The sequence below is a fragment of the Pinus tabuliformis genome, chromosome X, assembly GCF_031772625.1.
Source record: "Pinus tabuliformis cultivar Carrire ecotype Pingquan chromosome X, CPIR1, whole genome shotgun sequence".
Classification (NCBI taxonomy): Eukaryota; Viridiplantae; Streptophyta; class Pinopsida; order Pinales; family Pinaceae; genus Pinus; species Pinus tabuliformis.
Window position 1 is genome coordinate 793676373 of NC_142308.1, and position 72089 is coordinate 793748461.

Consider the following 72089-nt stretch of genomic DNA (forward strand, 5'->3'; position numbering starts at 1 on the left):
TGGTAGAATTCCAACTTCTCTACCTTGGTAAATTCTCTGTGCAAGGTCTAGTTATTTAGGAAGTATTGATTCATCATTCAAGTTAATCCAACTTACCCACTTACTCTGTATGTAAACATATTCCCCTTCATTCTTTATCAGTTTAACACAAACATATGACCAACAATATCACAACGTTTCAAGATAGGAGGAGGGTAATGTAGCGGGCAAGATTTATATTTTTGGAGTATAATTTTTCATATCTAGTGTTGCTCTACTGCCAACAGGCCTGGAAAATAACCTATTGGAGTCACTTCAGGAACACAAACATTGCTCCCCTTCCAATGAGCCTAAACAGTACCCCAATGCAGTGGCTTTCTTCACCTCCTTGCGCATGAAGCCTTTCTCTCCTTTCACCCTTTATTTATTTATTTTATATAAAATTGTGCATATACAATTATTTATTTCATGGGTAGAAGATGGATTCCAACTTATTGAGAGAAAAAGAGGTTTTTCCTTCAGAGAAACATATGTAAGACCTTTGATGTTGGTTTGCTTGTTTATATTTCTCCCTTGTCCTTCTTTACTTGATTGGATCAACGTGGAAGACACTGAAACGTAAAGAACTGAGTGTAGGCATGAGGTTCTATAATAGAAAAGGATATCATGTTTTGAAATAGATATTTGATCATGCAAGGATCATATTTTCCATTAGAACATCATCGACCAAAGGATAACAAAGATGAGGAAGAAGGACTAATGGTTAGCCAAATGTTGTAGTGTCACAAAGTGCTCTTCTACATTGCCACATTGTCTTTCAAGCCAAAGGGAACATCCTTCATGCGAAGTCTTATTAAAAAAAACATGAAAGAAGAGACAAGACCCAACCAAAAACCAAAATAAAAAAGACAAAGAAAATGGGAGTTAACCGAAAAGAGGATGCAACAAAAATGTTGGAAAACATAAGAGAGACTACAGAAAATGAGTGCATGATGAGTGCAAGAGGGGGAAACTAAAATGTAGCTAGACATACTCCTAACCTAACCAACTAGAAGGTTAGGGTTAAGTGTAATGAAACTTCATGTGAAGCCACCATATTTGTCTCGACGTGCAATCACAAAGATATGAGCAATTAAAACTGATATACAGAAATGTGAAACAAACAAGATAAGAGCTTGAATAATTTTCACAACAAATAGAATCTATGTGTGAAAACAACCACCTCTAGCCATTTTAGAGTCTTACCTTTCCGAAGTAATCTATAATAAAACAAACCACGAAGAATTCTTATGAATGCATATTCATCTTCATTGTCTTGCTTAGCTAGCATGAGAAAAGACTGAAACTTGTTATTAGAAAAAGGGCTTGCTAAGTAATATGCTTCCAAGCAATCATAAATTGAATTGTGAAATTCAAAACAATCCTCTTGAAAACCCCACAATCCTTGAGGAGATGAATTTTCAATTAGAAGCATAGGGTCAACATGAGAATCTTGTGAGCGAAAATGGATATGATCATATTTAGCAGACATGCCAAGATAGTGAGGGCTTGACATAATCATCAACAAAGAATGAAATGCCTCAACTTCTTGGAAATAACCCAAATAATGATATGGTAAACCATCATTAGGAATTTGATTCATAGATTTCCCAACTTTATTATGATCACAAGGGGGCACTTGCGCCAGAACTGAAAATCGAGGAGGACAAGTAACAAAAGGAATAGATACTCCTCCTATAAAATTAGGGATGTCTCATGAATTACAAGAGTTGGGGAGTTATAGACATCAGTTGGTTTGGGTTCACCGTGCAAAGAAATATGAACCAAACGCTCAAAATTTCGTTTAAAGAAATCCCAATCTGTGTCTTCTTCAGGAAATTCATAACACAGATGAAGGAATCGATTAACTAAATCCTCAATTGATTCATTAGGCTTCATTCTTAGTTGATTTATCCTTTTATAATGATCTCGGTAATCATATATATAAAATGATAAGTGAAACTCCTTAATTAGGTGTTTAAGATAATGAATGGAAGAAAGTGGTAGAGTGTGACACTATCGACTAACTCTATCTTCAAGGGTGAGGCAAGAGAGAATACAAGCCACATCTTCACAATCAATTTCATAGTATTCAAAGAACTTAAGGAAAAGGGATGTATGCTCGGAAATGGATGTATCACCCTCACCATCAAACTTGAATTGAGACAAGTCATGGAGGGACTCATTGGGGATTGAAAGTTCACCAGGGAATAGGTTAGAAAAACACCCTGGGAGTATGATTTGAGGATGAGTCATTTCAAAAAAGAGGTTCAAAATAGAGTCAACGGGCATAAATTATCATCTGAACCTCCTTCTAGTGGCATTTGTTGACGGTGTTGGAAATCCGTCAACAAAGGGGGTCTCCCTGATGTGAGGTGCCAAGTAGACCTCACACTATATGGAGTAGGAGCCCCATATGGAGTATCGACTTGACTGCCATGTATCCTTGTATAATTTCATTGGATACAATGTTCAACATAAGAGAGTAATACATAGGTATTTTTAGATCAACAAGTGAGTATGCATTATGACATGTTCAGCTACAGAAAGTATAAAGTTCCTTCTATCGAAAGGGATGGGAAAAGTGGGCCCTTTAAATTCAAGTAATAGAACTATTATAGAAAAGGCACACAAGCATATACATATGAATAAATCATTGATCAACTAGTGAAATATTTCACAAGGAAGCAACGGTTGTTAAAGAAAATACAACACACCTCCAAGAAAAGTACCAAAGCCACTGAAATAGTTCAATTTCATTAGTACATATGAAAACAACATACATTGCAAACATTAAGCGAATAGTCTTACAATATTCGACATAAATGCATGAAAGCGTGTTGGCTCAATGATCTTTTGAATTAAGTAAAATTTCCAGGATACATCAAGACAGTGAACACCACTAGCCCTAATAGCGGAGCATTAGAGCAGTCACTCACTCCTCCAAAACAACTATCTTCCTCTCCAATGCCTTGTAGGAGGAGCCAAGGTAAAAATTACTTTTTCATGTACCATGAGGGTATATATATATAACAAATGGGGTGTCCATTCACATCCCTTGTGACTCTTGGACTACCCTCATGACTGTTTGACTTCTCTTTGGCATTTTGACTTCCTACATGACTTTTCACATTGCATAGATGACTCTTGGACTTACACTTTACATTACATTTCTCTCATATAGAGTTTGCATAATCCAAAAAATGATTTGGCACATGATGACTCCTGACACGACATGACATGATACTAATGACATGGACTTTGCGATGACATGGAAATATCGAGTCACCCTTTGTTACTAGTTTCTTTGTGTCTACTTGAAATATAGTGCATGTTCTTCTTCTTCTTCCTCCACATGACTTTAATATAAGGAATCTCCAATGTGATCTTGATCTTCTATCTTTTCTTGTATTCTTGTGTCCCTTCATCTTCTTGCTTGATGATCATCTAGTATCTTCAGCTCCATAGGTGTCTTTTATCATTGTTTCTTTCTCATGTTCCTCCATCATCACCCCTTCATGATAAGATAGAGTAACTGCAACTAAAAACCATTCATGATAGGATGACATCAATCTAAAAACCCCTAATTTAACAATTTTCCATGAAACCACTTGTTAGGTCCAAAACTGGTGACTATTTGAGTGACTAACTAAGGGATTTCACAGTTCCAGAGGCCAAGGTCCGGGATTGAGGCCTTAGACTATGAAATGTGTAGTTAAGGATGGCTAGGGTCAATGGATTACATAGTTAAGGGGCTCAAGAGATCAAGGTTGGGGCTTGAGGCTCGAGGTTACCCACTTTGCAGTTTTGGAAGAATAAGGAAGCTGATTGCACAATTGAGGAGCTCAAGAGCTCAAGGTTGAGTCTTGAGGCTTGGAGTTTCCCAATCACAGTTATAGGAGGGAACAAGATGGGAGACTACGTAGTTGAGGGGTTCAAGGGCTCAAGCTCAAGGCTTGAGCATTGAGTTTTCCCACTACACAGTATTGGAAGGACATGAGGCTAGGTGATTGCACAATTCAAGAGCTCAAGGCTAAGGCTTGAGGACTGAGATTGAACAATGAGTAGTTCAGTTTGGGCTGCAGACAAAAATTGTGCAGTTCCAAGGCTTAGGGGGCGGGCTTGAACATTGAGATTGCCCAGTGCACAATTCTGGGAGGCATAGACTGCACATTCCACAATTCAAAGAGGCAAGTTTATTGCTTGAGGACTAAGACTGCACAATGTGCAGTTCAAAAGAGCTAAAGGAAGTTGAATGTCTTGGTCAGGGAGTTTTCTTAGTTTTGACTAATTGTTGGATTAGTGAGATGAGGTTGAACAAAAGCAAGAATTGAAAATTATCACACACTTAGTTCACTTGAAGACACAACATGGAACACTCAGAACACATGGACAACATACTTTCCTCAATGCAACGACATTGCAACGACTCACTCCAAGTGCAACAGTAAAGATACACTTTGCGATGATAGTGAAAATACTTGTGCGGTAATGCTTACAAATTTGGAAATATGTGTGAAACATATATATATATATATATATATATATATATATATATATATATATATATATATATATATATATATATATATATATATATATATATATATATATATATATATATATATATATATATATATATATATATATATATATATGATAAGGAAAACTAATTAAGACAAATACTACCCCTTGAGACAAATCAAAACTACCTTTATACAATGTGCGACACTTCTCATGCCAAAAGATGACACTTGTGATATGAAAAGAAAAGTGCGAACAACACTTGCGATATGTGAACTACAATGAAAGTGAAATATTCCAGAGCAAAGATAACATGAAAATGGAACTAAATAAAGTGAAGGTGAGCAAAAGTGACAATCGAAAACATGAAAACAATACTCGCGAAAGTAAAGGTGAGCAAAAGCGGCAGTTTGAAAAACTCACCAAAATAGAAGTACAAACACAACCAAAATTGAGAGAATGTCAATGAAAGCTCGCACTAACTATCAACATAGGTTGTTCATTGCATAAGAACAACCTTGATGGGTTGTGCTATGTTTGTTCAAGCTTGTGTAAAATAATGCGCTCGTAAACTTGTTGCGAACTGAGCATGTGTGAGTAGGTGACTTCGACAATTACAATCCAAGAAGAGAGCTCAAATACTTAACAAAGCATTAACTTACCAAGACTATGGAACGACCGATTACAAGATCCACAATAGGCTCCAAAATTCAAGTGTAAGAAAATTTTTGGAGGGTGTTTGTCGCAGTGACAACAGGGTCCAAACATGTCCCTCAAAAAAATTGAAACTAGATGAAGTAAAAACTAATTATCCCAACCACTGGATCTAACCAATGAGACTATTCAAGTTTCCCACTTTATAAAATAATAAAAAAATTCATGAAACCCTTATTTCTATTTACAACATTAAAGCATAAAAACTTTAATTGGACTATTTTTCTTAACTAATCATAACCTTTATCTAGGGTTTAATTAACCCTCCACCAAGATATTTCGAATATCCTTGTCACACACTTGATTGATCTTTATAATAACTCTTATTACAACTACTCGTTCAAAGGTTTAAAATCTTGAAATATAATCCCATGGTCTATAAATTTTAGTAACTACAACTTTCGCAAACTACTTCATCATTTTTATTTAAGAGACAAAGTTAATGCCAATAAATTAATCAATAAATCCTCTATCTATATCTAATAGTGTATCATTTTTAAACTTACCATTTCATATTTTCTCTTAAACTTTATACCTCAAATTTTTCTACATTAAAAAAAAAAATCACTAACATAAACACCACACAATCAATTTAAAAAAAAAAAACCATGTGAGACTCTTGTGGATATTTCCTCTTTAAATGGGTATTTTTGTTTTTCAATTCTATCAACTATGAAAAAAAAGTGTATCTTAATATGAAGGTGGATAAAACAAAATTTAAAAATTAATTTGTCAATATTGAAAAAAGATACAATTTTCCAAAAAAAATCCACCACATCTTGCTTATATTTTGTTTTTAAATAATCTTTCTTATATTTTGTTTTTAAATATTGAGTTGAATTAGTTGATAATCATAAATGTCACTTGTTAATTTTTCTAGCTATTTACAAAAACAAACATTTATTCAAATGAAAATTTAATATATTAAATGATATAAATATATATTTTTAAAAATACTATTCTTTTTTCTTTCTAAATAAGACTATACTACTATTCACATTAAAAGTTTAAAATTACAACATAGTGAGCAAAATAAACCAGTTGGCCAGAAAGGAAGGTCGCATGAAACAACAAGTGTCCAGAGCATAGATGTTGGACAAGACCTTGTTTTGCATTCCCGCGTAGGGGATCTATAGGAACATAAACAACAAAAACACACAGCAGAAACAAAAGATTGACCTCAACAGAATAGCAGATACTAAGATCGACACATTTGATAAAAAAGCCCTCGCTACATGGTCGCAAAACCTATTAAGAAGTTGCAAAGCTTGATTAAACATCCGAAATCTCCTCCATGATCCTGCACCATCCTCTGTCAGCCAGGTCCTGAGCTTGGGTCGCTTCAGTCTCGTTCGAAACCGGAGGCACATGCGCCATTGTGGTATCATTGAAAATGTTAGCTGGCGGTTCCATCTCTTGCGGTGAGCCTGCAATTGGCATCGGAGCACTGGATTTGCCCTCTTCTTGGGCTTCCTCTAGAAAGAGGACTGAAACATGGGCAGTGATCAGAGGGCGATTAAGGGAGCAGTTGAAAGTGAAGATTGTTGAGTCGAAGGAGGGGGAAGACGAGGAGCCTGGGGAGCTGGGTTCGAGAAATTGGCTGGGCCTCAGAATGCTCCCTCTTTCGCTGCGAGAGCATGGATACTGACTCGAGGTGGCATCATCCGAGGAAGGGCGAGAAGGAGTGCCCCGCGCGGTGCCTCTGCGGCTGAGCATTCTTTGGCGGAGTCGGGGCATGACAACACCGTAATTGATTGCAAAACAAACCACTGGAGAGGTATATCGCAATCCAAATACACAGGCTAGCGGACGGGAGCCCAAAGCTACAGCGGGAGACGGTGAAGTAGAGCAAGAGCCCAACCAACACGGAGGCTTCGAGCTAGCAGCACCCGCGCCCATCCAACACAACACAAGGAACAACAGAGTGTAACCGTGGCAGAAACTGGTTAATAAACATTTTCCCCTACCTCGAGACCCTCTCGCCATAACTATGGCATTCATGGGAGCCGAGAGCTGATAGCAGCCAGCGCGTGCGAAGAGGGATGACAAATTAATGTTAACATCAAACATTCCCTTACATCCTGTTAAACCCACCTGCATATGATCCTCCCTCCACATGGCTTTCGATCCGTTGTACAAGGCTGGCAGGTGGCATCTTGGCTCCGCCCACTCCAGTCCCATCGTAGTGAAGGCAACGTTAAACACCCACATCCGAGGTTAAAAATACTATTAAAAAACCACATAATTTCTTTATTATTTTTGTGCGCATTCACTCTTTTTTTTTTTTTAATATACAAAATGTCAAAATTTCATCCTAGCATTTCATTACAAAAAAGTTATTATCCATATTTATGAATTCATAAATTAAATTTATTTAATGACAAAAATATATTGTTTTGAAATTTCTATGGTCATTCTTTTGAGAATAAGAATATTGATTTTTCACATTGTTGATTGATTAGTGGCTGCATTTAGTAATATAATTCATAAGGGGTATAATTTAAAATTAAAAATAAATATATTATATTAGTATAGTTAATTAAAATTTTAATATTTTATTATTGATATATTAATATTTTAATATATTATTATTAAATATTGATAAATTAATGTTAATTTACATTAATATATTAATATCATATTAAGAGTAGTATTTTAATATTAACATCAATAATAATATATTAATATGTATATATGAACTTTGATGTTTTCATATAAAACATTAATATATTATTTATAATAATATGAACATATTATATTAATAAATTAATTTTAAATATTAATATAATTAATACATGATCATTTTAACATTATTAACATAATTACTTACCAGTTATTAGTTTATTTTAGTTTTTTTTTTTGTTTTGTTGTTAAAGTTGATTATGTTCATCTCTTCTTCTTTGGACATAATTTTTTACATTTATGCATATTTTCATATGAATCTCGCTCTCATATTCTTGTTCTTCACCCGGTAATTGAAAATACTTTATTTTGTAACATAAATTTTCTTTCATTATTTAATCTACCAAACACAACAATAATACTAATCATACCCATATATTATTGCTAACACTATTTGTACAAAAATACTAAGCAGTGTTACACATTCATGTACTCTTACATATTGAAATAAACTATAACGCTTTTAAGTGTATGATTACACCAAAGCCATATTTTGAAGGGGAGAGCCACTGAAGCATTTGTGTCTGTCCGCATCCAATCGTATATTGAAACTAACAAATTTAGAGAGAGGCAAAGAGAATGAGAAAACATAATCTAATATGAGTTGTTCCTCAGTAAATTGCATTCAATCAGTGGCTACATAACCAAATAAACTCAAAATTGCTAAGAATAGATATGTTAATCTTAGCTCATACATGCATGCTAACAATTGTTCAATTCAATTTTCTAAAAATGACTCGAACTAACAACTAACTACCCAATGACTTCAATTGACAAAAGATATTATTCTTGAATACTACCCCTTTACATTCACTAGTACTAACAATTTTCCTTTAATTATGAATAATACTCCCTATTGGTCTAAGTCTCCGCTAGGTTTACAAAACTTATATAAATTCAAAAAGCTTGTTTTACTTAAGCATGTTGGTGTAGGTCATTCTCGGCTCTGTGTACAACATTTTCTTCTTTTTGCTCCAAACGCTATACTCTACATATCTTTTCTTATTTTTTAGCTTCAACTTTACTTTGGTATTCTTCTTCAATATGTCCTCATATTTAGTGCCATCTTCATTTGATTTGTTTTCTCTAATTTCTTATACCTCAGTTATTGTTGATTGAACTTTTATGTAGAGTTGTGTAAGATTAAAAACAATATCTTCGTGTTCTTTCATCTCCACTTAGGTTGTTGCAATAGCTTCAAGAGATCTAATGATTTCATTCAATTTTTTGTTCCTTCTTATGTTCTAGTTATGGTAACTTTTCCATAACCAATTTCATCTTTATCATACTTAGGGTTTGCAAGCTAGTCTTCAAAACAAGTTAATTTAGCCTCATAATCAAATTCAAATTTCACTACTAGGTTATCTGTACCTATTGCTTCTATAAAAAAAATTCCAATTTCATCCTTGACATGCGTATTTATCCAGTGGAATTTAGTATCTTCACTGTTCATCCTTTGGATTTTGTACATCACCAATTTTTTCTTCTACAATGGGAACCTTTAAAGTGTTTAGGACAACTGTAGTGTCCATGTCTTGCTTATATTCTTCAATGTTGGCACACTCTTCCATGATGTCATCTAGTATTCCTACAGTTTTAAATCTTTTGCAATTTATTCAACAAACTTTTCTATAATAACTATAGTCTCATTGTCTTGTATATATTCTTCTTCTTTGGTGGGATCTTCCATAGCATCTCCTCTTATTTTTGTTACAACATGCACTTCATTAACAAGTCTAATGCTTTGTGGCTCATCTCGATGTTGATCAATGTTTCCCCCCTTTCATTATGTGTCATCTCTAAATTTTTCCAAGCTTATTTGGACGTGGTTGCTGCTATAAGTTTGGGAAGAATATTGTCATTCAAACCTCTTTGAATAAGAAATAATGTTGTTGCATCATCCTTCTTTTTAGCTATAAGTTGATCCCTTTGATCTTGTGTCATAACCTCATAGGTGACATGCCTTAAGGGTTCCTCATGCCCATTTGAAACAATGTTCTATAAATCATCTATTTCTAATCTTGCTCTCATTCTGAATGGTCCATTCAAAAGTTTTCACAACGAAAATAGATGGACACCAATAAGAAATAGTGAGATAATTCGTGAGATAATCCACACTGATAAGTCATAGAAAATAGAAAACACTGAACAAATCCATACTAATTTTTTTCTCAAAAATACTCAATCACATGTTTTTAAGAAAACAAGAAAATACCTCTTTTACCAATACCACACTATACTCTTATCACAAATAAATAAAACCTCTTTTTTACAATTATGTAAAATACCTCACTTTTATTCGAGTCATAAAATATCTGAACTTCAAATTAATCCAAATAAATATTAACCATAAACTAATATTATAAAATAGTTTTGACATTAGCAAAAATTACTTCTCCGAAAATGAATGGTTAAGAAATAACTTGTCATATGAACAACTCACCAATTTTTTACAATAAACTCTTTGAACTATGATTTTTTTATTAACAAACTTTGGCATCAAAAATACTTCCTGAGGACACGCTCACACTAACTTCTCCTCAGATATTGATGGTGGCCTACGACAGTGGTTGGGTCTTGACAACTCATGGTGCGATGACTGTTCCAAACTTTAACAGCAACTCCAACTCAATATGGACGCATAGACTAGAAGGGATTCATCGATTGCAATAGATAATTGTTTTCCTCTCATTGCTATTCAATTAATTGTTGTTCAGTTGATCAGGTAAAAAATCTCAAATTCACAACTCTTTTTATGTAGACTTCACACTTAGAAGCTTTGATGTACTTCTAAATCCAAAATTCAATCCCTTGATTTTTATGATTCTCTATGCTCTCCACTGTATGGAGAGTATTAAATCTACACTTTGTTTTTGACAGTTTTCTCTCCATTATGTGGAGTGTATTAAATCTGCTCTTGTTTTTCACTGTTCTCTCTCTACTCTGTGAAAGTATTAAATTCACTCTTGTTTTTCACAGTTTTCTCTCCACTTTATGAAGAGTCTTTGGCCTGCTCATACTATGAAAATATTTACAAAGAGTTTGAGAGATTGAGAAAACAAAATATGATATGAGCTAATGCTCAGTTAATTGCATTCATTCAAGTGCTTGAAGCTACATGATAAATAGACGTAGAACTGTTAAGAATAGATATGCTAATCTTCACTCACATATGCATGATTGAGAGTTGCTAAATTTAACTTTCTAAAAATGACTCGAACTAACAACTAACTTCCCAATGACTTCACTTAACAAGAGAGATTATTCATTAACATTTATTTTTCAATCTATCTACCTCCAATTGAAAACTTCCACCTATGAACAATAATGGAAACATGGTATGAAGGCAGAGAGATTATGGGAGGGGGTTTCCTCAAAGAAATTCCCTACAGCTTGCGAGTCACAAAATATGAGATCCATGGTGATAATGGTGGGTGGATAAAACACTTTTTCCAAGTTTGTTTGTTCCCACTGATTTATCGTTCTCTTCCCACCATACCCTGCAACCCCCATAGATTCATGACTCTCACTTTCACTCTTTTCCATGGATTGTTACAAATGCCTTGGAACAAAGACAAATTAGTGGACAATGAAACTTTCATAACTTCTATTGGCTAGTACAATATGGGAATTTGATGATGTTCATTATTTAAAAAAATATTTCCATGCCTTCGAAATAACTTCCATTTTGATAATTTTTTCCCCTCTTTCCTTTTATAATCTTTAAGAATTGGGTTTATTCACTTTTGTGATAAGATATTTTGGTTGTGGTGACTCATTATTTTTAGTTCCCATAGAAATTATATGGATTGCAAGTTCCTCAAACTTTTCCATAACAATCTCCATTTATAACCCATCTCCCAATTTCACATCATGGAATTTTTTGAAATTGCAAAGAGTTGGGAAGGTGGATGTGAAATTAATGCACATCACCACCCACCCTCATTGTCCCTCCCCTCTAACACCCCATGAATTGAAATTCAAAAACCCATTCTCAGCTCCCATGTACCTCATATTTTTTTGTTCCAAACATTTCTTTGACATGAAAATGAGATGGGTCATAAAGAGGGACTGTTACGGAAAGGGAGACTGGTTAGCTATGTGGATAAGGTCGAGGAAGCTGCAATCCAAATAAGTCTATGGACGTTGGAGGGGGAAGGGGAGGAACATTGAGGGTGTGTTGTAATGTGCATTAATTTCACATCCAACTACTCAACTCTTTCCAATTTCAAAAATTTTCTCAGCGCGATAGTGAGATGAGTCATAAATGATGACTACAATAGAGACAAAGGGGGCCCAATTAGCCACTCGGATAAGGCCAAGGAACCTACAATCAAGATAAGTTCGGCATGGAAATCCTTATCTCGATTGTACATTCTAAAAAGCTACTTACATGGTTCAATTGTTTTAGGCTTCTATGGTGAGACTGGGCTAGCCTGAATTCAAGAAGCTGGTGCCATGGAAGATATCATCATAACCTACACCGTGAAATAGATTATGCACCACCAGTCAGATAGAAGGAACCGAGGTACATGGGATCTGAGAATAGGAGTTTGAATTTCATTTCATGGGGCGCTGGATAATATATTTCACAAATCCCATGTACCTTAGTTCCTCATGTCTCATTGGTGGTGGATAATGTATTTCACGGTGTATGTTATGATGATCTCTTTCACAGTACAAAATTTTTGGATTCAAGCTAGGCCAGTCTCACCGTAGAAACATATAGTGATTGAAACATGTAAGAAGGTTTTGAGAATAGGTTTCCATGGAAAGGAAGGGATACCAATTAGCTATGTCAGCAAGGCCGAGGAAACTGCAATCCACATAAGTTTTGAGGGCACTGGAGGGGGAAATACATTGAGGGTGGGTGATGGTGTGCATTAATTTCATGTCACTTACTCAAATAATTCCAATTGTGAAAATTTTCTCAACATGATAGTGAGATGGATCATAAATGGTTACTATAATAGAGACAAAAGGGGCCCAATTAGCCACTCAGACAAGGCCAAGAAACTTGCAATCAAGATAAGTTTGGCGCCTTTACATAAAATTCTCCATTAATGACCGATATAATTTTATTGTTGGTTGTAAAGTGGTTTAGATTTGTAAGGCTAGATTTGAGTTTGTTTGGAATATATTATTTTTGTGAGTTGGATTTAGAACAACAAGCTTCAATTAGATAAGAATCTTAATTTTTGTCTCTATATTAAAGAGAATATAAGTCATATTTAGTGATAATATTCAATATTTTAATTTATATAAATTAATATGATGGTTATGAATTCTTACCACAATCAAACAAAATGAATACCTATAAATCACTTGGTCATTTCCCCACATATATTCATGTTCAACTTGAAACAACACTTTCAGATTCTACAATTCAAGGAGAACTTCACTAACCATTGAAACTCCTCCCATTCTCCATATAGCCATGTTGATATAGCATCCAAGTTGCACAGTTCTAAAGTGAAAGCACTCAAATATTTCACTATTGGTTTCATCCTCATTTTCACCTTGATGAACAAAATGTTTAAACATGTTAATGATCTCTTGTACTATATCCAAACCTATTCCAAGAAAATTAACAATTGATGGGCCTTTTATCACATGTCAAGGATATTAGTGGTTGATGGGCCTTTAATCACCTTGCATTTCAATCAAACTTGATTTAGTTGAAAACCATTTGAATTCATTAAGTAATGGATAATATATATGTTTAACTTCTCCCTCACCATAGAGTAATGGATCATGAGTGTACACAATCAACATTTATGGGTATTTAGTAATATTGAATAAAAAATTTATTTTCATCATGTTTTCCCTTGTTTTGATTAAAATATCACTTTAAATCAAAGTCCTTAGTGTTCATAGAGTGTTAAATATTAGGCCTTGTTGGAGATCTTGACTTCATCTAATCTCAACTATTTACTACAAGTCACAATAAATTGGGGTTGTAGATGTTGAAAGGAATTATTCTTTTAAAGAACATCACTTGCATGTTAGTTGTTGATTACAAAGGAACACAAAGTTTTGCATCCATTTCCACAGGATGTGATTAATAGAGCAAAGGAGGTGTGGTTTCTTCTCATTACACCTAATAAAAATGTGATTTGAACACATCTAAGTTGAATATTGTTTCCAAAATCTATTATTGACATAGTCAACTATGATAACCAAGAATTTTAGAACCCAAAACTATATACTAAGGATATAGAAGAAACTCAAGATTGAGTTTAATGTGGATCGAAGGAGAGGACAATAACGTCATGACACTAACATGGTGCTAGTCTAGAATATGTAAGGATGGTGCAAGGCTAGTCCGAAAGGTCGAGAGAAAAGTTCGATGTGATTTGGGATACACCTTTTTTTGAAATATTCTCCTAGGATCCTCATCAGAACTCTATTTATAATACTAAATGTGAATTACCCTTACATTCTGAATGATCAATAGATTTATAAGATCACTAAATTCACCATATAGTCAAAATTCATTTTCTAACTATTACTTTAAAAAATGACACTAGTCATAAAATGATTTCCTTTGTAAACATAGTATTAGGCTTCACATCCAGTGCCTTTTAAATAGAAAAAAAATGATGTTTGAAATAGAATCTATCGTTTTCTTTGCAATTTTATGAGAAACTAAGCTATATACCTTGAAATTGTGTTCAAAATGGAAACAACTTCTACCTCTTGAAGTGCAAGATCTGGAAAAATAAATACTTTATTCTTCTAATTTGGATTGGAGTATGATTAGAGGTAACAATGTTGTTTGGATCAAATCGAATAGATATAATGAGTTCATTATTGGGGAGAGAGAAAAAACATTGTATTCAACAAGCTTTTGAAAGATTTAGCAGGAAATCAAAAGAAGAAAATGAAAATCCCAAAAATTAAAAGTGTATAATTGACTCCCCCTTGGAATAATTAATGTAAGAATTTTGCTGCTACTTGTTTTTTCTTATATTAATTTTGTTTTAAATTCAATTTTTGGCATGTCAATATCTTGTTGTTTCTTGCAATTTTTGGTAGACTAGAAGATTATTGAGAGATTGATGCATTGCCTTATGATATATCAAAAGTACCTAAATAGGGTATAGGGAGTTGTCTAGGTCATAAGAATCTAAAATGTGGTTGCACATGTCATTTTAGTGTTTACATATCTAATAATTCACCATAACATGCCTTGAACAATTATGTTGAGATGAACCATATAGATATTGCAGGTAAACCTTGCCATGGACAAGAGTTTGATGATTTTCTAGGTATAAGGGCATACCATGCACCCCATGTTAGCAGTAAACTACTTCAATGGGTAGAAATATGTTTGTTGTTGGGAATTCCAAGTGAATGTGCACATCACAAAATTATGAATTAGTGCATGACAAAGTAACCTCATATAGAGGTGAATTTGATTTAAATGATTTTCTTACTCATAATGACATTGGAAGCATGGAGAGGAGATTGAAACATGCCCAATATATGTTTGATAAGGATGATGTTCAAAGTGTGCATATATAGAAAGTGATAAATCTTGATAAAGTATTTTACTACTTAGAGTTTGATAATTCCATAGATGATGAGGGACACACCATTCATTTTAGGCATTCAACAACCATTGAAGTTGGAATGGATGAGAAAATATGGTCATGATAGTATATTAACAATGGATTCTATGCTTGGGACAAATCGATTTAAGGTAAGTTTATATTGTTATGTATTTTCTTATCTTAATTTTGTATTTATACGATAATCCAAGAATATAACTAATTTCATATTTATATTTATGCAATTCCAAATTTATACATTATTTACATTCGATCCCCAACATAATGGTGTCCTAGTAGCATGGCTTCTCATGTCAAGATCTATGACTTCTAATATTGTCAAGTGGATGAAAATGCTACTTCTTAAATTTTTCATGGGTATGTTGGAATGGAAATTGAATTAATTCATGGTAGATGATGTAGTCGTTGAGATCAACGTAATCAACTATAAAGAGTTACGAGACTGTGTTTTGTTTTTCAAAAGGAAATGTTGCATGTGTTGTTTTAGAATCATTATACAAATATGCATACATATTTTTAACTTTGTATAATATGTATGTGCAATAGGGTGATATTTTGATATGAAGTCTACTTACGTATTTTGCATGTTAAAAGGGAATGGTTAAAAAATTGTGTACCGAAAATGAAAGATGATGCTATAAGGTGTGCCATGTTTAAGTGTCTACGTGACATTATGCACACTCATAAAATGCAAATTATGCTTGAGGAGGCCAACAATTTTCTAAATGACTTCCAAGAATAAAACACTTTTGTTGATTACTTTCAAGAATGATGGTTGGAAATAATAGGTTTGATTTCTATAGCTTTAATTTTCATACTTTTGGTATAATTATGTTGATTATTGACATACATTCTTTGGTGTTTATCATAAATGTGGGAAAATATTGTCGTCACTTAAAGCATGTTGAACATGAAACAAATGGGGCTATTGAGTCATACAATTCACACCTAAAACAAGTTATTTGAAATTCAATATGAGCAACTTCACATTGTTGAGTGGATTGGTTTGTCCATCACTTGTGTTCAATGGTCCACATTTTTTATTACTGGCGTTAACGCACAAAGAAAATTTGTTTCCATAGAAACTACAAGGTGGAGAAAATAAAAGCTCATTCATGGGTAAGGGCACAATTTATTCCATATTTTAATGTGGAACTACACCACTCAAATCCTTCATTAGCATGGGTACAAAGTCAACATGATATTACTAAGACATATGATATGGCATTCAAGTTCAAGTAGTCTATGCGTGATTGTAACTGGAAAAAAATACAATTATACAAGGATGTCATTAAGGTTAACATGGTGAGGGACAAAATAAGGTTGGAACAAAAAGAGCTTGAATCAAGAATCAATGTAACAAACTGTTACTAGGTGGCTTGAGTATTTCATATATATATATATATATATCTGTGTATATGTGTGTGTGTGTGTGTGTGTAGTAGTCGTTGTGATCTAATATGATGCAACATTTTGTTACCAGATACTTGAAAATGATGGCTTTGGAATTGTGGACAAATTGGATGTTAATGTCATGGTAATCATTTCATAATTTTGGTGAATTTTATGTCTGTTACACTCTTTGACTATTATTATGAATACATTTTTTTTCTTTGTAGGTAAATGACAATGTTAATGCTTCAACGGATTCTTCCACTAATGTTAAACCAAGTCACAAATGAGAAAACATATAAGAAAATATTCAAAATATTTTTGAGTCACTTATGGAGTTACCTGGTGACAATCCACATCTCCACTTCTTACATAAACGTATGGAAGATGTTGCAAATGAGTTCAAAACAATATTGGAATCAACCACTTAAGGTTTGAACCCTTTGACTGCTCCATCTACCTAACAAGTACAAGATGGATTTGGGCATACCTTGGTGCATGAAAGGGATTTCTTGGAGAGGATGGTCATTCATAAACACTCATATACATCATCTAGCTTTGCATAATTTCATCCCCTAACATAGGGTTCTAGAAGGAAACAAATAACATTTGTTTTTGAGCTTAATAGAGTTGTTACATGAGACAATGAAAGAAATCCAAACATATGAAGAAGAGAATTACATATCTCAAATGTGAATGAAAATCTTAAATGTTTAATAACAATGTAAACTTTGAAACGAGAATTGTACCCAGTACCTGACTTTTTTAGGTAGAAAAAAATCATCTGATTTTGAAAAGTGTTGATTCAGAATACACCTCTATTTTTTTTAGCATATTTTTGACACTTTAAATTTTCTTATGTATAAAGTATGAACATTATTTTTAAAATGTTAGTGATTTTCATGCAGATTTTGAAAAGCGTTGATGCAACATCAACCCATTTTTTTCAAAGACTTATTTTAGATACTTTAAATTTTCTAATGTATTAAGTGTGGATAATTATTTTTTGAATTTAACAATTTTTGAAGTAGTCGTCTTCTTCTTCTTCCCTGATATATTTATTTTAAAGTGTTTTTTAGGTTTGTGTTTTTATTAGCTTTTCAATTTTTTAGTGAGATCTTTGTTTTTTTGCATAGTATATTTAAGTTACGATTTCTATATATTTATGTATCGTTAATTAATATTTCAATGCACATCAAATAATTTTCACTAAAATAACGATAATTGTTAACATTTCACATAAAAAACACATTTTGGATTAGATATAACAAAAAAAATACACATTTTGAGACTTTTTTCTTGTGAATAATGACATGTCAAATAAACGATTTTTATGAGATAATTTTAACAAAAAGTTTTTAAAATAGCAATTTTTATGAAATTTATGAGATAATTTTAACAAGGAAGTTTTAAAAATAGTAATTTTTATGAATTTGTTTTATTTTATTTATTTAATTTAATTTAATTAATTAATTTTTTTTTTTTAGAAAATAATGATTCACATAAAAATTAATGTGAAACTCACATAATACAAATATTAAACATATAAAGACGATAATTGAATACTTATTCTTCCCAAAAAATCTCTAAGTCAAAACATTACAAGTATAACTAATGAATAGTTCCAAAAAGTGAGTTTGATTTGTAAACATAACTTAAATTTAATAAATAACATCATGTAATCCATACTCATCATCTTCTAGAGTTTCATTAGTATCTTCTTCCACAATTTTTTCTGCTTCAATTTGGTTATTTTCCTCCTCTGGCGGATCTTTGATGTCTGCGAATCTCCCAAAGTATCTCTTTCCAATCATTCCATCCAACGGTGGCTGATGTTCATTTTACTTTTTTTCCACACATGATTCATTATAATCTTGTTTCCTCAAACCAACCTCTTGCATTGCATCTGGAAGAAATTGACTAACATTAATTCTTTGCTGAATACAATTGTAGTTTTTCAATGACAATGCATTTTCTTCCTTTTCGTAGGCAACATGCTACTATTGTACCTTACCATCAAGTAGAAAAGGAATAATTAAGTAAATTGGTATAAGCACATAAAAATTAAAAAGGAAAATATTCAAATTCAATTTTATATAATAAAACTTACCTGAATTTGAGAATAAATCAAAAACCCAATCTCATTCATTTGAACACAAATCTATAAGATAATTAATCAATGACTGTGGTTTTTGATAAATGTTAACTATCTCTCTTTTTGCTTCCTTATCTTCATATGTTTAGAAATTCCTCTATGGATCAGCTAGCTCTGATAACATGTAGAAATTTTCACCGTAGATTAAACTAATTATGCAATGTACTAAAGCAAAATACTTAATCTACTTCTACAATCAAACTTGCGGAAGCTTAATCGATTTTGAGCAAGATCAAATAGAACACATATAATAGAGAAGAAGATTCAATCACACATGAAACACAGAAGAATACTCTAGGGAAAGCCTCAGCTAAAAACCCCGCTATCTGTATTATCATACAAGTGGAAATATCTTAGGATTACACAAAGCTTTAGCTCTCAAGCTATCCAACTCTTAGTACAATCCCTCACTGCTGCTCATAGACAGAATAAACAACACATATGCCTTCCTTTAGTCATCCAAGCCTCCTATTTCCTTGCGCAGTTTCTCTTGGGTCCTCCAGCTGCAACCTGTGTGATTCTCACCTCACACACAACACTGACCTCTGAAATAATTGCACAATCCTAAAGGAGTTAATTCCTTCTGCATGGATGAGTTTCCTTTATAGGAAATTCCTCCAACTGATAGTACACTATCCCTTCCTCTAATCTCAACTGGGTCTCTGTCTGAACTGACATGCATGAGTTATTTATGAGAGAATATTCAGTTATCTGGAGAACACTAGTTGCATGCATGCATGCATTAACTGATTGAACTCACAATTAGTTCCTCCAACTGTTTGGAACTAATTTAACTGGACTTAACTCAATTAATTGAGCTAACTAATTACAACTCATCCTTATCTCCTTAATTAAGGGATAACTTCCTCAACCAAAGGGATAATTGTTGCATGTCTTCACATAGACTTATGTTTGATTTTCTCCAACTAATTAACTCAAGATGAATTAATTAATTATTTTTAAAACAACTAGTGAGACTAAATTCGAATTTTAATTCTCAAATTTAGTTCAGGGACTAATTAAAATTGGAATCTATCCCGAAATGCTATTTAAGGCAATGCTATTTTTAGCACTTCTATTTTTTGCTATTCCCAACAGCATTGGAGTATATCCTGAAATGCTATTTATAGCAATGCTATTTTTATCATTTCTATTTTTATCATTTCTTGTTGCCATTTTCAACATATGTTAATTTTTTTACAGCAACATTATGAACTAGTACTTGGATATGACTCTTTCCATCTACCTGATTTAGAGGCATAGGATTACAGGTATCAACTTTTGTCCAACATTCAACATTAATGAACTCACAATCACTTATAAATGGATTATCTCCACAACCAATAAGATTTGACTTTTTCCTGTAACATGGAATAGTAAAATTTCAATTAACTTGTACATAAATATATATTTTTAACATTAATAAAACATACAATTTCAATGTCTTACCATATAAGTTGCTTCCTTGAGTTTGAATAACATTCCAAATTGTGTGTTTGAATAAAATTTCACAAATCTCCAAAATGGTGATGTTGTGACTTCTAGAAATCTCATAACCACTTTACTAAAATCTTGATAAGTATAAGAATCACTATCATATTCAATGTTTGGGATATTGAAACCATGAAGAATATTTGCAATAACTAGGGAATAATCTCTTTTAGGTATGAGTTTTACAATGTCTTCACAATCACCTTGTATTATTGGATATTGGATAGTTTTGAGCCCATTCCAAATTAAATGAGTAAGACTAGGATCAAGTTCGACATTCTTGAGACATTGTTTTTTTAGCCTTTCCAACTTAATTTTTTCAATAAAGCATTTGAAACTATCTGGTACTCCATTTGCATCCTTCTTCGACATCTATAATGAAATAAACAAATATATGTATAAGTTATAAAATAAAAATAGTATACATATGAATAAAAATGAATGTATAAATCAACATACCTTTTTAAATGCAAGATAAAAATCTTTTAGTGTTGATGTAGAACTTGAATCTAGCTAGTCGCGTACAACATCATCCCAACTATCTCCATTCAATTATTTAACCATTTGTTCTTATATTTTCATATAAATATTGTCAAAGAGTAAACAAAATAAAAAATATTAATATAGCGATATGTATAACAAATACTACGAACAACAATATGTTATATTTAAAAGAAAATTATAATCCAAAAATAAGTAAAAATAATTCAACAAACTTACTTTTGAAATTCCTCGCACATTTCGTCCAATGATAATTCACTTGAATTCACACAGGATAATATTGATTTGAAAAGTTTTTCATCCTTCACTCCTTGCATTGTTCTCCAAGGTGTGATAGTCATATCATCTGGAAGGTGCTTCATTTCAGGACCTGATTTACTGTTGGTACATATCACTGGTTTAGACTTTTTAACCTTCTAGTTTTTTATGGAAATGTTCTCCCACATGTCGAAAATATCATTAATAAATTCCCATATCTCTCCAGTTCTAAATGCCAACTGGAAAATATTATCCATACCTCTGAATATCTCTGAATTTACTTTTCCACCTTTAAAATTGATTTTTTCTTCAATTTCATAACCTATTTCCATAAAACATTCCTTCCGAAAGGATAGACTAACCTTTGTCTTATCCCCACCACATTTTTATTCAAATTCACTATGAATAAATCTAACCCTTTGGATGAAAGTCATAGACATCCTCTACTCATTATCTATATTCTGATCCCATGCCAATAACTTTGTATCTATTAAACTAGCATAAATGATACATCTCACTATTTCAAAATGCGAGTTATTGGGATATTCTTCCATCAATTGTCTTTTGGCCTTTGTAGAATGGTTCCCCACAATTACATAATATTTGTATTCAAAACATTTAGACTTCTTAAATGCTTCTTTATTATGAAATTGAATTGGATCAATAAGAACAACATGTTAATATGGATTGTACTTGAACAATGTTTTCAAGTTATGAACATGCAGGTGGTGTGGCTTTCTAATTTGATATTTAGATTGTCCTTCATTTGGCTTATAGAATTGGCTGACATTAAATTGAAATGTACAACCGCCCTCAACTAAGTTTGTCTTTGTCAACCAACTTCGAATGGCATTTTGTTTTTTTTTCATAATGTCATCCTCTAAATCAACACCTGGTGTTATGATTTCCCTGCTTCCCTTTGAGCTTTCACTTTGATCTTCATTGTTGCCCATGATTTTTTCAGAATGATCAACTTTTGATTTCTTCCTCCTATGGGTTATCATATTTTCTTCTACATAAGCAATCTCCTCATCATCAACTGGAAGAGAGACATTACTAGGCATTTTTATTTTTGATCTTTTATGGCTTTTCTCATTTCCAACATCAATTCTAATATCATTCTCAGTAATGGAAACATATTCTTCAACTTCATCATCCTCATCTTAAAAAATAACATGTTTACCTTTACTAGATTGATCCATTATAGGAATTCTTTGTTGATCCTCTGTATGTAGTCTTGTAGCATCATGAAGTAATTTTTTTTGCTTTTTTCTCATATCTTCTTCTAACTTTGTGTGGAAACTGCCAACCATATCCATAATATCTCACTTTATAAAATAAACCCCCCCCAACATAATTGCGAGACCCTCAACAAAATTATGTCAAACAAAATATAATGTCTAAAATCCAAAATATAATGTGTCAACAATAAGTAAGTGATAAAAATTTAATGATACATTTACAATAATGAAAAACACATAAATATAAATAAACAAACTTACTTTTTTGTGCAATGTCGTTTACGATTTGTTTACATATCTTTGTAGAAATTTCATCTCTGTCATACATCGACAATGCAAAATGATATCTAATCTTCTCATGTGACTTGGGCAGTTTTGTAAGTACATAAACAACTTATGTATCTGGCACCAAACATATGTCCAGTACTTTTCCCAGCACCTCATAACTTCCACCATCATAAATCATACCAACATATAGATATATCTACAGAGCTTCTTCGCCTTCTCTATCTTTCACATAACATGCAAATTTTGTACAACTCATTTCTAGTGATTTCATCCAATATGAACTCATCTTATTTTCCTTTGAGGAGCCACTTGTTGGATTTTTATTATGTGACATAGATCAACTTCGTTCAAAAATATTCATTGAGGGTCCACCTATAACTTTAGATGATGTAAATGTTGCCTTTGGTCCAGAAAGATTCACAAAGACCTTTCTTGAAGCCATTTTCCTGCAATATATATATATATAGATATATATATATATATATATATATATATATATATATATATATATATATATATATATATATATATATATATATATATATATATATATATATATATATATATATATATAGATATATAGATATATATATTTAAAAAATCCATATCTTAAGAACAAAAAAAATGTAAATTTAAATTTAAATTTAAAAGAACACTAGATTTCAAAATTTTAAACTTCAAAAAAATAAATTATTTTAATTTTAATTTTATCTTTTAAATTGAAAATAAAAATAAAAAATTAACTTTTAACTTTTATAATTTTTGCATGAGGGTTAGGCTTGTCCTCCCTCGGTGTGCCTATGGCACAATGAACTCCTAGTAGGCAGGGGGCCACTATGCCATGGGTGCACCCCGCCCATGGCACAACGACCCCCTAGCAGGCAGGGGCATGATTCCCAAAATTGGTCCCCCTACTTACGAAGGGGCCCCTATGCAGGTGGACATGCCGTTGTGGGCACATGGTAGGCTACTGTGCTATAGGCACACCCACCTGCGGGTGTACACATGACACAATGACCTGCCAGGGGGACGCTATGCGGGAAGGCATGTGCTGCCCACCCACATAATGACCCCTTGGTAGGTCATTGTGTCGCAGGCACACCCACTAGCGTGCATGACTGCAGAAAAAATGGCCTTTCAGGGGGCTGCTTTGTGAGCAAGCGTTCCCACAATGGCACGTCTGCCCGCACAATGACCTTGTGGCAGGAAGGGGGCCGTTATGCCATGGGTGCTCCTTGGCAGGCAAGGGGTCAAATCGTGGAATTAGCCCCTTGCCTGCTACAGGGGCATTGTCTGGACGGGCATGTCGCTGTGAGCACGTATTCCTGCACAATGATCCCCCTGTAAGTCATTGTGCCACAATCAAGACAGGCTTAGCCATGACACAACGACCTGCTAGGGGGCCACTGTGTGGATGGGCATGCCCAGGACACTCGTCCATGGCGCAACGACCCCCTACCTATTAGGGGGCTATTGTTCCATGGGTGAGGGGTGCGCTCATGGCACAGAGGCCCCTTAGTAGGCACGGGGCCACTATGCCATGGGTGCCCCTTGACAACTAGGGAATCGGCCCTAGGGGGTTGTTGTGTTGCAGGCACACTTGCTCATGCGCGTGTGCCTGCAGCTCCTACCCATGGCACAACGATCCCTTGGCAAGCCATTGTGCCAGGTGCATTCCTTGGCACAATAGCCCACACCTGTGACACAGTGGCCACCTGGCATGGGAGCGAGTGAGCCTAGCCTAGGTGAATTTTTTTTTTAATTTTTTATTTTTGAAAAAAAAATCTATTTCTTTATATAAATGTAAAAAATAAAAATAAAAAATATAGAATAGGTTTTTTTTTGTTATCTTGGAGGAACTTGGTAGCCCGATTAACACATAACTACTAGTAAATATATGGAGGTTTAATACCTATACTCAGTGGGATTTGTACTTAGGTCTGCCTTTTTTCAACAATTGCCTAAATTTCAAACTAATGAATTGAGTTGTCCCCCAAAACAAAGAAAAATAATATATATTTGTGCAACCTATTTTCCCCAAGTTCCTCTTTAAATAGTCAAAATAGAAGGGAAACTAACCTTTGAAATGTGAAAATATCTCATCGAATGTCTTTTCGATGACAATGTAGCTCCTCCGTAAAATCACTCCAAGCTTTTTAACGAAACCTCCAAAAGACTTGATGTGATGTAAGAAATAGTAAGAATGAAAGTTATTATATAGTGGAGATTATGGGATTACTTTATCGCTTTTTGAATGTGGGATTAAAATTAAAATTATAAAAAAATAATATATAGTTAATATTAAGATGATACACTAACTTTTGTTAAATGCGAGATAAAAATATAATATAAATGATAAAAAATAACTTAATTATTGAGTGGATGTTAAATATTTCAAGTAGAAGATTAATTTAAGTAAAATATTTATTTTAATTTTGAAGGATTGTGTTAAAGAACAATTTGTGTCGAAAATTTGAATGGAAAGTAGGGTAAAAATTTTCAAAGACAAAATTTTAGTAGAATGTTTTCAAATAAATTCAAGAGGAAAATTTTGGAGGGAAATATTTGAAATGAAATTTTTCGAGGGAAAATTTTCTGTGAATATTTTTAGGGGGGAACTTTTCATTCTTTAAGCTATAAATTGTCATTGGGAGAGAGTGCATTTGTATCATTCAACATATTTTGTTTGGAAGTCATGGATTCTTCTAATAGTGAAGTTTATCTTTCTGGAGCATCAACATTTTTGTTGTGTAACAATTCTATTCATATTGATGAATATAACAATAATTCTTTCACTGTGAATAGAGAGTCATATTTTGTGATTAGTCTTAATCCTAAGGACTACGAGAGTAGCACTGATGAAGGGAAGAATGAAGAATTTCCAATAAATAGAGAGTCACATTTTCCACTTAGTCCTAATCCTAAGGACTATAAGAATAGCAGTGATGAAGGGCAGGATGAAGAATTTATGGTAAATAGAAAATATTATTTTCCACTTAGTCCTAATCCTAAATACTATGAGAGTGACAATGACGAAGGGCAGGATGAAGAATTTCCAGTAAATAGAGAGACAAAATTTCCACTTATTTCTAATCCTAAGGACTATGAGAGAAACAGTGACAAAGTGTACGATGAAGAATTTCCGATAAATAGAGAGTCACATTTTCCACTTAGTCCCAATCTTAAGGACTATGAGAGAAATAATGACGAAGGGAAGGATGAAGAATTTCCAGTAAACAGAGAGTCATATTTTCCACTTAGTCCTAATTCTAAGGACTATCAGGGCAACACTGACAAAGGATAGGATGAAGGTGATGAAGAATATTCTCCAAGTTAGAATTTCAAAAGCACAGATTATGGTAGCGAATAATTCCTAGAGGCGAGGATGGTAATGAATATTTTCAAAGCAATGATGGTGATGAATTTCCTACTATGTTCAAAATGATCATAGTGAGGATAATATTCCTCCTAATGATGATGAAAATGCTTATAGAGAGGATGATGAAATGATGGAGATGTTTCCAGTAAATATTGCATCTAGGAGTAAGAGCAGACCTTTTCGTATCAATCCAAAATATTCTAGTTATACAAGGGGTAGGATAGAATATATGACGAGAAGAAGTTCTATCAGTGATCTGATTTCAAGTGAATGTCGTCAAAAGGATTACTTGAAACATATGGATTTCAAGTTTCGATTGGAGAAAATGAAGATATATTTTTCAATGAATAAAAGCATGCAAACTTCATATTTAGTGGGGTGCATGCAATCTACATTATCAGATTATGATTATCATATTGGGTCTTTATTGCTCTGTAGAAAGGCTTTCAAAATGTTTAATTCAATTGGTAATTTTCGTCTGTCAAAAATCCAAGAAAAATTTGGAAAGACATCCCACATTTTATTCAGAAGTACATCATAAAAGAGATTTTGGGCCATTATCAAATACTGCACTATCATGGATGTAAGACTTATTTTCAAAGAATAGAGAGGGTGTGCCAAATAGAGACACAATACATATTCTAGATAATTTCTCAAGACGCGAAATCTACAACTTATACAAAGAATATGTAAAAGGTGTTGAAGGAGATGGTAATTTTATTACATATCAATATTTTATGAAGTTATGGAGGAGACGATTCAACAATGTCTGTATTCCTAAGAATACAAGGATGGGTTTCTAGTACATGTGCTTCTCTTAAATAAAAAAGGGACAAATGTCAAATGGAAGAAAGAGGTATGCATTCATAACATTATTTTTAAAAATTATATACTTATCAACTATGAAAATGTATTTATTAACAAGGTTCTTTTATGTTATGTGTAGATTCCATTTTTAAAGCACTTCAAGAGCATCGTGATTAGCAAACAAGTGAAAGGAAAAAGTTGTACAAGCATCGAAGGAAGTGTTACTATAATCCAAATAAATATTTGGGTTTGGTAATTGATGGTATGGACCATAAGAAAACACTTCTACCACACTTTGTACGCACACCAAAAAATTTACAGGAGGAAAATTTTATTCAGTTTTACTTGGCCGGTTGTATGGTCTTTAATGGGAAAATGTCACCAAATGTTTACTTCAGAGCTCCAACTATTCACAATGATGAAAATTTGGCAATAACCATAATTCATGATGTGTTTTCTCATTCGTCTGGTAATCTTATAGAAGTTTTGTATCTACAATAGGACAACACTTGTGAAAAAAAAAATCAGATTATTTTTTTATATGTAAACACACTTGTTGAATTGAGAATTTTTTAAAAGGTAAAGGTTGGTTTCCTTCTTGTTGGGCACACTCATGACCATATTGATTAAATGTTCAGTCATTTTTCAGTAACATTGAGGAGGAAGGATGTTGGGAGCCTGCTATCATTAATTGAAAGTATTAAGAAGTCATACATTCTAGAGCCTATTTTCCATGTGTTGGAAGAAGATATTGACATGCAAAAATTTATTATGGGATCGCATGGTGAGGAAAAATGCATTGAACAACTTAATGACATTAGCTTCCAACATCAATTTCGTATCAAAAAAATTGATGACAAAACACTTATATGGGGCAAGAAGTATTTAACTACTATAGAATGGGAGTCGTCATCAGGTTTTCCATTTTTTAAGTTCATTCTAAATCATCGAATATTTGCATCAAAAATATTGTTATTACAATTAGTTGCTTAAATTCATAATTCATGAGGGAAGAAGAGAGATATAAATTATTATGAATGCCTGGAAGAAATTAAAAAAAAATTAGATATACATATGAGTACTTTTATGTTGTTGATTCTATTTGGTGAGACTTTTTTCAATAATCAAAGTGATATCATTTCAAGATCAAAAAATGAAGATATACTTTTGAATAATCCATTTATTTGGCCACATAATGTGTCAAATGAACATGAGGAGAGAAACATTGTTAAACAACAACAATCTCAAGGAATTATCAATTCTTCATAGGTAGAGGAAAGATAAATGTATATTGGTTCAAGGATATCTCGTGCATAACATGAAGCCATGGAAGACCTTTATAGGGGTTTTGTATAGGATGTTAAGGAGGGTTGCATGAACACAATGTTAGAAGATGGAGATCCACATTGCTATCAATTCTAGGTTGCCAAGGTTATAAAGGTCATTAAAGAAAATGAAGATGTTGCAAGCGTTGAAGTACATTGGTATGTCGCAAATACACACCCATTCATTGGTGTGTACAAGCCAGAGATGGTAGTTGATAAAAAAATTGGAAAAAAAGAGAAAATGAAGGGGTACAGATATAAATCATCGCCACACAGATCTCTTAAAATTGGAGGATGTTGACATACTTGTTTATGACTTCAATGTAAAAAATAGAGGAACTCTTCGCCTTAGGATGCTAGAGATTCCGAGGAGGTTTCTACCAGAAGGAACAATGTTGAGATGGGATTCTATTGAACCTAGTCATAAATCTAGAATACTTTTGAAACCTGAAATGTTGGGCATGCATGTTAACTCAGATGGGGCACTAGTTGATGAAAAATAAGAATACATGTCATATTCATTTGCATCTAGTCATTCATATGAAGATGTTGTAAATTTTGATGGTGTGCCAGAACATATGAGTGATTTTGAATAATTTTCTAAGACATTTGATGTAAATGATGTTTGCATGGTAACTTGAAATAAATATGGTAACTTCCATATGATGTTACATGAAGTTATGAGTCATTTCTATGTTTGTTGGATTATATGTTTTAATTATGATGAATTCATTTGTTTAGAATATCCACAATGCAACAATAACTTAGAGAAATAATTTATGTTTCATTCAATCTACAAGTATTGATATTTTGATTAAAAGTAAAAAAATATTAGAAATTAATCTTGAATTTCTAAATTATACATTGATTTTTCCATGATATTATTTATTGTTATCATTTGATTAATACCATAGTTTAAGAAAATGTTGCAATTTTAATGCCTCATTAAAAGGGGATATTTCATTTGGATGGTTGTTTTTTATGTTTACGTTGCAATGGAATAAGTTGTCTTAGGATAAGATTTGAGAAAACCTATACTTTTAACTTTTAAAATAAAAATTACTCTTGCAATAATGAATCTTGCATTTAGGTGTTCATTTTTAAATTATTTTTTATTCATCTAATTTGGTCAAAATTTCATGGTTGAAATGTGATGAAAGCTTATGGTTTTTTAATTCCATGGTTGAAAAATTGTCTAAATTTTAAGGCTTTTCTAAGTTATGATATTTTTCTTTAATGCTATGATTGAAAAAAAATTAGAATTTTAGGGTTTTTTAGAGTCATGATATTTCATCTTTAATGACATGGATGAAAATTGTTGGAATTTAAGGGTTTTCAAGTCCCATTATTTTATCTTTAACGCTATTGCTAAAAAATGTTGAAATTGTACCTTGAAAAAAAACAATGTTATTCTAGCATAAACACTTTTCATTTTCAGTGTGTTTTCTTCATCTTTTTTGCACAAGAAAATGGTTTTTACTGCCATTTAAAAAAAATGTTGAAAATTTACCTTTAAAAAAAAACATCATTTCAGAATACACAGTTTTCGTTTTTGGGTTGCTTTCTCATGTTTTTTGTGGTTTTTTTGCTAGAGTTCTCATTTTGAGTTTATAGTTCCTGTTTCAAAGTTTACATTGTTTAATTTAAAACAAGCTTCATCTAAACTTGAAAAGTTATGCTAGAGAATTTAATTATTATATGGGTGGTAATGCAAGATCTAAATAGTTTATTAAAAAGAGCTTCGAGTGGAACAACTAAATTGAGAAGTTTGACTTATGTACCAAAATTTGTTCTGTTTTTTTTGGTAAACTCTCCCATTCAAAGAGAAGTAAAAAAGGAACATGAATTGGACAATTTAGAAGAATTATTTGAAAGAAAACTATTATTCTAAAGAAGTTTGAAGAAAAAAATCAAAAGTATGATCAAGTGCATTCTTATATTATCTTCAAGCATTTTCCCTTTCCTTATGATGATGGTCAATGCCTCATATGCAACATTTATTCATTTATGAATATTTTTGATTGATTATTACCTATACGATTGTAAAGTAAATTAATTTTGTTATGTTTTTAGATTCTTGGTGTGCTTGTCTCTTTCCTTATGATGGTGGATGTTTTATATTCAACATTTACTCCTTTTTGGATATTTTTGATTTATTATTATATGTAATATTGTAAAAGTAGATTAATTTTCTTATGTTTTTAGGTTGGAACCACTTCTTTCTATTGTAATGTTATACCCATGTATTCCCCATGTACTCCTAATTCGAAAAGATAAGAACGAAGAGTGATTTGAATATAATATTCTCTTTTAATTTAAGGGTAAGATTTTTTTCACTATGAATTATTAAGTGGCTATTTACCCCATCAAAATTATTAAGACTATAACTTAGTAGTGGTTACATAGAAAAATCAATATAAGTGAGAAAAACCACAAAGAGAAAAATAAGTTTATGATATATTTAAAATTTGGTAGGAAGAATATCATCCCTAATACCTAACTATCAAACTAAAAATGTAATGTCACTCACCAAATATATAACACAAATGTGAATCACATAATGATCCTCATCAAAGCATTAAAATACACATTATATTATTAGTGCGTACAATGAAAAATGCAATAACCCCTAATCTCGATAAAGGAAAAAACATGCCATAATATTTTGCAACATATAAAGGAGTAATGGGTTTGTCTTATTCTATGTTTCGGCCATGCTTTTGTACAAGAAATTTTGATTCATTAATATTCCTAAAATGATGTCATTCTTTCCAATATATTTGTGGGGAAAATGTACACATTCAAATACTAATACATTATGTTATATATATATATATATATATAGTTAATTAGTTAGTTAGTTAGTTGAGATGTGGTTAATAGTAAACAAGTGAAAGTTTTCCCATAATACTTTAGTTTTTTTTACCCATGGTGAAAAATAAGGGTGTTACATTTAAAAAAAATGTATTCTCATATTTGAGTGAATCTGTGATACATTTGATTATCATATTTTTCAAGTACAGATTTTACTTATGTTCCTTTCAGTTTAACAAACCCATACAAAAATATTAGCAAACAAATACAATGACTTCCTTTCTAAAAATTGAGAAATATCCAATATAATGTAACATAAAAAATGGCTTTTCCCTTTTCAAAATGTATCCATCCCTAATTCCCCTTGGAATTCACTTCCTTGATTTTGAAGGTATTCTAATTACAATATAAATAACAATATTTTTAATTGTATATTTAAGATGTTCTTGATCAACATGTGTATCGTACATTTAGAGACTTTGGTTTACCAAAATACCTTTGTATTTTTCTACGTTATATCAAAAGCAAAATAGTAAAAACTTTTTATTCACTTCATTTCCTAGTTAAGGTCTACTTCTAAGGCTATCAATCCAATAATGGCATTTTATAGAAATTATTTTCCAATGCACAAAGAGATTTATCTATTACAAAACTAAAAAGGTTATTCAATCCAATCCTAATGCAATATTTACCATGAGGTTAATTTATCCATGGACGTGAAGGAAATCATTGATATGAAGGTTAAAGATAAGGTTATTTATCAACCTATGTGTTATACAACCTTTCAAACAATTATACTACAAAATCATTCCTCCTTATATTAGATATTAGTCTATCATGACTAAATCTTTCTTATTAATTTCAACCCCAAAACATACATTCTAATTAAGTCACAATTGCTATAAATAGTAGTTAAAATGTTTAGACCCTAAAAAAATCTTTAACATTAACAAGTAATTTCAAGTTTAAGCCCATTTTCTATATATTGAATTCACTTCAAGAACCAAACACTTTTTTCAAATAACCCTAATTTGCACATTATGGTGTGGAATTTAATAATCCTCAAATTTCTCATTGCAAAAATTTAATAAATAATCTAGATTTCCATTGCCTCTATTAAACCAACTTATAAAGGAAATGTAATAAGAATGTAAAGTATCTTTTCAAAAGTCATGTATATTGAATTTTCTATTTACATTGGCTCTAATGCCTTCATCAATAAATTTAAGTTATTATATCAATTAGAAGGGATAGATATATATATATCCATATATCTTTTTATCTATGATGTGGTTGATGACATAATCGAGGTTTTCCATGCATCCCTTGATTGAAAGTATTCTTATGGAATGAATGGATTCTCATAAGACCTGTAAACATGGATTCTTGGGCACCTTATTTTTTCTTTAAGTTTATCATCTTATTTATGCAGCCTTCCAAAAAAATTGTGTTCTTCATTGTCAATGACTATGCCCTCAAATGTAACATTATCGGTGACAAAAATCAATAAAATTTTAATCCTCATTGAACACTCTCCAACTTGTAACATTGTTTGGAACTAAAGGCCTGAAAACAATTTCAAAAATGAATTTATCAATTAGAAAATGCTTCAAGGGGCTAAGAAAGATATGGCATTAATTGATGCATCAACATCTACATTTCCTCTAAGAGGTCTGAAATTTATGTTAAAAAGCCACAAACATAAAAATTAGATCCCATGCCTCTTGTTCATAACTTTTCAATGAGATGAATCATAATGAATAGAATTCCTTACCTACCTCACAATGATTTTTAAAGCATAGATAATTTCAAAATTTTACATTCAAATCAAGAGCCTTATTGAGTCCAAGTATCCTTCCTTTTGCAAGCGTACCCCTTGTAATTTTTGTTAGGATATTTACAAACTTAGGATTTAGTTAAGTTCAACTTGGTCTAATATGTTTATTAGGTAAACATGTGTTTCTTTAGTTTATGTTAGTTGCATTGTAATATGAAAATCATGAATCTTCTAGAAATAAAGTGATCCAACGACTCATTCTCCTCGATACTAACGACTATTGATTTTTGGCTTAGTGCTCGATTGGTTCATGATCTCTATTTAAAGAGCATGGAGGTTCATGACTAATGATCTATTGCGAGATCTCTTTTATTTAAAATATTTTCTTTTGATTAATAAAACTTCCTCAAGTGGCCATGTTGGTTGAGGCCATGGATTGTTTCCTTTGTAGGGGGTTTTAACCACATAAAAATATTGGCATTATGATATTTGATCTACATGTGTGAATAGTTAATGAAGGTGTTCACCCTATATGGAATACCTTGTTTACTCGAACATGGTATCAATGCTTGTTTAAATAACCACTCTTGTTGGTGATTGAGATCTTGAAATGTTGCCACATTTTTTAGACCTACTATTTCTATATCATGTTGGATTGAATAGACTATTCTGTTGCATCTATAGCATTATTTTTAGGTAAGTACACCTTTCCTTCCATTTGAAAAGGTTTACATTTGCTAAAGATACAACATTTTTCATCAAATCCAAAAAATATATAATCCAGATATGCCAATTTTTATTATTTTATTTTATCTACAAAGTTCATATTTTAATTTTCTATTTATATCCACAATTTGCTACTTTTTCTAGTCTACATATGCTCTTTCCCTTGTGCTCTGTGTGAACTTAGAAACTTAGAAATAGAGAGGAAAGTGTTTTCTTGACTATTTATGATCTTTTCCAAGTGCTTTGTGTTATCTCAAAAAATTAGAAACAATGTGAAAACTTGCATTTCTTGAGTAAGCTAACCAAGATCTAACTCCTTTGTTGTTGATTTTTGGAAAATAAAATTTCAATTGTTGTTTATTTTTGGATGAACACATTTTTTCTAGTAAGCACATAGTTCAAGTCAAAGCTCCAATAATTTACAACAATAACAACAAACACACCTTCCTTCACTACTATTGTTATGTTTTTTGCACCAGCTCACTTAATTAAAAGTTACTTTATTTAGTAATAAATATTGACTTCAAATTTTTCATTTTTAATTTTAAAGTTACAGGTTCATGCAAACTTGAGTTATTTCATAACTTTATTGTAAAATGTATTTAACTTGTCATATACAAGTGAATCAATAATATGTGTGTGTGTGTGTGTTTGCACAATACTTTAATTTATAAAGTAACTTAATTGTAAATGTGATTCTCACTTGTTTTATAAAAGTGGGTCATTTCATCAAGTTATTTATTTGTAAAAGTGAGCTTATATGCAAAGCTAGCAAAATAATTTTTTTTAGTTCTTTATTAACATCCATCACCACATGGGCTAACTTCTACCCACCATATGAATCTTTGTGATCGTTAATGTATTTTTTAAAATGGGCATAACATTCACATATGAAGTTCGTTTTCAGTTTTGTGTTTTTAAACAACCCAATTTTTCAAGAGATTTCAATTCAAACAGACAATTTCAACTTTTGAAAGCATATTATTTGGATATTTTAATATGGTCACTCCAAGTGAAATCTCACATGAAGGATATACTAAGAAGTAAAGCACTGTACTGGATTACCTCGACATAAGAAATGCCCCCATTGATGCTGATAAGAGAGACACTTGGAATAATAGGAATTGATGCACGTGGATTGATCAAAATGTTCATTTTTCTTGATTTGAGATTTCATATTCGAGGAATCGGTGGTCTAAATGCTACCTGGGAAATCTTAAAAAAATATTTTTTGAACCTAATATTATTAGATCTCACCAGCTTGAAAATCAGATCATGATTTTAAGTCATAATGAATTTTTTTTTATTGAAGATTATTTATCTAAGTTCAAAACAATTTGACATTTATTTTTAGATTATCAAGTCAACCTAAGGGATAACCATTGCATATATAATATCTTTTCCAAGATTGGTTCTACGTATTTTCCTTTCGTATCTAGATTTTATGCCATTGAAGAAGCTCTAGGAGATTCCTATCAAAAACCTTCTCTTGAATTGTTTTGTGACTCTCTGATTAGAGGCAAAACAAGTTATTTCATATCGGAGTGATTAACACTACAGGTACATCTAATAAGGTCCTAGTAACCTAACAAAAAGATAAAACCAGACATCCAAAGAAGCAACATCCACACAATAACAAGCAAAATAAGAGTCCCAAAACCTCTAAGCCAAGCTCTAATCCTTATGGTGACCAAGGACCAAAATAAAAGAGTAAGAAGACTAACAAACATTGCAATTATTGTGGGATAAATAGTCATATAAATACTTCCAATTTTTTTAAAATGATGTAGGTCTTAAAAGAAACAATGAAGAAACACAACATTAGTCTTAATTCTTATTCTAACACTTCTCATGGACATGCACTTTTTCTCTTGGTTTCTACTTCAATACAACTGCTACTTTTTCTTCTTATGAGTATCTTATTGATTCTAGGGCATCTTACCATATGGCTAAGGATATTTGTTAGTTTGTGTAGCTTGGAAAAATGTTTTAGTCTCAAGTGGTGTCTATGAGGCTAGAAACATAGATGGATTAATTATCTCCAATACCCAAAAAACATTTCTAAGGAAAATTGTCTTAATTGGATTTAATTAGAAAATTTAATTATTTTCCTATGTCTAACTTAGGAAAATTGGTTAATTAATCAGGATTAATTGAGACAAATCATTTTTTCTCTAGTGACTTCTAGAAAAGTGATTGAGTGAAGTCAAGATGATATTAGCCATAGATTGTGAATAAATTGTGTTCGTTGATTGCTCAACGATGTTAGGTGTGTGTTATATCCCTTCCATGACTAGTTGGGCGGACCCAAGGATGGGGGGCAGAGCCATAGATGGTGGGCATACCTACCCATGGTTTTGTGCATGTAACATTGTTTGGAACTAAAGGCCTGAAAACAATTTCAAAAATGAATTTATCAATTAGAAAATGCTTCAAGGGGCTAAGAAAGATATGGCATTAATTGATGCATCAACATCTACATTTCCTCTAAGAGGTCTGAAATTTATGTTAAAAAGCCGCAAACATAAAAATTAGATCCCATGCCTCTTGTTCATAAATTTTGAATGAGATGAATCATAATGAATAGAATTCCTTACCTACCTCACAATGATTTTTAAATCATAGATAATTTTAAAATTTTACATTCAAATCAAGAGCCTTATTGAGTCCAAGTATCCTTCCTTTTGCAAGGGTACCGCTTGTAAATTTTGTTAGGATATTTACAAACTTAGGATTTAGTTAAGTTCAACTTGGTCTAATATGTTTATTAGGTAAACATGTGTTTCTTTAGTTTATGTTAGTTGCATTGTAATATGAATATCATGAATCTTCTAGACATAAAGTGATCCAACGACTCATTCTCCTCGATACTAACGACTATTGATTTTTGGCTTAGTGCTCGATTGGTTCATGATCTCTATTTAAAGAGCATGGAGGTTCATGACTAATGATCTATTGCGAGATATCTTTTATTTAAAATATTTTCTTTTGATTAATAAAACTTCCTCAAGTGGCCATGTTGGTTGAGGCCATGGATTGTTTCCTTTGTAGGGGGTTTTAACCACATAAAAATATTGGCATTATGATATTTGATCTACATGTGTGAAAAGTTAATGAAGGTGTTCACCCTATATGGAATACCTTGTTTACTCGAACATGGTATCAATGCTTGTTTAAATAACCACTCTTGTTGGTGATTGAGATCTTGAAATGTTGCCACATTTTTTAGACCTACTATTTCTATATCATGTTGGATTGAATAGACTATTCTGTTGCATCTATAGCATTATTTTTAGGTAAGTACACCTTTCCTTCCATTTGAAAAGGTACATTTGCTAAAGATACAACATTTTTCATCAAATCCAAAAAATATATAATCCAGATATGCCAATTTTTATTATTTTATTTTATCTACAAAGTTCATATTTTAATTTTCTATTTATATCCACAATTTGCTACTTTTTCTAGTCTACATATGCTCTTTCCCTTGTGCTCTGTGTGAACTTAGAAACTTAGAAATAGAGAGGAAAGTGTTTTCTTGACTATTTATGATCTTTTCCAAGTGCTTTGTGTTATCTCAAAAAATTAGAAACAATGTGAAAACTTGCATTTCTTGAGTAAGCTAACCAAGATCTAACTCCTTTGTTGTTGATTTTTGGAAAATAAAATTTCAATTGTTGTTTATTTTTGGATGAACACATTTTTTCTAGTAAGCACATAGTTCAAGTCAAAGCTCCAATAATTTACAACAATAACAACAACCACACCTTCCTTCACTACTATTGTTATGTTTTTTGCACCAGCTCACTTAATTAAAAGTTACTTTATTTAGTAAGAAATATTGACTTCAAATTTTTCATTTTTAATTTTAAAGTTACAGGTTCATGCAAACTTGAGTTATTTCATAACTTTATTGTAAAATGTATTTAACTTGTCATATACAAGTGAATCAATAATGTGTGTGTGTGTGTGTGTGTGTGTTTGCATAGTACTTTAATTTATAAATTAACTTAATTGTAAATGTGATTCTCACTTGTTTTATAAAAGTGGGTCATTTCATAAAGTTATTTATTTGTAAAAGTGAGCTTATATGCAAAGCTAGCAAAATATTTTTTTTTAGTTCTTTATTAACATCCATCACCACATGGGCTAACTTCTACCTACCATATGAATCTTTGTGATCGTTAATGTATTTTTTAAAATGGGCATAGCATTCACATATGAAGTTCGTTTTCAGTTTTGTGTTTTTAAACAACCCAATTTTTCAAGAGATTTCAATTCAAACAGACAATTTCAACTTTTGAAAGCATATTATTTGGATATTTTAATATGGTCACTCCAAGTGAAATCTCACATGAAGGATATACTAAGAAGTAAAGGATTGTACTGGATTACCTCGACATAAGAAATGCCCCCATTGATGCTGATAAGAGAGACACTTGGAATAATAGGAATTGATGCACGTGGATTGATCAGAATGTTCATTTTTCTTGATTTGAGATTTCATATTCGAGGAATCGGTGGTCTAAATGCTACCTGGGAAATCTTAAAAAAATATTTTTTGAACCTAATATTATTAGATCTCACCAGCTTGAAAATCAGATCATGATTTTAAGTCATAATGATTTTTTTATTTATTGAAGATTATTTATCTAAGTTCAAAACAATTTGACATTTATTTTTAGATTATCAAGTCAACCTAAAGGATAACCATTGCATATATAATATTTTTTCCAAGATTGGTTCTACGTATTTTCCTTTCGTATCTAGATTTTATGCCATTGAAGAAGCTCTAGGAGATTCCTATCAAAAACCTTCTCTTGAATTGTTTTGTGACTCTCTGATTAGAGGCAAAACAAGTTATTTCATATCGGAGTGATTAACACTACAGGTACATCTAATAAGGTCCTAGTCACCTAACAAAAAGATAAAACCAAACATCCAAAGAAGCAACATCCACACAATAACAAGCAAAATAAGAGTCCCAAAACCTCTCAGCCAAGCTCTAATCCTTATGGTGACCAAGGACCAAAATAAAAGAGTAAGAAGACTAACAAACATTGCAATTTTTGTGGGATAAATAGTCATATAAATACTTCCAATTTTTTTAAAATGATGTAGGTCTTAAAAGAAACAATGAAGAAACACAACATTAGTCTTAATTCTTATTCTAACACTTCTCATGGACATGCACTTTTTCTCTTGGTTTCTACTTCAATACAACTGCTACTTTTTCTTCTTATGAGTATCTTATTGATTCTAGGGCATCTTACCATATGGCTAAGGATATTTGTTAGTTTGTGTAGCTTGGAAAAATGTTTTAGTCTCAAGTGGTGTCTATGAGGCTAGAAACATAGATGGATTAATTATCTCCGATACCCAAAAAACGTTTCTAAGGAAAATTGTCTTAATTGGATTTAATTAGAAAATTTAATTATTTTCCTATGTCTAACTTAGGAAAATTGGTTAATTAATCAGGATTAATTGAGACAAATCATTTTTTCTCTAGTGACTTCTAGAAAAGTGATTGAGTGAAGTCAAGATGATATTAGCCATAGATTGTGAATAAATTGTGTTCGTTGATTGCTCAACGATGTTAGGTGTGTGTTATATCCCTTCCATGACTAGTTGGGCGGACCCAAGGATGGGGGGCAGAGCCATAGATGGTGGGCATACCTACCCATGGTTTTGTGCATGGGTTTTGCACATGGTTTTGAGCATGATGGTTTTCTATCCATGGTATTTTGTAGATCCATTCAAGGGAAATACGATTATGTTCTAATACAGGGTTATGGATTGGGGTTTATGAATGCTTCAACATGTATATATATGTATTGTAACATTGAAAGGAATATAATGACAAATCAATTTGGTAGTCCCGATTTTCGGATCCAAGGGAAAATATCAGTGTATATTGTTGAAAATAGCAAGAAGAAATGTTAAAAATAACATCTAGAAATTCTAATTTAATTTTTCCTTGAATTAAATTAGGGATTAAATTATATTATTATTCTCATAGCAACTTGTAATAGTTAACTAAATTAAGTTGACTTAGTTGGCTCAGTAACTTCGAGTTGGAATTTTGTATAGATTCATGTGGAGTGATCCTTAAATTTTAGGGGCCCGGGTGGATTTCTTTTGAGTTGTAATTAAATAACTCAGTCTAACTGACTTATAGTCAGTTAAACTAGTTATAACTGTTGGAGAAACTAGTAGAGGTCTAGTAGTGGAGTAGTGCACCAGTGCATCACCTGTTGGCATTATGATTCTAGTTTGGCTCTCTGGTACAGGTGTTGTACTTGATGGCAACTCTCTCAAGTGGTAAAAATCTGTTTTAGGCTCTCAAAATGACGGAAAATAAGAGGTTCGTAGGTGCATCGTTCAAAAGGTGCAGACTCGCAGGTTTGCCATCCAGGAAGTGCGAACATACCCGCAGGTTATCCGTTCATAAGGTGCAGTCCCCCAGTTCACTCACTCCAATGCAAAGAAGCGTGCTCACGTGGGGTTTCTTATGTTTGGCCCTTGGTATTTAGCCCGTCGTTCATGATCCTATGGTTTTGGCCCGTGGTATAGGATCTAAATTATTTGAACCCCTGTTTGGATCCCTTGTATTGTTTTTCGATGGTTTTGTCCCATGGTTTGAATAAGGGCTTGCCTATAAAAAGGAAAAGAGATCACTTGGTTAGACACTTGTGAAATTTGAATATCTTAAGATCTGAAATTTTGGGTGATTGGTTTTAAAAGCTAGATCTAAATCAAGGAGAAAACTTAAGTCGAATCTATTGATAAGTCAGGATCTCTCAGGCGCATGATCAGATCTGTGGGTCTGACTGTTTGTGGCACATTGGAAGAATGTTAATTTGGCCCTAATCAGAGGTTCATAGGCGATCCACGGCATTAGTGCGGGGGTACGCAGCGCAGGAGAAGGCGCAGTGCGAGGGTATGCAGCGCAGCAGAAGGCGCAGTGCGAGGTACGCAATGCAGAAGAAGATATAGTGCGGAGGTTCGAAGGGAAACAGAAGAACAAGTTGCAGAGGTACGCTATCAGACGGACAGTGTAGGTGCGGATCTGAGCAGAGGTACGCAGGGCAGCAACACGAGTGGTGTGGAGATACACAGAGAAGTAGACCGACCAGATGCAGATCTGCATAGTTTAGACACAGAAGAGCTGCGGGTATTCGCAGGCCACTATTGGTGAAATTGCGGACCTATCTTGAAACATTTGTTGGCTGTCTTTTATCTATTGCTGCAGAGTTCTGGGTTTAGATTTCTGGTAGTACTTTTCTGTTTACAGCATTCTGAAAAGTTGGGTGATTATTGGTTGATTGTATAAGGAGATTAGGTGATTTGCATGTACTTGATGATTATTTGATCTTCTTGGATCCAGTTTGAAAATTAATGAAACGTGGTCCTTAAAGAAGTAAAAGAGAAAAGGGGGTTGTAGCTCCCTTCCAGGAGAGACTGGAAAACGAGAGAGAGTTGTAGCTCTCTACAAGTTGCAGCTTGCGTACTGGTAAAGGACTGCACCAGTACAAAATCCTTGTAAAAGAAGTTTCTAATTGAAAGAAGATAGAGACATATTGCAGCAGGTGGTTTTCACCCACATTGGGTTTCCACCTTATATCTGGTGTTCTTTGGTGTGCCTATCTATTTTTCTTGTTCTTGTTCATTATTATATGGCACTGACATACAAATTAATGATCAATATCTGAAGAATAAATTAAAGTATAAATCTGGAAGGTATATTGAATAGAATTTGATAATACTGATTCACCCCCCCCCTCTCAGTATTATTTCCAACAATTGGTATCGGAGCAGGTTCTTCAGAAGAAGCTTGATCGCTTGAAGAAAGATCTTTCATCATGAGCAAATACGAGAGGGAAGCATCAATCAGGTCACCGATCTTTGATGGTACAAGCTTGGTTTATTGGAAGGTAAGAGTTACTGCCTATCTTCAATCTCTTGGTATAGAAGTCTGGGATATCATAGATACAGGTGTTGGGACTCAGAATTGACCTATTTTTGACCTTATCTTTTTGTCGTATTATTATCCTTTTGCAGTCATAGGTTGAAAGCTTTTATTTTATAATGACATAATTACCCCAAGGTACGAAGTAACCTCCTGCATATCTATGTTTAATTGTTCATTGCATATTCGTGAATATCATTATATTTATCCTTGGAAACGCTGACTAAACTGTCAAGTAATTGCCTTAAGCTTGCAGGAATTATAATGTATAGTTGCTGTAACACCAGAAACAACAACTATGCAGTTGTTGTAACACCAGAAACAACAACTACGCAGTTGCTGCAACACCAGAAGCAGCAACTCTGTAGTTGCTACAGTCAGCAACAACAATCACCTAAAGCAAGCTATTTTGTAACAGTTGCGAATAACAGATGGCAACTATTTAAAGAACCCTGACGTGGCATAATCAAGCGGAAGTCTAAAGCAAGAAGAACACAGTCAGCATGGCCTAAATCAGGAACAACATGGGGAAATGGCAAAGGAATGTGAAGATCCCGAGAAGACGGTCGAAGTCAGTTACCAGCTGTGTAACAGCCAGAACCCAAGAAAGAACATATTATCATACTGTTGTAACAATGTTCTGAAATGCTTATTTTTGATAGAATGGGTTAACTGAATGGGCTGTAATACTTTATTGTAATAGATGTCTCCTCTATAAAGAGGAGACATCTACATGAAAAGGGGATTAGTCAGTGTCTATGGTCAGTTTGTAAGAAGAGATCTTGAGAACATCAGCAAGTCTGAACTTTATTGTATTCAAATCTTTTTGGCAGATGAATATAAAACTGTTTTGAGCACTTAATCCAGTCTTCATTTTCCTGGGGAATCTTGTGAGAGGGACTGGGCCCACCTTCCTCACAAGATTCACCCATTTACTTTCTTGTCAAGTGTGTAAGTGTGCAATAGTTTCTTTCTGGTACTCTTCTTGGATTTTATAGCATTAAGTCTGGTATTTTCTGTTTTACTAGTACTCTGTTTTATTAATCACTTGAGTTTGTTTCTCACCGGTGAATGAGAGTGCAGTGTGCATTAGTAATCTGATTACAGGGGCAGGTGCTGAACGTCCCCACCTGGAGGATAGGGTCCTGATCCTCTGCCAACAGAGCATCCATCACTTTGCTTTCCAGATTTGTAGCTTTAATTAATTGCTTTTATTTTAACAAGTACTGTAATGACATAGCGTAAGAATCACGTATACTACAACTTTTCAATGCTTTTAGATTTTAAGTACATACAGTACGCAGTAGCCTTTGGAATAAAAAGACTTTCCCTGGTTGACAATTAATGTGGTACTTGAATGTTTAATTCATAAACAATTCAACTAGACAACATTTTGGCGTCGTTGCCGGGGAAGGCAACTAAAGACTTCTAAAAGCTTTAATGGTTTCTTTGTGAAAATAACAGGTGTATGAGAGGACGCAAGAAACCTAATTTTGCAAGCGGCAAAGGAGGAAGGAAGACTTACATCGACGAAATCATCTCTCAGGCCGAAACATCACAGAGGACGAGTTCCCGGAGACCTCAGATCCAATACTCCTCACAAACAGACCAACAGACGGAGGAAGTAATAGGACCTGAAAGGAAGCTGGAAGCACCAGAGTACACTGAGGAACCGATAGAAGAACCTGAAGAAACAGAAGACACAGAAGATAAAGCAAGTGATTCAGGAAAAAGACCAATGGAGGATAACAGAACAGAAGGGAGAGGGGAAAACTCGCTCTCTACCCTGGAATTCCCTATTGGGGAGCTCCCGAGAGGAACAACCCCCATGAAAAACATCCCACTCTCGGCATTACCCAATTTTCATGGGTTATCCTCCGAACACCCTGACGAATTCCTCTTTGAATTCGACATACTGTGTAGAAGCTATGATTACATAAGTCCTAATCAGAAGCTGAAATTGTTTCCAGCAACACTAAAAGGGAATGCGTTGAGGTGGTTTATGAGCTTAGGAGCTCAGGCAATCACCACCTGGGACCAGATGAAAGAGGGATTTCTGGCCAAGTATCAAGACTACTGCCGGACAAGAGAAAGGAAGGAAGAATTGTTTAAAATGGTCCAGAAAGAGGACGAGAATTTGGAAGATTTCGTGGAAAGATTACAGTATAATCTGCAGCGGTCTGATCATCCTAATATGAGTAAAGATATTTTGAAGACCATACTGCTGAAAGGGGTAAGAGATGACTGCCTGGACATGTTGAACATGCTTGGGAAAGGGGACATTTCCAAAGAACCCTTTGATGAAATTATTAAGCTCTGCATGAGGTGTTCAAGGGGAGCGGCAGGTAGATCAAAAAGCAGAGATAATGTGTATTCAAGAGTTCAGAAGTCAGCCAGTGGAGGAGCAACAAGAGCTGAGATAGGTAACTTATTAGAAGAATTTAAAACTGAAATGCTAAGTTCTTTTGCTTCACAAATTGATGCTCTGCAGGTTAAGAAGAAACAGGCAGAAGCAGAAGCTGCTCTGGCAATTTTCTGTTCAAAATGCAGAGAAAACATCCACTTAGAGAATGCCCACTAGATAAGATACCTATATGCACAATCTGCGAGAAGGACCATGAAACACAGCAATGCCCCTCTCTGCCTGGAATCAAAGCAGCACTGCAGACAACTGAAGAAGAAGCTGAAGCAGTGTACCTGATGACACAGAGGAGGCAATGGCCGCAAAGACAAGGTATGAGATCTAATACAACATTCAATCATTGGGATAATAATCCTCCTTTTTACCCACCCATGAACCAAATGCAATACCCACCCTTCAATACAATGAACTTTCCACTTATGCAGCAACCAAATCTTCCTTTTCCTGACCCTACTATATGGAATCCTTGGGCTCCCCAGCAACCATACTTTAATCAATGGAATCCAAACTGGGCAACCCAACAGATACCATTTCCTCAACAACAACAGTCTCTTTCCTTACCATCTAATAATCCTCCGAATAACCAGGAAATGAGACCACAGCTGCCTGTACAACCTAACCCCAATCCTAATAATAATAAATCCCTGCAAGTTATTGACATTCAAAATCAGCCTATCTCTCCCCTGCAATGTAATGATATTCACCTTCGCTCAGGGAGAATAGTCGAACCCATTATAGATGATATTACGGACTCTGACAAAGAAGAGGCTAGAAAAGAGAAACCAACTAACCATAGTGCTGAAACAGCAGAATCAGCACCTAACAATAATGATCAAACAATAGATCCGCCATTCCCTGAAAGGTTGAATCTCACTAAAACACCTGAACAACCTACCTTCAACCTTTTAGGAGAGCTACAAAACTTGTATGTCAAAATCCCATTATTGCAAGCATTAAGGGATGTTCCTATATATGCTAGAACTATTAGAGACATTTGTATAAAAAAGCCTGGAAGGAAGGCTAAAGATCCCCTCACAGTTCATGTGATGGGGGAATTAACTGCCTTAATGACTGAAAAAGATTATCCCGTGAAGTATGGTGACCCTGGTCACCCTACAGTAACAGTCCAGGTCGGAAAAACCTTTATCTCTAAAGTGTTAGTAGATTTAGGAGCTGTAATAAATATTATGACACTCGAAACAGCGCAATTGCTCCAGCTAAAAAGATTTATCAGGGCAACTCCAACTATCTTAGAATTAGCTGACCGTTCTACGATTAAACCTGAAGGGGTCATTGAAGACCTTATAATCTCTGTAGAATCCTGGAATTACCCGGTTGACTTTGTGGTGTTACAAACTAAAACAAAGTTGGGGGGTCATCCGTTGATTCTAGGGAGACCTTGGTTGGCTACAGCAGATGCTTTCATCAGCTGTAGATCTGGATCAATGACCATCTCCAATGGACAAGAAACTAAACAGCTGACCCTGTATCCTCATGCCACACCCATGATTAATAGTGACAATTCTGTATGGGTAGACTATGAGGATGAGGAAACCCAACCGATATTAACTATTGGACAAGCTTTGACTTTTAAAGACTCCACCGAAGATGAACTAATTAGCAGTTTTATTTCTGAACCCTCTTCGGTTAATCCAGAAACATTTAACCACTTTGCTGCAATCCTAGAACCTGAATCCCAGCAGAATATGAAAGATGAAAACTTATGCCAGACAGCATTAGGCAACCCTTTTAAGAGCACAACAATTGAAATTGAACCTAGTAAAACACTAAATATAAATCCTGATTTGACTGATGATGAAAAACAGAGATTAATAAAGTTACTCCAAGCAAATAAAGAGGCATTTGCATGGGACTACACATACATGAAAGGGATCTCTCCTGAATTATGTACTCACCATATTTATATTAAGGAGGGATCCCGGCTAGTCTGTCAACCCCAGCGAAGAATGAACCCTAACCTTAGAGAAATTGTGAAGGAGGAACTCCAAAAACTTTTAAATGCAGGATTTATATATCCAATATCTGATAGTGAGTGGGTTTCCCCACTCGTAATTGTACCAAAGAAGAATGGAAAATGGCGAGTATGTGTAGACTATAGATCATTAAATAAAGCAACCCAGAAAGATCATTTCCCTTTACCTTTTATTGATCAAGTATTGGATAATTTAGCAGGTAAGAAATTCTTCTCATTCTTGGATGGGTTTAGTGGATACAACCAAATTAGGATTGCACCCCAGGACCAGGACAAAACCACATTTACTAGCCCATGGGGAACCTTTGCTTACAGAGTACTCCCATTTGGGCTATGCAACGCTCCAGCAACATTCCAAAGAGCGGTGATAGGAATCTTTTCTGATATGTTAAATGATTCATTAGAGATATTCATGGACGACTTTACTCCTTATGGAGTGACCTTTAAAGATGCTCTGCAAAACCTTGAAAAAGTACTTAAGCGGTGCATAGAAGCACACCTTGCTTTAAGCACTGAAAAGTGCCATATGATGATGAATCAGGGTATTGTATTAGGTCATTTCATTTCATTTTTAGGAATTCAAGTCGACTCAGCTAAGATTTAGGTGATTTAGAACCTTCCTATCCCCAAAACACAAACTGAGGTGAGAAGTTTTCTAGGACATGCCGGATATTACAGAAGATTTATTAAGGATTTTTCTAAAATAGCTTCTCCTCTATTTGTATTATTAATGAAAAATGTTGAATTCAAGTGGACTGATGACTGTGAGAATGCATTCAATAAACTTAAGCATCAGTTGTCCGCAACCCCTATTTTGAGAGGACCTGATTGGGCATTACCCTTTCATATTTCCTCTGATGCCTCAGATACGGCAATTGGAGCTGTCCTGGGTCAGGAAGAAAACAATATCCCCTATGCTATCTATTTCATCAACAAAAACATGACACCAGCTGAGCTAAATTATACAGTAACTGAGAAAGAATTTTTAGCAGTTATTTATGCTATTAATAAATTTCGGCATTATATTACTGACTATACTACCTTTGTGCATACTGACCACTCGGCCATCAAGTATTTAATGAATAAATCAATTACAAATGCTCGAGTCACCAGGTGGTTATTACTATTACAGGAATTTGATATCACAATTGTAGATAAGCCAGGAAAATAAAATGTAGTTGCTGATTTTCTTTCTCATTTAAAAACTGATGAAAATATTCCAGTAGATGATTCTTTTCCTGATGAGTATCTATTTGCAGTATCTGCTCACTCACCTTGGTATGCAGACATTGCCAATTATCTAGTTGCAGGAAAATTACCATCACACCTATCACACAGGGAAAGAAGGAAGATCATCCAGCAAAGTGCTAGGTACAGCTGGATAAGCGGGTGTCTGTTCCACACAGGAATAGATCAAGAAATCCAGAGGTGTGTTGGGGAAGATGAGATTTATGATATATTGAAAGCTTGTTATGATGGTCCTTGTGGAGGACATTTTGCAGATAAAAGAACAGCTCACAAGGTACTTAGAATGGGTTATTACTGGCCATCACTTTTTAAAGATGCTAGAAAATATGTGAAGGCTTGTGACAACTGTCAAAGAATGGGCCAACCCAACCATAGGGATGAAATGCCACTTAATCCCCAGGTAACTCTCGAACCCTTTGAGAAATGGGAATTAGATTTCGTAGGTCCCATTAATCCTCCATCTAATCAAAGAGTTTATATTTTAGTATGCACAGATTACATGACTAAATGGGTAGAGGCCAAAGCACTCATTAAAGCTAATGAAGAAGCAGTACTAACATTCTTATTTGAGGAAACTTTGTTAGATTTGGACTACCCAGAGAATTAGTCACTGATGGAGGACCTCCTTTCAATTCTCATGGTTTCAAAGATATGCTCCAAAAATATCATATCAAGCATAAGATGACCACACCATACCACCCCCAAGCAAATGGGCAGGTGGAAAGCACCAACAAGGTCATAGAAGCTATCTTAAAAAAAATGATAAAGGAGAATAGAAAGGATTGGTTTCAGCACTTGCCCGAGGCTCTTTGGGCCTACAGAACCACTTGGAGAAACACAACAGGATTTTCACCCTATGAATTAGTTTTTGGAAAGAATGCTATTTTTCCTGTAGAGTTTGAAATTAAAACCTTAAGAACTGCCTTAGCTGTTAACCTTGATTTAACTAATGCACAGACAACCAAGTTGTAGCAGTTGTAGGAATTGGATGAGAAAAGACTGGATGTCGTCCATCAAACAACTATGATACAACAACAAAGAAGCAGATGGCATGACAGAACCATCAAGCAAAAGCAGTTCCAGAAAGGAAACTGGGCTTTACTTTATGATTCACGCTTCGAGAATTTTCAAGGGAAACTGAGAACAAGATGGTTAGGGCCGTACGAGGTGGATACTGTTTTCCCAAATGGAACAGTTAGACTTTTAACAATTGATGGAAGCAGAACACCACTATTAGTGAATGGCTACCGACTAAGATTATATCAGCGGCCGGTTTCCAAAGAGGACTTTAAAGCCACTTGCATGGTAATAAAACAATATTCTTTTCCAGGGGAACTTGCTGTCCCTCAAAGCACTTGAGTTTCTATTATTTATGTAATTTTTAGGATTAGACATTCTTTTTTTTTTAGAAACTAATAAATCCTGCCAAGGATTGCGATATTACATTTCAGTATTTTGCAGGTGTTAGCATTGGGAAGTAGCTGAGAACAAAAGTCTCAAAAGGAATTACTGTGTGGACTCCGAATTCCTGTTGCTGCAACACCACTTCCCGTTGCTGCAACACCACTTCCCGTTGCTGCAACACCACTCCCCGTTGCTGCAACACCATCCTTGTTGCTGCAACACCATTTCCCGTTGCCGCAACACCATCCCTGTCGCTGCAACACCATTTCCCATTGCCGCAACACCATCCCTATCGTTGCAACACCATTTCCCGCTGCCACAACACTATCCTTGTTGCTGCAACACCATCCCTCTTGCTGCAAAACTAGTTCCATTACTCCGGCACATTCCCCGTTTTCACAAACATCTTTTTCCCAATCCCTGTTGCCCCAACAATAATTTTCTGTTGCTGCAACACCAATCCCGGTGCCACGATATTGCTTCCCGATCACGAAACATCCTTCCCAGCAAAATTCCCTCACGAACAAATCCTGACAAAATATACCACCTCTCGTGATGATTACAGCACCTTACTATCACTTCCCGTCATTATCATTACAAATCACCCATATTCCCATGTTTTCAGATCCGCGGTAATTATTATAATTTGACAGAAGAAAAGAAAAGACTTTTTGACGCAGCAATCAAAAAGGTAAAATACGAAGGTACGCACGTTTATGAATGGGCATTAAATAATAGATAATGCGGAAAAGTTGATAGGTCTATCAAATGATTGCATTCCCAATCATATCATTTACACGTAGGAAGGGGGGGGGATTAACAAAGCAATTCTCATAATGACAAACCACGCCAACCACCGCCACCCTTAATTCTCCCGGTCGTATGTAAAAGCCACGACATGTTACCATTTGCGATGTATACTCTGAGTTGAAATCGGTAGCTCGGCTCTGAATTCTGAAGATTCACCAAGACAACAGCCATGGGAGGAACCCTCATTACTCATGAACCTGGCACGACAGCAGTCCTGGAACTCTTTCCGGAAATTTACCAAATTTTCTTGCAAGCTGGATGGATAGAGTATTTCAAAAGACTTCCGAACTTTGACGAGCAGCAAGTCCTGGAATTCGCATGCAATTTGACAGAAGGATTTTCTGTCATCCAAGGAATTCAAGTTCCAGTCATGGAAGAAATCATAGCTGAAGTCACCGGCCTACCAGCCAATGGCACACGGTGGTTCAGCAGAAAGCACCTGATTCTGAATGCACAACAAGACATTCTCCGACCAGGCGAGGAAGTAGAAACCAAGGGCAGAGGTGTAGCACTGCGGTCATTACCTCAACCATGGCCAAAAGTCGCTGAATTCGTCAAGAAATATCTGACGTGCGAAGGTCGTTACCAGGTAATTTACCAGCACGACTTCGTCCTGTTGAATCACTTAAGAAATGGTCAATTATTGAACATGCCATATTATTTGCTGGGTTGTCTCAAAAATATGTCACGATATGCTATGAAAGCGAAGCATCTAGTTCTCTCCCTAAAACATCATCGCTTAGCCCAATTGTTGATTAACAGAGCCCTCGCTCTAAACAACCCTCAACCCCCCATTAATCCCCATCCGGAGGAAGGAATTCCACAGTCAGAGCATGAAGGTCCTCATCAACAAGAGGAAACTCTTCGTCAAACTGAGGACACACCTCAGCAAGACCAAGAGCTTCCTCAGCAAACGGACGACATGCCTGAACAAATCCCTTTGGAAAACCCTCAGCAAACAGAGCATATTCCCGAACAACCCCAGCAAACACCCCTGCACGTTACTGAGAATGAACAAGCAGCAGCGGAATTAACCACATCTCCCAAAAGGACCAATCCTTCCGCTCCCATACTCAGTATTTCTACTGATGATTCCGACGATAATATCCCAATTACTCAGCTTAAACGAAAAATGCAGCAGGAAAAGAAAACCCCAGCAAAAAGAAGAAGAACTAGGGTTTCAACCAAAGCACCTACTACCTCGACTACTGTCCCTACCTTAAAGGCCAACAGGAAGAGAAAAACGCCTCAATTCCCTGCTTCTCTACCAAAACGAAAATCGGTAGTAGTTGAATCCCCTAATTCCTCCAGTTCACCACCCATCGCTTTAAGAACCCGCACTCCAGCCACTCCTCGAAACTCCTCTCCCTCACCCACAGAGGCTGAGATGCAGAGCGTTCATAGCTTCGTGACATCATATCTTAAGACAGCTGATACACAAGAACCAGCTGCCGACACCCAGAGTGATAGTGACCAAGTGGCTGCAACACAAGAAACAACCACTACCCCAGGTGATACACAAGAACCACCTGTGGGGAATACTGATCAAATTGACGAAGCACAACCTCTGCCTCCACTGGAATCTACTGTCCCACAGGATCAACCTACTATACCTGCCCTACAACAAGAAATTGAGTTTCTGAAATCTCAGATTCAGGACTATCAGGAAGAGATAATAAGGGTCAGGGAAGCATATCAGAAAGAATTCAGCCTACATGTTTTAGCAAGAGTAGCCTCTGCAGCAGAGAAAAGTAAAGATAACGAATATATGTGTACAAATTGTGGTGAAATATATACTCAGGCAGGATATAAGGTAGTACAAGAACCAATGAAGGAAGCCTCCGCTACTGAAGATGAAACAAAGGAGTCTGCTGATGCAGAAATAGAAATCCCACAATCCTCTGCTGAGATAGAAAAACCTGTTGACACACAAGAACCAACAGGTCCTTTAGAAGAAATGCAGGCAGAAAAACCTGTTGACACACAAGAACCAACAGGTCCTTTAGAAGAAGTGCAGACAGACAGACCTGTTGACACACAAGAACCAACAGGTCCTTTAGAAGAAGTGTAGACAGACAGACCTGTTGTTACACAAGAACCAACAGGATCTTCAGAAGAAGTGTAGACAGAGAGACCTGTTGCTACACAAGAACCAACAGGCTCTCCAGAGAAGATGCGGGACCAAGATCAAGGACTTACTGACACACAAGAACTAGTAAGTTCACCTGAAACTGCACAAGACCAAGAGCTTACTGACACACAAGAACCAGTAAGTTCTTTAGAGACTGCATAGGAACAAACAGAGGAGCTTGCTGATAGTATGCAAGAAGAAAAGAAAGAGGAGAACAAGGATTCACCCCGGCCTACCCAATCTGCTATGGAAGAAGAAGCTACACAAGAACCAGGAAATGAAGAAGGAAACACTGAAAGTGTTATGGAACGAGAAGAAGACATAGAAGGAAATGAGGAAAAAGGTACAGACTCACCCCGGCTTACCCAGAGTATTATGGAAGAAGAAGAAATAGTTTCAGGAGAAAATGAAGGAAAACTGGACTCACCTAGCCCTATTCAAGTTGCCAAGCAGCTAGAAGAAGAAGAAAAAGATACAGACTCATCACGGCCTACCCAGATTATTATGGAGGAAGAACAAATAGTTTCAGAAGGGAATAAAGAAGAATTGAATTCGCCCAGCCTCAGTCAAACTGCCAAGGAGCAAGGAGAAGTCGAAGAAAAAGGGACAGATTCACCCTGACCCACCAAAATCACCTTGGAGCAAAATGGATTAGTATAACAGGAGGAAGAAACTCTAGTCAGAGATGAAGAGAGAGATGCTGGATCATCCCAGCCCACTCCAACAGAGAAGATGATCCTGGTGGATGCCTGTATACAAACAGAGCTCCCCACTGTTAGTGATGAATGTATAGAAACAGAGAGTTTTCAGGAATTAAAAGGTAAGTGGTGGAGAGAATATCAGCAGTCTCAAGGAAAAGCATTCGAACAACAAAAGGGGACCTGGTTTGATCATGCTTATAAGAACTGGGAAGCACTGGAACAGTGTAGGGCCCAGTATAAAGAAATCAAGGAACTGAAAGACAGAATGTCCCAGATGTTTGAGTTATGTCAAAGAATGCTTGCCACAAGGAAACCCTCTTCTAACTATGCTACATTTTTGAGGGAAAGACTTGCATTTATACAGCTGAGGGTTGTCAAAGAGGGGAGGCCTCATCAAGTGGTCACAGCAGAGCAATTTATGCAGACCTTTGCAGAGGCATCCAAAAACGATCAAAACCTGCTATGTGAACTATACCTCCATAATGAGGCCGTGTCTGAAGAAATGAACACGAACATGATACCTGTAGTTGGTGACATACAGCTGAGAGCCTTCATCTCCTTTTTGGCTAATCAACTTACCTGGCAGAATGCCTTTGTCTCAGCCCACCATAACGAACAGAATTGTCTTCTGTGGATTCGAGTTGAACCACAGAATGCTGCCACTTTCACTTCACAACACCTAAAAATGGTAAGCGACCCTGATATGAAGGATCATGTCATGAAACTGCAAACAGAGGTCCTAACAGACTGTCAGCGTTATGTAAAGACCAAAGCATCCTCGGTTGTTAAAGCAAATAAACTGTTTTGGAAAAACTGCCCCGCAGAGAGACATGAATATCACCCATATAACCCATCAAATCTGCAGGTAGCACTTTCAAGGGTACCTCAGTATGTTGAATGCATGCAGCATTGTGCTGAAAATTGGATGGGTTATAAATTTAAATTTCCACTTTTATGGTTGTCTGGTGATCAGTATAAGGGCCAGTTTGGACTATCTAACAGGGAAGAAGCGGCAGCATGGAAGCACATACAAACTGTTTGTGGTTTCAGAAAGAAGTTTGATGCTACTCCCTACAGCTATTGTCTTAGTAATCTGCATTGTTCGTCCCAGTTCTCCGACTCAGACTCAGAGTAGCCATTGCATGGGGACATGCAATCTCTTCAGTTGGGGGGGATGTTGGGACTCAGAATTGACCTATTTTTGACCTTATCTTTTTGCCGTATTATTATCCTTTTGCAGTCATAGGTTGAAAGCTTTTATTTCATAATGACATAATTACCCCAAGGTACGAAGTAACCTCCCGCATATCTATGTTTAATTGTTCATTGCATATTCGTGAATATCTTTATATTTATCCTTGGAAACGCTGACTAAACTGTCAAGTAATTGCCTTAAGCTTGCAGGAATTATAATGTATAGTTGTTGTAACACCAGAAACAGGAACTATGCAGTTGCTGCAACACCAGAAATAGCAACTACGCAGTTGCTGCAACACCAGAAGCAGCAACTCCGTAGTTGCTACAGTCAGCAACAACAATCACCTAAAGCAAGCTATTTTGTAACAGCCGTGAATAACAGATGGCAACTATTTAAAGAACCCTGACGTGGCATAATCAAGCGGAGGTCTAAAGCAAGAAGAATACAGTCAGCATGGCCTAAATCAAGAACAACATGGGGAAATGGCAAAGGAATGTGAAGATCTCGAGAAGATGGTCGAAGTCAGTTACCAGCTGTGTAACAGCCAGAACCCAAGAAAAAACATATTATCATACTGTTGTAACAACATTCTGAAATGCTTATTTTTGATAGAATGGGTTAACTGAATGGGCTGTAATACTTTATTGTAATAGATGTCTCCTCTATAAAGAGGAGACATCTACATGAAAAGGGGATTAGTCAGTGTCTATGGTCAGTCTGTAAGAAGAGATCTTGAGAACATCAGCAAGTCTGAACTTTATTGCATTCAAATCTTTTTGGCAGATGAATATAAAACTGTTTTGAGCACTTAATCCAGTCTTTGTTTTCCTGGGGAATCTTGTGAGAGGGACTGGGCCCACCTTCCTCACAAGATTCACCCATTTACTTTCTTGTCAAGTGTGTAAGTGTGCAATAGTTTCTTTCTGGTACTCTGCTTGGATTTTATAGCATTACCTCTGGTATTTTCTGTTTTACTAGTACTCTGTTTTATTAATCACTTGAGTTTGTTTCTCACCGGTGAATGAGAGTGCAGTGTGCATTAGTAATCTGATTACAGGGGAAGGTGCTGAACGTCCCCACCTGGAGGATAAGGTCCTGATCCTCTGCCAACAGAGCATCCATCACTTTGCTTTCCAAATTTGTAGCTTTAATTAATTGCTTTTATTTTAACAAGTACTGTAATGACATAGCGTAAGAATCACATATACTACAGCTTTTCAATGCTTTTAGATTTTAAGTACATACAGTACACAGTAGCCTTTGGAATAAAAATACTTTCCCTGGTTGACAATTAATGTGGTACTTGAATGTTTAATTCATAAACAATTCAACTAGCCAACAACAGGGTATACTTTTCCATCAGCAACTCCTACAGATCTGGCTAAGAAGAAGAAATATGAAACAAATGCAAAGGCAGTCAACACTCTATTAGGATGCCTATCTCAATCAAAATTTGTCAAGGTAATGCAGTTTAAATCCGAAAAAGAGATATGGGACAAGATTGTTCTGAGCTATGAAGGAGATGATCAGGTAAAATGAGAAAAACTTCAAACCCTCAGGATTCAGTATGAAAATCTCAAGATGTATAATGATGAAAGTGTGGCTAACTATTTTCTTCATGTAGATGAGATTGTTAATTGTATGAAAAATTTGGGTGAAGAAATAAAAGAGGCTGTTGTGGTTGAAAAAGTTCTAAGATCTTTGTCCCCTAGGTTTGAATCTAAAGTTTCTACAATAGAAGAAAAAGAGAATCTACAAAGCCTTAAAATGTCACAGCTGCACGGAATTCTAACTGCTTATGAAATGAGGAAAGGAGGTCCATCAGACAGGAGAGAAGCTACCTTCAAGGCTTTAGGCAAAGGAGAGTACTATGAGTCAGGACACGTGTCAGAAGAAGAAGAAGAATCAAATTTTTTCAGAAATCTTCAACGGGGTACTGGTCGTTTCCGAGGTAAGTTACCTTTCAAATGCTTTGCTTGTGGAAGAGTCAGTCACTATGCTGCCAAATGTCCTCACAATGATAAGATTGACAAAGGGAAGGAACCTATTAGATGGAACAAGAAACAGAATGCAACTAAGAAAAGTTACTACATTCATGAAGACAGTGATGGCCTATCAAATAGTGACGAAGATGAACGAGGTAATGATTATAAAATTTTAATGGCCTTTGAAGATGATGATTACATAGACGCTATAGATGTAGATGGTTTTTATGAAGAGATTTATTGACTCCAAATATGTTTAGAAGAAAAAGATATGATCATTGATACTCTGCAATTCCAACTTGATGAAAAAGAAAAATCTCTTGAGAATTTAGAATGTGAAATTGTTGGCCTTAGAAAAGAAATTGAGAAAACAAAGGCTCTTAATCTTAAATTTGTTAAAGGATATGAAACTCTGGATGAGATTATCAATGTATAGTGTTCTCCACTAATCAAGACAGGTCTGGGTTATAATGGAGAAACATCTCAAGCATCCACCTCAAAGAGTTATCTTGATGCAGCAAGGAGGAATGGGCAAAAGCCCAATGGAGATCACCAGGTAAGGCAGGGATGAATTACATCAAGAACAAACAAAGGCTACTAGGTAAACCAGGGGCAATCCGTCTTAAGGGTGAACAAAAGCTACAACCAGCCACAGGTAAAATCTTCTCAATTTGCTTCAAGAATGGATGACAATAGAAATTACAATAATTTGGCTGGTAGATTTGATAATCGCAGAAGTTTCTTCAATGGCCAATGTTTCTCTTGCCATAACTTTGGTCACAAAGCATCTAAATGTGTTGCTTATAAGACAATCATGACTAGAGAAGCTCAAAAACAAAGAAGTATGACTGGGATTACGAAAAGGACCTATAACAAATTTTCTACCCTTGAAAATGAAATTGAATGTTCTATTTGTAATAACTTCGGTCATGAAGATTCTGAATGTAGGAGCAGGTTTCGGCAGACAAAGGAACAAGCCTCGAGCACCAGAACATGGAAAATAAAGGAACCACAAACAGAAAGATGTGGGATAACATTTTATGTAGAAGGACAAGAAAATCTATGGTACATCGATAGCGGATGTTCGAAGCATATGACAGGTGATAAAGAAAAACTTGAATCATATACTGATTTAGAAAAGGGAAAGAAAGTTTCTTTTGGAAATGATACCCCTGTAGCCATAAAAGGAAAAGGCACTGCTCAGTTGAAAGAAAAGGTCAAAGCTGGAAATGTTTTGTATGTTGATGGCTTGAAGCATAATCTACTAAGTGTCAGTCAGATGTGCGATCAAGGAACATAGGTAATATTTTGATCAAATGGATGTAGTGTTCGTGATCTTGATACAAGAAAAACAGTGATCAAAGGCAGAAGAACTCCAAATAATCTATACATATTTGAAGAAGGACAACAAAAATGCTATTTGAGCAAAGATGATGAACATTGGTTATGGCACTGGAGGTTGAGGCATCTAAGCTTTTCACAAATAAGGAAAGCATGCAAATACCAGGCAGTTCGTGGTCTTCCAGATATCAAAATTCCAGACAACACCATATTCAAATCATGCCAGTTTGGTAAGCAAACCAGAACTAACTTCCCCGAGAAGGAAGGATCAGCCAGAAGGCCTCTTGAACTAGTACATACAGATGTATGTGGTCCATTTAGGACAAGGTCACCTCGCGGAGAAGAATAATTTATATTATTCATTGACGACTTCTCCAAGATGGTTTGGTTGGGACTTATGAAACACAAGGACGAAGCATTCGAAAAATTCAAATAGTTCAAAGCCTTGGCTGAAAACGAATCAGATCACAAAATTAAGTGCCTCAGGTCCAACAGAGGTGGGGAGTTTACCTCAAATGAAGTTTTCGATTTCTGTGAAGAACATGGAATAAGAAGGGAATTCTCTATAGCTAGGACTCCTCAGAAAAATGGAGTGGTGGAAAGGATGAACAGAATGGTCCAACAAATGGCTCGTGCTATGCTTGATGAGTCTGGGACTCCCGCAACCTTCTGGGGTGAAGCTGCTTTTGCTGTGGTTGTTATTATCAACAAAAAAATGTCTATGTGAACAGAACTGAAACTCCTCATGAGATCTGGTATGGTGAGACTCCTTCGGTAAAGCATTTCAAAAATTTTGGAAGCAAATGCTATATTAAGAATAATGATGAACGGCTTGGCAAAATTGAACCTAGAGCAAATGAAGGCATTCTCCTTGGTTATTCTCCCCACAACAAAGCATATAAGTGTTACAATAAAATACTTGGAAGAATTGTTGACAGCATTGATGTAGTGGTTGATGAAAAAGGATACATTCCTAGGCAAGTGAATTATGAAAATATCAAAGAGGATGAAGACTACTCTCCAAATCAGATTGATGATGAAGAAGAACCTCAAGAGGCACCAGAGGTACAGATAAGGATAGAAGAGAAGAATCCATCCAGGTATGTTCAGAAGAATCATCCAGAATCTTAGATTTTGGGGCAGAAAGAGGTAGGTGTACAAACAAGAAGAACAATTGCAGAAGCCTCAAGCTATTTGGCATTACTCTCCTCCACTGAACAACAAAATGTAAGAGAGGCATGCAAAGATGAATGCTGGGTCAAGGCGATGGATGAAGAACTTGATCAAATCGAAAAGAACAACACTTGGGAGTTGGTTCCTAGACCAAAATATAAGAATGTCATAGGGACAAAATGGATCTTCAAAAATACGTTGAATGAAAATGGGGAAGTAATTAGAAACAAGGACAGACTTGTTTGTAAAGGGCATGCTCAACAAGAAGGAATAGACTTTGAAGAAACTTTTGCTCCCGTTGCTAGACTTGAGGCCATCTAAATGTTCCTTGCTCTCTCAAGCTTTCATAAGTTCAAAGTATTTCAAATGGACGTAAAATCAACCTTTCTGAATGGAGACTTAGAATAAGAAGTGTACATTGAGCAACCATATGGGTTCATCCTTGGGAATGATCCAAATCTTGTATGTAGACTAAAAAAGGCTCTCTATGGTCTTAAACATGCTCCAAGGGCTTGGTACTACCGTTGGGACAAATATCTTCATCAACAAGGTTTTTCAAAGGGATCAACAGATAGCAATATTTATATAAAAATTGAAAATGACAAATTGCTAATACTTGTTGTGTATGTAGATGATATTATATTTGGCAGCAATGAAGAAGCTATGAGTCAAAGCTTTTTCTTGGTGATGTAGAAAGAATTCGAAATGTCTTTGCTTGGAGAACTGACATATTTTCTTGGATTGCAAATCCAACAAAATGAAGGTGGGATCTTCTTGTCTCAAACAAAGTATCTCAAGCAGATTTTGAAGAAATATGGCATGGAAGATGCAAAACCAGTATTTACCCCCATGGTCACAGGATGTAGCCTTAGTGAAAATGATGAATCAACAACAATGCATCAACCAACCTACAAATCTATGATTGGAAGTCTACTTTATTTGACAGGTACCCGACTAGACATCATGCATGCAGTGGGAATAGTTGGAAGATTTCAGGAAAATCCAAAGGAAACTCATCTTCAGGCAGTGAAGAGAATTTTCAAGTACCTTCAAGGAACTCAAAACTATGGCTTATGGTATCCTAGAGATACAAATCTCACACTTAATGCTTATACAGATGCAGATTGGGCCGGAAGAGTGGATGGCAGGAAGAGCACAAGTGGTGGTGCATTCTTTATGGGTTCCAGATTAGTATCTTGGTTTAGCAAGAAATAGAGTTCGATTGCTTTATCTACAGCTGAAGCGGAATATGTGGCTACTGCATCTTGTTGCACTCAACTCCTTTGGATGATGCAGACCTTGCAGGATTTTCAGATCACTTGTACTCCACCTATCTCCATCTTATGTTATAATACAAGTGCAATCAACATTTCAAAGAACCCAGTCATGCATTCAAAGACCAAGCACATACCGATCAAGTATCACTTTCTCAGGGAACAAGTGCTTGAACAAAAGGTCAAGTTGGAGTATGTTCCTTTTAAGCAACAAGTTGCTGATATACTCACCAAACCATTTCCCAGGGAGACCTTTGAATACCTCAGGCAAAAGCTGGGGGTTATGGATGCATCATCTTGTTGTTGAATCTCATATGTGTCAGAGATTGTTGGTTGTACACAAGTTTCATATGGGGTATATGCGTACATTTGTTGGGTTGCGGATTGGTCGAAGATCGAATGGCACAGGTTCAGGGGGAGCATATATTCTTCTAATAATTCATTGTTGGCATTATGGTAGAAGATCTTGGAGGAAGTACAGAAGGAGAACATGGATGTTGATCTGAATATTATTGCAATATGTCTCTATCTCTTTCACGGTCATGTATGGTGTATGGTGGATTATGGTTCTTCTTGAAGAAATTTTTTCGTTTGCAGATTTGATCTTTAGTCAGGGGGAGCATGATCATCAAAGAAAAGGCCTAAGCATGTTCTCAGGTGGAGCATAACCCTTTGCCCTTGATGTCAAAGCGGGAGAATAACGTTGAGGATATTGAGGTTGCCATCAAGTCCAAAGGGGGAGATTGTTGGCATTATGATTCTGGTTTGGCTCTCTGGTACAGGTGTTTTACTCGATGGCAACTCTCTCAAGTGGCAAAACTTTGTTTCGGGCTCTCAAAATGATGGAAAATAAGAGGTTCGCAGGTGCATCGTTCAAAAGGTGCGAACCCACAGGTTCGCCGTCCAAGAAGTGCAGACATACCCGCAGGTTACCGTTCATAAGGTGTGGTCCCCCAGTTCACTCACTCCAATGCAGAGAAGCACGCTCACGTGGGGTTTCTTATGTTTGGCCCTTGGTATTTAGCCTGTTGTTCATGATCCTATGGTTTTGGCCCGTGGTATAGGATCTAAATTATTTGAACCCCTGTTTGGATCCCTTATATTGGTTTTCAATGGTTTTGTCCCATGGTTTGAATAAGGGCTTGCCTATAAAAAGGAAAAGAGATCACTTGGCTAGACACTTGTGAAATTTGAATATCTCTGAAATTTTGGGTGATTGGTTTTAAAAGCTATATCTAAATCAAGGAGAAAACTTAAGGCGAATCTATTGATAAGTCGGGATCTCTCGGGCGCATGATCAGATCTGTGGATCTAACTGTCTGTGGCACATTGGAAGACTGTTAATTTGGCCCTAATCAGAGGTTCGCAGGCGATCCACGGCGTGAGTGCAGGGGTACGCAACGCAGGAGAAGGTGCAGTGTGGGGGTACGCAACGCAGCAGAAGGCGCAGTGTAGAAGAAGACACAGTGTGGAGGTTTGCAGGGAAACAGAAGAACAAGTTGTATAGGTACACTGTCAGATGGACAGTGCAGGTGCGGATCTGAGTAGAGGTACGCAGGGCAACAGAGCGAGTGGTGCGGAGATACGTAGAGAAGTAGACCAACCAGATGCGGATCTGTGTAGTTTAGACACAGAAGAGCTGCGGATATTCGCAGGTCATTATTGGTGAAGTTGCGGACCTATCTTGAAACATTTATTGGCTGTCTTTTATCTATTGCTGTAGAGTTCTGGGTTTAGGTTTCTGGTAGTACTTTTCTGTTTACAGCATTCTGAGAAGTTGGGTGATTCATTGGTTGATTGTATAAGGAGATTGGGTGATTTGCATGTACTTGATGATTATTTGATCTTCTTGGATCCAGTTTGAAAATTAATGAAACGTGGTCTTTAAATAAGTAAAATAGCAAAGGAGGTTGTAGCTCCCTTCCAGGAGAGACTGGAAAACGAGAGAGAGTTGTAGCTCTCTGCAGGTTGCAGCCTGCGTACTGGTAAAGGACTACACCGGTACAAAATCCTTGTAAAAGAAGTTTCTAATTGAAAGAAGATAGAGACATGTTGTAGCAGGTGGTTTTCACCCACATTGGGTTTCTACCTTATATTTGGTTTTCTTTGGTGTGCCTATCTATTTTTCTTGTTCTTGTTCATTATTATATGGCACTGACATACAAATTAATGATCAATATCCGAAGAATAAATTAAAGTATAAATCTGGAAGGTATATTGAAAAGAATTTGATAGTACTGATTCACCCCCCCCCCCTCAGTATTATTTCCAACATCACCAATACCACACTAGTTAATTGAAGATTCACTCATAAATAACTCATGCATGTTATTTCAGAGGAAGGCCCAGTTGAGATTAGAATTCAGGGACAATGTACTATCAATTGTATAATTTTCCAAGTTGTATAGATGGTGCATGCAATCAGTTGAGGGCCTATGGATGGATTGCGCAGTTACTAGAGACAAATTTCCCAATTAAATATAGGCTAATTCCCAAGGGAACACACAAGGAATTATGAGCTTGGAGGCTTGGAAATTTGTCTAAGTATTGGACAAAGGAGGTCAATCAGGCAGACGATAGAAAATACTTGTGCAGGTTGAGCTCAAGGTTGAGAAGAGCATATTGTATTCATCCAAATTATTTGACAAAGAGCGAAAGGAAGTAGGGGCTTGGCAGGTGATAGAAATGGCTAAGTGTTGGCTTGAGCTAGCTTGTGAAGCAGAGAGTTAGATTGTACTTGTGCAGGAATTGTTCGAGTTGAACATGTTGAAATATGTAACTTGATTCGGTCTTCATAATGACATGTAATTATGATTTTATGTAAAGAGATGTAAATAAGAAAAATGAAAAATTATTATATTGACTTGATTCATGGGTTTCATGAGCAAGTATTTTGGTTTTGAGTCAAGACTCTCATTGAAAGTCTTTAGGATTTATTTGTCATCTAGTCATACAATATAAGAGTCATTTCCATGTAAATGTAGCCATGTTACACTTTGTAAAAGGTCATTTTGTCTATGTAAAGTATCCCCAAAGAACTTGTCACCAAACCTCTTTAAGTCGGCCTACAAACATTAAAGAAGTTTCCAGAACAAGTCAGCCTACATCTAGCTGTCAAGTTGGCCTAAATACCCAAAGAATAAGGGTATAAGTAGGGGAAATCGACTTCCATTCTAAGCATTAAGTTCAAACTCATTTCTAGTGAAGAAGTGTAGAAATAAGTGTGAAAAAGAGGTAGAAAGAAAGGGTTTTCTCTAAAAGGAAAATGACACTCTTCTAGGGTATCAAAGGAAGAATATTTTAGTGCAAACAAAGTAGAATATTTTGGAGCAGCAAAGTATGATCTTCTGGGGCAACGAAGAGATATCTTATGGGGCAGTAGAATATTTTGGGGTGATGAAGGAAGAATCTTCTGGAGGTGGTGAATAGGTTTATTTTGGGATATCAAAGGAAGGAATCCTCTGGAATAGAGTAGTATAAGACTGAGTTTCTCTATAAAACCTAGAGACCAAGATTCTATAGGGAAATTGTGAAGGTGCAGCATAAGAAGTAGAGACCAAGTTTCTCTAGAAGAAGAAAGAGAAGGAAGGATAAGGAAGACTAGGTTGGTGAAAAGGTTCTTGAAGAGGATACTAGAGTCAAGGGGTAATGTCATAGTCTTGGTACTTATCAATTGAAGATCTAGAAGAAGAATTTTATCAGGTTTTCCTCTCTAGATGATCATATATTGATCCAGGACCTTAATGATAGCTCAAATTTCAGAGTGTTTGAAAGAGTGTCAAACCTAAGCAATCAGATAGATCCCGTCTTCCTGATTCTGACGTCGTGAACGGTTCGAAAAACTGACACTGTATGAAGGAGTTATCACAATTTGAAAAATCTAGAACTACAATTTATGGACATTTGACAAAGAATAATTTGATTTTTGAAAATATAAAAAAAAAGTATATTCCAAGAATATTCCTTTTTAGGTGACCAATCAGGTGCCAACACATGGCAAGCCTGGAGGCCGCCACATGGCCCTCGAATGGTATTGTAAAATTTGTTGGGTTCCGACGGAATCGAACCCGTGACCTCTGACAAGACAAACTAGTGCTCTACGAACTCCGCCGATGGTGTTTCTTAACATACAATGGTCACATGGCATATTAATGTCATAAGATATGGAGGTTTGGGGGTTAGGACCACTAGCGGTCCCATACAACTATTCACACGTTGCATGTTAACCAATGTTTTCCAATGAACAATGTGGATGTGTGTTGACCGCCAGAACTATGCGGTGCTATCCCTAAAATGTTGGGGTTATATCCATCACATACACACCGGCGGTTATGGTAATAATCAGCTCCAACGGTTTAGCTTGATGGAGCAGATGAAAAGGCGGATTTTTCCAAATTTAACTGGATTTAAGTGCCAGTTCACCAGATTTAGTGGAGTATCCCTAGGGGATACTACCTAAAGGCACTGTAGGAGTTGTTTTCGACCAGAGAGAGTGAAACAAGAGGCTAGATAGGCTAATTGGAGCCTTATAAAGCCAATGGAATATTCCATAGAAGCTGAAGAAGTCATCTTCATAGAGATTTTCATCCAGGGAGATTTTGGAGCTCAGGGCCACCAGGGGTTGGAGGTAGTTGTAGGAGCTACCAATACTCATTCTCAACAAACCAATAGTCATTCCTGACTGTAATGAACCTTTTGAATCCATTTCAAGGATTTTTAGAAGCATTTGGAGACTTATAAATGCCGATATGATACAGGGAAGTTTCAAGCAACCAAGTGCCAACGTGGAGGAAGGCCTAGTTTGGTGATGCAGTGCTCACTTTGAGAAAATGATCAATCTATTGTTGGTGTTTGATATGTGTTGGAGACAGTAGAAGAGGTTTCAGTGACAGTTAAAGAATTCTGAAGGACGTAGTGCCATCAAGAAGCTCAGGGAAGCTCAGAGAACTGATTGTAGGAACCAAGTCTAAGGGAGCTTAGATCTGTTTACGGAGTGATGAAAGCCATGACAGGGATATAGATGGTATTCTAAGCCCATTGGTTCAGTTTAGTAACCTTTGGAGTTAAGTGTGGAACTTGTAAAAGAAACTTTTCCATAATCCCAAAGAGCCAAGTCAAGATGACAAAAGCTTAAGGAGACATAGCCCATGATATTCGAGTGAACTCCTAGATTAAATTTGTTGTTATGTGTTGATGTTTATTTGCTGCATTATATGACTTTTATGTGTGTTTAATATTAACATAAACAAATGGATTTAAAGCACTTAAATAGTTAAAAGAAATTTCACATACACCTGTTTCAAGTAATTAATTCTGCAAATGTCATACATAAGCTAGATCATTTATTTGTTAAGATTTGAGTGGGAGGTTCTTGTAAGAATAACAAGTTGTTAAACCCCCATTTCAGATCACTAGAGGTGAGAGGTTTTGGCCCTGGTTGGAGAAGCCTATATTTTATGTCACTTGTCTTTCTTTTGGTAATTGTCTTAATGAAAAAGAACACACTAATAGACTAAAAAAAGTGAAATATCACAAGTAATTGAAGAACATGCATATCACAAGCAATTATCAAGTAGAGAAATTGTTAACATTGAATTCCCTATATTTCTCAACATTGTATCAGATCTAAGGTGTTGAAGACAAGAAAGGGTAGAAAAAGCAATATGACATAAAAATCAAACTTAAAAAGGGGAATCAAATCAATTCCAAGGTTATCAACAAGTCCAAGATCTGAGTCATAAGAAGGAAGCAGGAAGAAAAAGGAAAACCATAGAAGCACTTCAAATATTCAAAGGATCATAAATCAAGCTCTCTCTCATCAAGAAGGCCATCCATCAACATCAAGAAGGAGGAGGAAGAAAACAACAATTTGACAAGTAAGTCCATGAATATATCCGATAATATCAAAATATCTTTTTGCAATTGAAGCAATTAACTAATTGGGGCTACAAACGTCCTTGCATGGAAAAGAGGATTGACCTCAATCTTATTGAGAATGAGGTCATAGTTCACATTAAGGGACCAATAACCCAACCTCCAAAAGAGGTTACTCAAGCTCATGCTAAATACATGAAGGGAGAAGTGAGAGCTCAAAGGATTCTTATAGAATCTATAAAATATTCTCTAATCCCATATGTATCAAAATTAGAAACTGCAAAAGCTATATATGAAAAACTAGTAGAGTTGTTTTCTGTAATTACCGTGGGAGAAGTAACTCTACAAGATAAATATATCCAAGGAAGATGGAATAGACTCATACTTCATGAGGATATCAGAAATTTGAGATCAACTAGAAGAACTAGGAGAAGTTATGTCTAACAAAGAGATGACTGCAGTGGTACTAAATGCACTATCAGAAGAATGGGGCAGCTTTACTTCAAGTTTATATGGGAAGAAAGAAACTACTCCATTTCAATATGTATGGTAACTATGTAAGATCGAATAAACTAGACTAAAGGAAAAGGTTGATGTTGGGCCAAGCGAACAAAATCTAGCATATACTACAATGACAAGAAGAAAGGGAAAATTTGGAAAGTTTGGTCCCTCAAGGAAAATGAACATGGATAAGATAAGGTGCTTCAGATGTCAAAAACTTGGACACTACAAAAGCTATTGTCTTAATAGTGGTAAGGACAAGAGTTATAGAGAAGGTACACACATTCTGAAGAAGTGTAAGAACTTGATTCCAAGAAGCCCAAGAATTAAGAAGTAAAATATCTCTACTATGACTGAGATGATCTTATTCTCAAGAAGGTACTTTACACTTGTAAATTATGGTCTTGATGTAGTTTAAAATTATATAGGATGCATCTCATTAGAAAAATAACATAGAAACATTAGAATTAAGAGCTCGTGACATGGGAATAAAGTATGTCTGGTCCAAATCCTACTAATTAGGAAGCTCTTAGGAAATCTCATGAGTATTTATAAGAAGAAAAATATCATCATCGAATGGGATCATCATAGAAGAAAAAATTTGCCAGATGCAGACATAAAATATCATCAAGTTTCTTCAGTAGAATTCTCATCAAAAGGAATCAATGATAGAGAAAGGAAGCAAAACTTTTTCACTAAGGAATTCCAACTTTTGGGATTCAAGGAATAATATGACGACACAAGGAAAGTAGGTCTGAAGGATAAAGTCCCTTTAGATGAAGCTACTACAGGAATTCTAGATGACCGAAAGAAAAATGAGGTGTGCTCACATGGATTATTATGAAAGTCATATGGCTACAATATGATCTAGAGAGGAAAGGATCTCCTCCTCCTAAGTATTGCAGAAGAGAATAGATAACACTAGATGAAACCAACATAATATATGCAACATAAGGAAGCTGACTACAAGCAAGATTGGAAGGTTCTAGTAATAAAGTGTGTGAAAAGAAAGGAAGAGATTGTGATAATATAAAACAATGAAAGAAGGAATTCAAAGTCCAAGAATATTTGACTAGAATATCTCCCAGAAGAAGTCAGAAAAGATAAATACCCTTGGCACTGAAAATATGTGGAAGTTGTGTCAATCTGCATGCAAGATGTCGATACTTATAGGAAGATGTCATGGCGAAAGATCATCACATAGGTAATTCTAATTTGAAGTGTACATTGATTATTTTTTAACTAACTTCTGTTTGGGCTTATGTAGAACTGTAAAAGGGAATATTTGTGAATGACTTCCATGTATACCATATGGAAGGATGTAATGTTTTTCCAGAAATATGGAATGAAAGCAGAATGAAATGAAGCAAAGCCAGATGGAAAATATAATGGATCACTTTCTGATGAGTTAAGGACATGACTAACTCATGGAAAAAAGTGATGGATGATTTGTGCCCTATATATAGAAGTTACCAAAAGTTGAATACTCCTTAAGAGAAATTCATGACATCGAAGAAAGGAGCTCTTCATGTAGCTAAGTGTTCCAGAGATGCTATAGGTCCCTGGTTAAGAGGGAGCATGAGAAGAATTTTTCCACTTGGAGGAAGCTCAGAAATTTCTAAGATGAAATCATCGGTACATTCCTATGTGATAGGAATGGGTACATCAAAGGAATAAAACCTCGGGGTATAAGAAGGAGCGATATACATGTTGTTTTGTGCTTCACCTGAGAAGATAGAATGGAGGATTGTGTAATCATTTGGCATCTGATGCTCTTGTAGGATAAGTTAGGGAATCCCACCAAAGAGTAGTTGTGGGGGACTGATATTATTTTGGGGGCTGGTGTTATAGACATTTTTGTGCCTCACAGCATGGAGCATGAAATGTCATTAATCTGAGGGATCCAAAGTCCTCAAACATGTTGTTCTTACCCTTAGAGGAACAAGGTCAGCAAACCACAGCTCTGCAAATCAGTCTTCCACTGAAAAAACACTCAAAACAGGTCAATTTTGGATCAAAGCAGCTGCTCCAAAGGGTACCTGCGTTGCATAGCAGGTGCAACAAAGGCTACCTGCGTTGCAAAGCAGGTAGGACAAAGGCTACCTACGTTGGGCGTAACTGGACATGTGGAGGAATCTTTTTCTCAAAGTGCCAGTGCCCAGGAAGCTTCCAGAAAGGCATGTGGTCAAAAGATTCGCCTAATAATGAGTTAAGAGCTTCTAGAACTCCAAGTGGAAGGTAGAAACTCCAAGTGAAGGACTGAAGAACAACTGGAGTTGAAGAGCACAGCAAGTCACACATCAACATGACTTACCTTCACTCCAAAACTCTATATAAAGATCTCATCCCATGGGATCTGGAGGCCGGAATTTAGCGCAAAGAATTGTTGTTGGTTTACAGTTGTGAGCATTGGGTGATTGCTTGAGGGAGGTGAAGAAGAGATTTCTCTCCGTCGGGAAGGTGATGCTGGATTGGACCTCGCATGGTTGTATCACCGCCTGAACCTTACTTCCATATATTAATAAAGCATTTGAGGTTCTTCTATTCGCATGTGTTTCAATGATGAATTGTCTTACTTGCGTCTTTGATTTATGCTAATCCTTGAATCATTTATACATGCATGCCTCTTGTAGTTTCCTTTTCTTGTCTTATTTGCAGGATCTCGTGTAGCTGGGCCCGTGAAGAGACTTGGAGCTGGGAGCAAGCGGAAAACAAAGGAGATAGGATCGACCATTTGTGCAAGACATCGGTAAGTGGATCTATCCCTTTTATCTCTTGCATGTCATAAAGAAGAAACTTTAGATAGCTTTGCTTTCAGCTGTTGCTAAGGAACTGTCACCCTTAGAGTGGGTTAGGGTCATTCCGAGTTGGATACTTTCCCCCACAACAGACTGGCGACTCCGCTGGGGATCGTGTCTTGTTGGTAGCTTGTGTATTCTTGCTATTCATCTCTTGAACAAAGGGGGTGCCGAATCGAACTGCATGCGAGTCCTTCGAATGCAAAGTAGAGGGCAGCTACTCTAGCCCAGTGCTGGGCATGTTCATGATTTGAAGAGCTGATCCACAAGGACTCTTTTGCTCTTTGTGATAGTGTTCATCTTCCTTAATCATCCTCTAGAGTATACTTGACTGATAGCCTCTGATTTGAGCAAAAACCGTTGATTTTTGAGCAAACTGTGACCCGGAATCTGGGAAGGACGAGAGTTGTCTCGTTCAGTGCAGCTGTAACAAAGGCTACCTGCACTGCAACGCAGGTCCCGAAGGGGCTACCTGCGCTGCATCCCTGTTTGACAGTGCAGTACCTACACTGATCCAGTTTTGCCTTGAGCAACTGGGGTTCCCCACTGTCTGTTGCCCAGTTTTCAATATTGTTTTTGCAGCCTGCTGTCAACCTGTATACCCAGCTGAAACCACTTCTCTTTGCCTTCATTCCGCCTCAGTTGTATGTTGAAACCGTGATTGTTCTTATTGTATTTCTTGCTATCATTCACTGTTTCCCATAGCGAAAGCGAACTAGTCTTGCTATGACCTCTTAGATCTAGACCTGTGAGAAAGAGTCGTTACGATTCTAAGAGCTAGTTTATTGCTGTTCATAGCTGCTTGAGCATTTGCTTTCGTTATATGGTTCGAATTTCATTATTTCTTGTGTTGAAACGAGTGAATCTTAAGGTGTTCTTTTGATTATTGGACAAAACTTGTTTGCTTACGCTTGAAATCGAATTCGAAATTATACAACAGCTTTCTTTTTGTAATCATCAACATTAAGGAAGAAGAAAATAAATACTTGCATTGTGCATGTGCATTTTGACAGCTTGCATGTCGATTTAGGAAAAGTGCATCAGTGTGTGCTCTATGATATGTTTGAAAAGATGATGTCTTTCTTTTCCTTCAGTAGTTAAGGTTTTCATAAGTTGAAAGAATTGAAAAAGCTTGCTTATCATTCTTAGACTGCATTTAGGAGTTGTCTCATACATCACGTGGTGATCCATAAAGGCAAACTGCTAAGCAAGATCAACCTAAAAAGAACTGAATTTATCTAACAACGCTTTGAAACATAACAAAACACAGTAGAGGTCTAGGTAGAGACGTGAACCGGCGTCGTTAAACATAGTGACTGTCGATCTCTACGAAGGTGGGTGATTCCTCCTGAGGGACGATAGCACTAATATGGACTTGAGCCCCCGCGTATATTGGGGGACCCCTATAGGAACAAAGCCTTTATCCATAGGAAGCCATGTCGGCCGCCCTATTGATCGCGATGCAGTGAACACAGCATTCACGAAGATCGACCACTCGTACCGTAAAACGTATTCTGTGGTTTCGCGAAAGGTTTGGCACACCCTTGCCTAGAACTCCAGAGTAGTTTCTTTTGGCCCTTTTCAAACTCTATAACTGAAAAAGTCCATCTGAGCATTTGTCACTTCGGGCTCGTTAATACATCGAAGGAGACTAGAGTCATCTTTAGCTTTTTCTCGACTCTTAAAACATGAAAAAGCAAGTTGTGTCTTAAAAAAGCGTCGTCATATAAAATTCATCTTAAACGGAACATAATTACCCCTGATTCCTACGTTGATCTTAAAAGTTGAGAACATGGAGCACACCAACAAAGGGATTCCGCATGATGGGACCCCTAGCCCTTTCTCCTCTTGGGGAGAAGTTGGTGCGCCCCACATGGCCACATTGTCGCTTCCAGGACTGACAATTGGCCTGCCAGTTTGGCTATTCTCAACCGCTGTAGTTCAGACCACCACGGTTCCTGAACAGTCGAGTCGATAGTTAGACCCGTCTAGAGCTACCCTCCAACCTTCCACTTCTTATATGCCTTCCTCTGATCCTTCTTCTTCGAGAGGTCAAGCCGCCAAAAGTGCAGCTCCCATAGAAAAGAAGAAGGAAAAGAAGAAGAAAGAAAAGAAGCAGAAGGAGCCAAAGGCGCCTGGGGGCAAGCAGAAGGTATCTAACGAAAACCCACACACAGCACGGACCGAGCCCAAATCGCCATGTGTCATATGTAGAGGGAACCACTTCCACAGAGATTGTCCCAGTATTCCCCGGATACTAAGGGACTGGTCCCCTCGTTTGCACGATTCAGAAGCGTCAACCTCTGACAACCAGGTTGAATGCTTACCGTCGACCAGCGAAAGTGAAGGTTCTAGACAACGAAAGGGATTGAGATCCCCCTGCGAACTGTGTGAAGGAAATCACACCCTTCACCGTTGTCCCTTTTTAGACGAAGCAAAGAGAGTTTTGGAAGATCAACCAGTGGCACCGGTGCTACTTCCTCCTGGATATCAAAAACTCGCGCCAAGTCCTTCGTTGGTCGAAAATACAGCTGCCCCGCTCATAGGGCCAGCTGAAGTGTCAGTCGCTGAAAGTGAACCTACTGAATCCGGACCGGACGAAAGTCCAAAGGTCGAAACGGCAGTTGACCCGGTTCTCCCTTCAGAAGTTTCATCTTCACATACCACAGTCACTGAGGATTCATCTTCAGTTGACACCCCTACCGAAGAGAGTAAGGATGACACCGTCCAGGTCCTCTTCGTCAACACCGATTCTGATGAACATCAGGGCAATGTGCCCACTCCTTTATCGCAGGAAGGAGCATCGTCAGGATCATATCCGGCCGTATATTCGGTCCCACCACCGAGCAACCTAGTTGTGTCCTTTGATTGGAACCAACTAGGCAGACCCCGGTTACCAGCCAGTATACCGTTTAGAATTATAGTCCAAATATACAAAATGGTGATGGCTGGAACTATCATCGATGAAGGGGCATCTGTGAGTATCCTGTCCTCTATTGCTTGGAAAGCACTGGGTTGCCCGGCGCTTTTGCCTGAGACAAGAAATCTCTCGGGTTTTGACAGAGGAACCAGTCGACCATTAGGGATTCTACCTAATGTGCCTATTGCACTGAAAGGGAAGGCTGTCAAGATGAATTTGATGGTCGTCCAAGGACCCTTGGATTATAACTTACTCCTTGGACGAGACTACATATATTGCATGGAAGCAATAGTCTCCTCGCTCTTTCGAATAATGTGTTTTCCATACGAAGGAAGGATGGTCAAGCTCGTAGACCAACTTTCACTTCCGGGATCACGCATCGCAAGTAGTCACATACCTATCCTCAATGGTCTATTTGATCAAGAAAGGTCTCTACCTCCGGTTCTTCTTCCTGATGAGCGCGAGTGATTCGGGAAAGTAAGGCCGGAACCCAGGGGGCATGCATCCTGGTCTGCTCTGGAGGCAGAAGAAACCTTGGGTGTAAAGTAGAATTTCCGCAGGAGAATATGACTAGTCCGTACCCCGTCCCCTCCTTCTTCTTCGTAAAACAGAAGAGCCATGAAGAGCTCTCATGCAGAAGAAGGGGCTGTTAGGAGTGGGGTTGTTCTAGAAAAAGATTCT